Below are 62,018 nucleotides of genomic sequence, written 5' to 3' on the forward strand. Positions count from 1 at the left end.
CCCCACCGCCAACTCGCGTTTTGGCGCACACCAACGCATGCTCGCTACGGCGTAGAGCGACGCAGAAGTGAAAATCGGGGTTACGGCGTAGGCTGCGTACGCACAACCATAAATCAGCTTCAACGTGCCAACGATAATCCCGGCCACCAAACACCTGCATCCTATTGGTTTTCTCTGTTGTCAGTCTAGGGAAAAATTGGTCCGCCCACCAATGTGCTGCGGTGATTGGGTATTACGACTGTCAGTTAATATAGGGCTTCCTTTGTGAGTTTGAGCGGTTTATTGTGAGCGGCGGTGGCGGGTGTACGCTGACGAACGGTCCGTTGCAGGTGGGTTGAGCAGAGGCACAGGGTAGGCCTCTCCTCCCAAGATGAGCATGCACGGCAAGAGGAAGGAAATCTACAAGTACGAGGCACCATGGACCGTGTACGCCATGAACTGGAGCGTGCGGCCCGACAAGCGTTTCCGTCTGGCACTCGGCTCTTTCGTGGAGGAGTACAACAACAAGGTGCAGATCGTGGGGTTGGATGAGGAGAGCTCAGAGTTCATCTCCCGCAACACCTTCGACCACCCCTACCCCACTACCAAGATCATGTGGATCCCGGACACCAAAGGCGTCTACCCTGACCTGCTCGCCACCTCCGGGGACTATCTGCGCGTCTGGAGGGTAAGGCCAGCCTGAGGCCTGGCTGTGAGTGGGGGGGGGGGGGGATATAGACAGCCAGAGAAAGGCCGAAGGCCCTGTGTTAGTGGGAGGCGGAGAGGTTGTGGGTTTGGAGAGGAGTGTCGGGGGTATGGGGGAAAAGGGAGATGTCCCTGTGAGGGGTGGATTTAAGACATAAGGAGAAGGGTAGAGAGCCGGAGTGGGGGGGGGGTGTAGATTTAAAAAGAAGTGGGAGAGCCGGTGTGAGGGGATTAAGGATCTGTAGGGGAGAAAGCTTGTGCTGGTTCCTATATTTTCCCTCCTTTCAGTGAATGCTCAAATTATAGCCTTAATCTACACACGAGTAATTAACGTACCTACCCTAATGGCTTTGGGTTGTGGGAGAATACCCGCCTGATCACAGGTATGACTACAGGTATGGTGTCCAAGCTCAGGATTGAACCTGGGTTACAGGAGCTTTATTAAGTGCCATTACAGCTGACCATCTACTTCAGTGCCCTGTTCCCTTTTCCTCTTTAGATCACTTGATCTTTTTGGCATTACAAAATATCTACCTCCTTTGACAGATTTAATGATTTGGCTTCTGTCTTCTGTAGTCAACCTCACCATCCTCTAGCGTGTAGGCAATGAAACTTCTGATCTCAGTTTTCATTGGCACGCTTCATGTTCTGAGGCTGTGACCCAAGTTGTCATTGTATCCAATCTGTTTAGTCCTATTTTATAGGTATCTATGAGAACCATTCTCATTCTCCCAATAAATATAGGACTAATCAACACAATTCCTCATACCTGCTCATGAATCAGAGTAGTACACTGTCCAAACATTCTTCTTTAAATCAGCAGACCAGAACTGCACACTAAACTCTTCTATGTTCAGATCATCTTGTGATTGGTGGATGGGGAGGGATTGATGGGGGGAGGGTACTTCTCTCATACCCTCCTCCATCCACCAATGAAGGGAAGTGATTGGTAGCATTAGAGGGAACCCTGGCAAGATCCCTGGAAGTGTTAAGTAGGAGAATGATGCTGAGAAGAGGGAGGAAAAGGTTTGTGACTGTTGGAACTGGTGGGGGGGTGATGGTAAGATATCATGGTAAACTGAAGGGAGTGATGTAAATGAAGAGCTTAACTGGAGGAGGACAAGCCCATGTGGCCTCATCTGGGTTAAAGGAAGCCCAATGTGAAGCTAACTGACTAATAGTTGACCTTTAAAGAGTTACTTGTGTAAGTTTGGTAAATTCCTGCTAAGAAGTATCATAGGAAAACAAGTACAAGAAAGAAACAATATCATGAAGCAAAGGTGGGCGTTTGACTAATTTCGGGTGAATAATTCACATGTGGGCCATGCAGAGTGAAATAACTTGAAGAGAGTATGAGACAGGAGAGGTCTTATCATTTGAAAAAATAGCTTAGCATGCACATAAAGAGAAATCTGAAAGTGAAAGGAAGGATTAGCCCAATAAGATGAAGAATAAAAGCAGAAGATAATGCAAGAAATATTTTTACCAAGGAAAAATATGACCAAATCTCATTAGGACTAGAAGTAATTGAGGTGATGGTTGATGTCCAAATGGATGAATAGGAAGCTGACTGTGCTCAAAATATCGAGAGATCCATCCTAGGTTACAGAAGGGTGGAGCTTTTTTTTGGTAAGGGTGTGTAAGGACATGCCAGGCAACTTCAGGTTGGCCAATTTAACATTAGTGGTGTGTGAGAGATGTTGGAAACTTTTAACTGTGGAAGAACAAGTTTAATAGGTGCTTTGAGAAGCTCAAGTCAGATCAACAGGGATTTGTTGAAGACCAATAAAAGCTGGCTCACCTGATTTGAAGTTTGTATGTGGATTTTCAAAACTCATCTAACACTCATGGTGCTGATTAGTAAAACAGGCAACATGGGAAAAAATAATGATGGGAATAAATCTTCTAAATTTTCAGGAAAAAAATGAACTGAGGAAGTACAAGTGCTCAAGAGGTCAGTAAATTGAAAAAATAATGCTAGATTGTCATTTAGCAGTCAAGTTTACTGGAGAGATGAAGTGAAGGAAAAGGTGTAATAAGCCAAGTAATGATGTGTATTAAGGAAAAAGGACTTGCAGGTAGTTGAATGTGAGACAGAATTCAGTAAAATATGGGGGTCTAGAGCTTCACAAGTGGAGACAGAGTGCATGAGTAGGGAAGTTGTGAAATAGCCAGAGCTCTTCTGGGGTCCTGTGTCCAATTCTGCTCCTTACACCACATCCTGGTGCCTCATTTACCTTTTTTTTAAATTAACGTTAAGGTTATGGAGGGGGTGAGGAGAAGATTTGCAAAGTTGGTTTGTCAATAAGTCTTATCAGCAGCAAGGGTAAACTGGAGAAGCTGGTCAGGGTGTCTGGACCAGGATTTGGCTCACTGCTTGGCAAGGTTTACTTGTCTCTGCAACTAACGGGCTCCTGAATCGGATCCTGTGATGACTGGCTTTGTATCTGTGGACTCACTTTCGTGAACTTCAATTCTGAATGTTATTTGTGTACTTTTATTGTTTGCATGATTTGGTTTTTCTGCACATTGTGTTTGGTCTTTTTTATGGGTTCTTTTGGGATTTCTTTGTTTTGTGGTTGCCTATGAGGAGACAAATCTCAAGGTTGTATAATATATACATACTTGGTTTATGTATTACAGTTAATGTAATGTTTATAGGTGTAATGAATGGAGTAGCTGTAATCAAGAATGGGACTTTAAATGAAACAATATTGGATAATCAAATTCACACTGTATAATAGTTTGAATCCAGGATTTGGGGGGTGGGGGCAGATGTTGCTTTTGTTTCTGCTCAGTAGCCTCCTGGACCAGCACACTTTATGGCATGAAGGACCTGCAGGATTGCTCCTGAGTCCTGAACAACCACAATTGTAGAGTGTCTGCAGCTGGAGAAGCTGTTGTCTATCGGTGAGGCTGAGTGTTTCTGTACCACATTTCAAACAGCAGTCCCTTGGAGATTGAGTGTGCAGGTAAAGAGACCAGGAGTTTGCCCAACAAGTTATTCAGGGTATCACTGGGGGCTCTCTAATCAGTCCTCAATTCTGAATCTTGATGGGGCTTAGTCAGAGTCATGACCCCATGGGTGGTTCCACTGCACAGGAAGGAGAAAGCAGGAGGCATTCTAAAGGAGGGGTGCAAGCATGATTCCGGGATGGTTTGTTGCCTTGTGGCTGGGTGATGGAGTGCTGAGTTACTGCAGGACACGCTGGAGGTCATTGTTCACAGCAACACCACTAAAAGGGGTGATACCCTGCATGCAGAGTTAAAGAGATTAAGCAGCAGCACCTGGACGGTAGTGGTGATCTCAGGATTACCCTGGTGCCACGTGTCAATGAGTGCAGGATGTTGTGTGGCTGGATTAATGATGATGGAGCTTTAGATTCCTGGGCCATTCAGAGTGGCTCCGGGGAAATTGCGGAGAAGTACAGTCCTGGGCATGGGGGTTGTAGAACCACAACTAAGCTGGGGCTAATGTCATTACGGGCAGGTTTGCCACTGCTGGGAAGTGTGTAAGCTATATTGTTTGAGGTGGGAAACACTGTTAGGATGAGAAAAGCATCCTTGGGGAGCTTTATGGCAGATTTTCCAGAGGACTGGATGTTACTCTTGTTGATGTCTCAACAATCTTTAATTTCACATTTTTTTAGTGTTAGTTACATAGTAACATTTTCCAGCAAACCTAATGTGTTTAAAGCAAGTGCAGTAAATAGCCCAATGGGGTTTAAAAGTAGTGCAGGAAACAGGATTGCAGTAAGCTTAAATGAAGCATGGAAATGGGATCCTGTCTTGAAGCAAAGGCAGATATTTCCAGAAAGGGAAAAGGTGGGTGAGCATATTTCCATACAAAATGGTGGACTGCCAAAGTGTGCAGAGGGCAAAATGAAATAAAAAGGAAAGCTAATGACAAGCACTTAATGTAGCAAAGTCTGTTTTAAAAAAAAATGTATACAAAGTGCAGGTATCAAACAGAAAGGCAAAACAAGAAAGCAAAGAGGCTTTAAAATGTATTAACAAGTACAATCAAAGATGCTTTATAATTACATGAAGAAAAACTTATTAGATGCCAAAAAAGCAACCAGAATGTGGAGGGACAAGATGTGGTCCAGAGTTTACAGAGAATGTGTCTAGTGAGCAGTAGTTCTATGAGTGAAAATGCCTTGTTAATGAGAGAGGTCAGAGGAGAATGGCAGAATGGTTCAATCTGACAGTAACTCAATTAACCACATGTTACAGCAGTGGTGTGCAGAAGAGCATCTCTGAATGCACAACACATCAAATCTTGTAGTAGATGGGCTACAGCAGCAGACAACCATGCTGGGTTCCATTTCTGTATCTAATAAAGTGGCCATTAAGAGTATTGTACGGGGATGTATGTGAAATTCTGAATGGAAGAAACATAATAAAAAGCACTTCCTATTGCTGTTTAAGGAGGAAGGGGTAAACCAAGTAATTACAAACTATTAAATTTACTTTTATTGTGAGTAAAATTGTTGAAATCCATTTTAAGGAGCACTATAATCCTTCTTTGAAAGATGAGGGTGGCCAGCAAGGATTTGTTGAGATGTTTGTAAGTGACTAACTTAATTGAACTTGTGGGGATAAAAACATCTGAGGGGATGGAGGCAATCTATATGCTATGTTGCAATCTATTTGAACCTTAGCTAGGCTTTTGGGGTCCTGCAAGGCAAGCTGCTCAAGATCAGTAAATTGGGTCCCGAATTGAGTTAGTAGCAGGAAGGAAAAGTAATGGCTGATGAGTGGTTTTATGATCAGAGGCTTTTCATTATGGGGATCCATGGGGCTCAGTACTTGGTGCCTTGCTATTTGTAATATATATTTGTGGTTTAGATCCAAATTTGGGACGGGGGGAGAATTGCAGATAATACACAATTTGGTATTGAGGTAAAGAGCTTTCAACTACAGAAAGGATATAAGTGGCATTGTCGATTGGGTCAAAGAATGGTAAATGGTACTTAATCCAAAGAGGGACAAAGGGAACTGGGACTGTTTCCTAGAGGTAGCGGTAAGGTGGTTACAAAGGTATGGAATGTTTTCCTTTATTAGTTAAGGTACAGATGTGAGAGCAGAGAATGTATGCAATATTATCGAGACTTCAGCTTGAGTACCGCAGAGCTCTGATAGCTGCATCACAGGAAAAGTGAGATTTCTTTTGATGCAGAAATCTTTGAAGATAGCCAGAAATGGAAGGTGTAGTTCTTATGAATAATCCAGGGTTTTCATTAGTACAGAGAATGGACCTGAGGAGTATAAAATAGGAAGGACCTAATTCCCAAGAAATATTCAAACCATGGGGCAGAGATTTTATGTCTATTCTTAGATTAGACAGCATGTGAGGAATTTTCTTTTCCAGGGTGGAGTTTGGGGATTGCTGCCTGAAAGGGTGGGGAGGCAAAATTGTCATCACATTCAGACAACACTTGGATGTGTGCTACAGGAGTCATAACCTACAGAGCGAGAAAGCTGGATGAGGCTGACTGGCCCTTTTTGTTTGACATAGATATAATGGGCCAATTGGTCTTCAATACAGTCGCATTACTGTGATTTCATTCTATAATAGAAATGTATAAGTGGCCTTGATTCTTCTGGGTTTTTTTTGTATCAATATTTACACATTCCTGAGGGTATATCAATGTTGGGTATGATGATTTCCCCAAAGTATGAATTGCCCTCTGATGTCCAACATCCCTTGAAGTCTGGTAATTCTGTTGTGAATTCAGAAGGAACCTTGGGATTTTGGGTGATTTAGCAGCTATACTGAGCAGGGGCTTCAGGGCTTTTCAAGATTGGGAAGAAGAGTGCAAGTGATGAAATGTGCACATATTTTCTTAATATTCCAGGTGAGCGATACTGAAACCCGACTGGAATGTTTACTAAACAATAACAAGAACTCTGACTTCTGTGCTCCTCTGACTTCATTTGACTGGAATGAAGTGGATCCAAATCTCTTGGGTAAGGCTGTGCGCTGCCTCTCGGCTAATTGCATACCTTCTGGAAACTCTGGCGATGGGTGGCGCATAATTTTGTGCAATTAGAACCATAAATGTTATTCTCCTTCCATAGATTTTGGGTAAAACCTTTGTAATGATGCCAGATGGTTACAGAGCAGACAGATTGATTACCCAGGGGGAAGTCTGTGGCTCTGAGTGAACAGAACCCCCTTGATGTGTTTGCTGGTTTATTGCATTACTCCATTGCAATATTAAACAGATGCTAGGAGCTAAATTTGAGACAGCATACAACTGGAAAGGATTTGGGTTTATTGCAACTCTTCCTGTTTTTAAATAGTGAACTTTACACTCATCAGTGTGAGAGGAGTTGAACCCTGGCCAAGTGCGGGAAAGAGATAAGGGGAGGTGGGGTATGGAAAGAAACTATGATTGGGAACAATTTATTTCCTGCATTTTTCAATCAGATATTTCTCAGATTGAACTAAAGGTTCAATCTTAGTTTTGGTTAAGTTAGCAAGTATTCATTTAATGGTGTTTTTTTTAATCCAAAGGCTAATAAAAAAAATTGAATTAAAGTTGTTTCAAGAATTAAAACTTTCAAAAGATAGTACATCAAGCAAAACTAATTTGCCAAATTACTTGGGTCTGTAGTTGGACATTACAAAAGTTTTACTCACTAGTATGGGGGCTTCTGATATTTGTGTGAAGAGGCTGTGCTTCCCAACTGCAGGATGGTAATTGCCACTTTTCCATTTGTAGATTGATTGATAGTTGTCCTGTTATTTGCTGAATGGGAAGGAGTTGCTCAGATTCATTTATGTAATTGTGTGTTACGAAGAGATACAGTTGAGGTAACTGGGAATCAGTGTGTTTGTAGAAGACGGTGGTGGATAATCTGTCTATTGAGATGGAAACGGATCAAGAAAGTCCAAGGCTAAAGCCCTCCCCTCCACTGAGCACACGGAGTGTTGTTGTTGGAATGCAGCATCCATCATTTGAGCTGCCCACCATCCACATGGGCTCTTCTTGCTGCTGCCATCAGGATGAAGGGAGCCTCGGGACTCACACCATCAGGTTCAGGAATGGCAGAGCAGACTCAATGGGCCAAATAGCCTAGTTCTGCAGGTTATTCCAGGCAGCCTCGATATTGAGTTTGGGGCTGTATGGAGCCCATACCATCTGTTGTTAAACTCCTTGTTCTTTTCACTGAAACTCCTGTCTGCTGTGAAATTTCTGCCTGGGGGAGACCTTGCTGATGCAGGATGACCACCTTGTTTCTTGTTGCTATGCTCACTCTTGCTATGGTGTAAGAATTGATGATTTGAAGGTTAAACTGTCACATCTGCCACACCCTCACCTTTTAATTGTCCTTTGCTCAGTTTGTTTCAGTTAATCAGTTTAGTTCATTCAACTCATTGTTATTGATCATCAGCATCCTGTTTGCTATCTTTGTTTAATATTGCACTTGGCTCGATACCTACAAAGTAATGACGTTTTTATTTGAAAAGTGGTCTAAAACATAATGTTACTTTAAACATAATGAATAAAACTTAACAAAATACAAAAACTCCTAACATTAATATTTTTGGAAAATGAGTGTTTGAAAGTTTGCTCTTTTCTAATGGCATAATGCAGGAGACAAAAAATAAACTTCTAAAACAAAATTTACATAAAATCTGGAATGCTTAAGACTTTTGCACAGTACTACATTTATTAGAAACACGAGACTGCTTACTTTTTTCCATAGATGCTGCCTGGCCTGCTGAGTTCATCCAGCGTTTTGTGTGGGTTGCTTTGTGTTTACTATTATTTTCCTCTTTTGTATTAGCACACTTTGTCTTGCTCACTGGCTCTTTGCCCACCCCTTTTGGTGCTGTATTTCTTTCTATTATGGTTCTTGGATTTATTGGTAACAATGAGATTGAAAGCTATATTAGGGAGAGCTCCAGAAGTGATGAGGTCAGTAATGGTGAGGGAAAATGTGGCCAGTTGCTTCTCTGTGTAGTCTTGATTCAGGCGGAATTACGAGGAGGTGTCTGAGAACTGCTGCCTGGCCTCTGCAGGGTAGAGTCCTGTCTGCCAGCCTACAACAGCATTGCCGTTTGTGGATTTGATGGTAAGGGATGAGGTTGGAGTGGGTGTGCAAGTGGCAGTTAATGTCCTATTGGCAGCTAGATGAAAATATCCAGAACAGGTTATCCAAGAGGTTGGGGGGGGGGGGGTGGGCGGGAATTGTTGCCAAACAAGTAGGCGTGGAGCTAATGGAAAAAGAATGGTGTTGTGGCGAGTGTGGAACTCATTGAAGTGAGTGAGTGTGGAGGGATGACGGTAAGGCCCCTGCTGAGGACAGGATGTTCTCCTTCGGAAGGTTGGTGGGGATAGTGTAGACACAGCAGAGCTGGGGTCAGAGGAATGTGGGGGTTTGGAGAGGTCAGGGAAAGTGGATTATAAAGAGGGTTTAGAAGTGAAAAGGGGATTTAAAGATGAGTAGAGGGAGGCATGAGAGATCTGGGGTGGGTGGAGAGTAGTGGTGAAAGAGGAGCAGTATTACCCAGTTGCAGTCTGAGAGGTCTTGGCCTGGAGATGGTTGAGCTCCTGATCCTTCCTGGACAAGGAAAGAGACAAACCATGTTTTGATTTGACAGAGTTTGAAGTGTTCTAGAGGTTTCAAAGGTACATTTAATGTCAGAAGTGTATACAATATACATCCTGAAATGCTTTTTCAGGATGAGGGTATTTGTAGAATATGTTGGAGAATATCCTTGCTGCATGGCTTAGAAACAGGCTGGGCCCAATTTTGCTGTATTTTCTGGATGCTCCTCATTCATAGACAAGAATTCTCAAGTTGGTGAAAATGTTGCTTTTTTTGGGGGGGAACGTGTTTGAATTGTTGCCTATTTCCATGTTTCATGCTGTGATAGAGCTCAGAGTAGAATGTTTGCTTCAGGAATTTGGGTGCGGGCAATGTTAGGTCTCACGCAAGTAAAAGGCCCATGTATTGAAGTGGGCTTAGTTTGATTAGAGCCTTTGTTAGGAGAAAGATTGCTGATTTAGGCAAAGGATTTGAAAAATTTTTGAGATGCCACTGCTGACACATCTCTCGTACATTGAGGTGCTTGCTGTGAGTGGTCAGTGTCTTCAAAGTATAAAAGAAGCTGGGCCATTTGATCTTTGAATGCTGTATCCCTTAGTTGACTAATGTTTGTCTGGCATGCTGGAAAAATAGAAAGTTACATAATCAATGTCTGCCTTTACTAAGAGGTGGTATTTAGAGTGTGGAAAGTGACCCTTGTTTTCCCAGTCTCCTAGTGAGCACTTATTTATAAGGAGGCAGCATTGTGCAGTAAGGGCAGATTGGTAAGTGGCGTTTGTTTTGTGGATTTATGTGGAGGGCCCTTTCTTGCATGATTCAGTGGATGATCTGGAGTTCAGCTTCTGAAATTGAGTGAATGTAAGCATTGTCTGATCTTGAGGTTGGAGTGACCCTGATTCTACGATGGAGGTGAAAATGTACATTATTAGTTCACCCCATAGGAAGTTTGTTGATGTGAGGTGCAACATTACATTGAGAAGAATTGTTTGAATAATGGTTTGAATGGAGGCAGGGAATTGTTCCATCTGCACTGGGATTAGGATAAAGATGGGTCTATTAGTTAAAAATCGTGGTTTGCATATTCACAAGTATGACTTGGAATGGAGATGAATCAGAATTGGAATGAAGCCCAATTTGAGGAGGATTCTCTCTACAGACCTCAATTGACATTCAAAAGGCTATTGGTAAGTCAAAAAAGACCACATACAGTGGCTCTGCTGTCTCTACATTTTTCTTGGAATTGTTACACAGTGAAGGCCACATCCATTGCACTGTATCTGTGAAAGATGAAGTCCGCTGGTTCTTTGGTCACTGAGAGAAAGTGCCCTTGCAGTGACTTTTCATGTGGAGAGGGTTATTCACCTGAGAACAATTGGCCATTACTTTGTATTTCTTACTTCCATCTTAACTTGATGCACAGTTCAAAAACATATTCATTCAGACAGGTTAACGTGATTATTTCATTTGGCAGGCACTTGAGGGTATATTTGACTATGTGATTGTGATCTAACAGTGATGAAATTAGGTTGTGTTGCAGACATCATGTGCACTTGTCTTTTTTTATATATATCCTTCCTCAAATCAAAGGAACTTTCTCAAAAATGTGAGCTCTATAGCTAATTCCTGCACGACAGACTAAGGATAAAAGCTATTTTTCCAAGGCAATCAAATCTTAGTTTTTACAATTTTGTATTATTCTTGGTACTCCTGATTATGTTGCTTAATCTATTTTCCAATTCCATTTTATTTTATTACAGCATGGTAACAGGTCCTTCTGGTCCAACAAGTCTGTGCCCTGCCAATTACACCCCATGTGACCAATTAACGTACTATCTGTATGTACATCGGAGGAAACTCACGTGGTCACAGAGAGAACATACAGATTCCTTACAGACAGTAGCAGGAATTGGACCCAGGTCACTCTCGCTGTAAAAGCATTACGCTGACTGCTACACTATGGTGTCATCCCATAAGCAACACCCAATGCGGCACTTGAACCCATGATTCTGGGATTAAAAGTCCCGTGCTGTACTGACTGAGCTAGCTGGGCTATGCAATACCCAGTTGTTGCATGCAGCGTTTCTGTTGCTGCCACTTGAGGTATTAGCTTTGTTTCGACTTCCCCAGAAATTGGTCCACTGTTAGAGGTTGCAGCATTCTTTGGAGAACTCATTCCTTAGTCTATGCTATGATAACTGCAGTGCTCCAGAATCCCAGCCTACAACTCGTGGGATCAATGTTCTAGGACAATCTGCTAACCTGTACCAGTAGACCACCATTGTCTCTGCAATCCAGATAATCCTGACGTTTTTGATTCATCAGTTCAGGCATGTAAGCTCTTTATATTTGCACCACTCAGGGTTTATTCTGTAATTGTCAGCAGCTTCCTTCACTTGTCCACTCTTTACCCATAAAGCATGGATTGTGGAGTGTTGAGAGGGCTTGAAACAGTAAACCACTATACTGTCCATATAAATTAAATCTGCATTCATCTGATCATGGTGAATGTTGAGTAAGAATGAGTATCTGGATCAATTTTTAGACCACAAGTTATAGATGCAGAATTGTCATCAATCAAGTCTGCTTCACCATTTCATCATGCCTGATCTAATTTTCCTCTCAGTCCCAATCTCCTGGCTCTTCTCCCCCCCCCCCCCCCCCCTCATATCCCTTCATGCTCTGACCATTCAAAAATCCATCAACCTCTGCCTTAAATTCCACAGGTTCACCATTCTGTCTAAAAAGAAATTCCTCCTCCTCTTGGTTCTAAATTCTGAAGCCATGTCCTGTGGTCTTGCTCTCCCACCACAGGAAATATCCTCTCCATATCCACTCTATCAAGGCCTTTCACCATTGGATAGGTTTCGATTAGGTCACCTCTCATTCTTCTAAATTCTGGTGAATACAGGCCCAGAGCCGTCAGACTCTCTATATGTGATAAGCCATTCAATCCTGGAATCATTTTTGTGAACCTTTAAGCCCTTTCTTGTTTCAGTACATCCTTTCTAAGATAATGGACCCAAACCTGCTCAAAATACTTCAAGTGAGGCCTCACCAGTGCTTTGTAAAGTCTCAACATTACATCCTTTTATATTCTTGTCCTATTGGAATGAATACTAACATTACATTTGCCTTCCTCGCCACAGACTCGACCTGCAAGTTAACCTTTAGGGAAACCTGCACAAGGACTCCCAAGTCCCCTTGCACCTCAGAATTTTGTATTTTCTGTCCATTTAGAAAACAGTCAACCCTTTCGTTTCTTCTACCAAAGTGCATGACCACACACTTCCTGACACTATATTCCATTCTCCTAATCAAAATCCTGCAGCCTCTCTACTTCCTCAAAACTATCTGCCCCTCCACCTATCTTCATATCATCTGCAAACTTTGGGGAGGAAAAAATCAATCCTATCATCCAAATCATTGACGTATAACATAAAAAGAATTAGTCCCAACACAGACCCCTGTGGAATGCCACTAGTCTCCAGTGGCCAACCAGAAAAGGCTCCCTTCATTCCCACTCTTTGCATCCTGTCAATCAGCCACTGCTTTGTCCATGCTAGAATCTTTCCTGTAATATCATGGGCTCGTAGCTTGTTAAGCAGCCTCCTATGTGGCACCTTGTCAAAGACCTTCTGAAAATGCAAGTATGCAACATCAACTGATTCTCTTTGTCTATCCTGCTTGTTATTTCATCAAAGAATTCCAACAGATTTGTCAGCCAAGATTTTCCCGTGAAACCATGCTGATTACAGCCTATTATGTGTATATTCAGTGCCTTCCGAATTGCTTCCAGAAATTGCTGTACTGCCATCATTCTTTTCCTGTCGATTCTAGCCAGCTTCTCTCTCAAGCCTCTGTCGTTCCTTTTACTCCACTGTAATGCTGATACATCTGACTTTTGCATCTCCTTCTCAAATCTCAGGGTGAATTCTAACATATTGTGATCACTTGCCCCTAATGGTCTTTTATCTTAAGCTCTCTAATAATTCCTGTCCATCACACTTTGAGCGGCTCAGGACAGTGGCGCATGTTGACTTTGCAGCAACAGAATTGAGAATGGCATCAATGGGACTCCAGATTCTGTGCATAGTCCTTGTGTGGTCGGATAACTGGGAGACTCGTAACCTGTGTCCTTTCTTTGTGGAGGGTGACAACTTTAATTGGAAGCAACATTGTGGTGCAGATAATTTGGGAAGGTCTTTGGATGAACTGCATTGTTCAGAGCACCAGACAGATGCAGTGTAAAGTGTAAGACTCCCTCTTGGTGAGTCTAAAAATAATTATTAATTTGGTTGCCTTAGCTAATTTGATCTGGTGATGTGGCTGTAGTATATTTGGCTGCAGGGCCATTTTAATTTTCACTATCATTCTGGTTTTTCTATATATTGCTTTATTCACCAATTAATTCATCACTTTTCGTGTTTACACTAAAGCCTGAAGAACAGTCACAAGGCCAAAGCACTTCAGGAGAAAAACAGGCAAATTACTTAACTCTCAAATATCTGGTCTTTTGAAATCTTGCATAAGCTGCTGCTCCAAATTTTGCTACTTTATTGTGAAATTCTTCCAAGTTTTCAACCTGAATTCTCTTAAAGCTATTTTGTTAACAAAAGGCGCTGGTGTAAGAACTTTTGCCTCAAAGTTATAAGGTTGTGGTGTTTTCTGGTCTAATTCCAGAGAAAGGTAGAAAAATTCCAAACTGATGCTTCAATACTGAAAGTTGTGTGGTGATTTAATGGTTAAATCACCGCTCCAGTAATGCGGAAGTCTGAATTAATAATATAGAGGCAGGAGTCCAAATACAATTGTAACATCTGCAAATTTAAAATTCAGTTAATAATCTCAATAAAAATTCTTGCATCAAAAAGGAAGTGAAAGCATAGCTCATTTCATTGTTATTCTTAAGAGTAAAATCTATCAAGTTTATGCAGTCTGTCATACATTTGAATACAAACCCACCAGAATATAATTGATTTTTTTTCTGACCTCAAGTGGATGAGGTAACCTATCAGTTCAGTAGTAATCAAAAATAAAGTAAATAATATCTTTCTGAACTGGCTGTTTTTTGTGATGTCTGAGGAGGTAGTGCATTGGAGATTCTGCTCTTTGGTTAAGGCATTAAACTGAGTTTCTGTGTCCTATTGTGAAGATGGTTTGAGAATAACTTGGTTAACCCCAGTGCCTTGTCAATAATTATTCTTCAGTCAAGGTAACCTAAAAGCAGTCTTATCAATTAGTTGCTGTGGTTTCTATAAGACTTCAAGGTACTTTTGTGGCCGAGAAGGTCATTTGTAATATTGTGATTAAGTACTTGCAAGTTTTCTTAACAGACCAGCACCATGTCCATGAAACTCTGCTATGATCTTGATGTGATATAAAGCTAAATTTAGTCTTGCTGCTGATGCAATAATTTGTGCCATTGTAGACTCTGATCCAAATCCATTTGGGCATCCAGTTAGAGATCGACTGGGTTGCCAATCACATCTCATAGATTCCTTATAAAAACAAAAAGGGTGATTTATTGTATGTGTCTGTAGCCAGTTATGTACTTAATTAACTGTACTTTATCATTTTCTGAGATCATGCGCTCCAGGGAATAAAGATCCTGTGTGGCCAAATCTCCCTGTAACTCAGGCCTCTAGTCCATGCAGTATCCAAATATCATGTACACTCTCACCAGCTTGACAATGCCAATAGTAGGGGGATGAAAATTGTACACACTGCTTCAAGTGTGGCCTCACTAATGACGTACAACTACCACATAATGTCCCTACTCCTGAATGAAGGCCAGCATGCTAAATGTCATCTTCACCACTTTGTGCCCTTGTGCAGATGCTTTCAGTGTACTCTGCGCCTACCTGTATTCCCTGGTCTTTGTTCCACAATGCTCCACCCCACCATTCTATGTACAAGTCCTACACTGCTTTGAATGTCCAAAATGCATTATCCCACACTTATCTTGGCCCATCTCCCTAATTGATCTCACTCTTTCTAAATTCTTTGTAATCTGCTTGCTATCAACAAGACTCCCTAATTTAGTTCCAGCAAACTTGCTAATCATGCCATGTATATTATTTCCAAATCATGGAATCACTTTCAACTCTCTTTCTTGGATTCACTCTCGCGTTCCCAGTCTGCTTCAGTAACCAAAACACATCTCGCTTGAAAGCATCCTTGGAAATTATTACAAAAGCTAATTCCTCCCTGCTTGTTGTTCGGTTGATGCTTGCTGATTTTTGATTTTTCAGTCTATCCCGTCATTGGCTTCCTATTTCATTGGTTACTGTTGCCATTACAACTGTCTTTGTCTTTTTTTTTCTTTTAAGGCTCACCTTCAGCAGAGACATCAAGGGATATAGCTACTGAACCAGTAGAAATTTCTCACAATGAAATATTTAGAAAATAAAAGTTATTGTTTCTGCTTCTGTCAAATTCAGTTCTTTGCTGATTCCCTGCTCTCCCTGTTAAGGTTGGAGTGTTCTGTTGAACCATCATCCTTCTGCTTTGACTTAAAGTACTTTGGCTTGTGGTGAGGCATAGAAACAGAACACAAATATTCCCATGGTAATTCGCCTCTTCCTCGATACTTGCAATCTGCTCCAGTTGTACAACTGAGAGTTCTCTGTGCCTACACTTCTAGCCTCTGAATTTTGCATTTATGCAATTGGCATTCCCTACAAAGCTCCAAATGTCTTTAAATGTTTGTACCCCATCCTGCTTTTATTGAACTGTGCCTAAGAATATCATCCCGGGATTCAATCCCGTGAATCTAAGCTACACTGTCCTTTGGTACAGGGATCAAAATTACTTGGTTTTCCTGACCTGATCTCATTGTAAGTCTTGTAAAATGACAGTAACCCTTGCTGTTGTAACTGTGTCATGTGCATTAAAAGCCCATAGACAACCCTTGGTGATACTTTGATGTTAAACATACAACAAAGATACAAAATGGGTATTAAAATTCATTTTGAATAGAAGAATAAAATTAAACTGCTTTTTAAATGTTAGTGTAAAATGAGAACTTAGTTTTCTGGTTAATGAAATGTATTCAATATGCATGTGAAGCAAGTATTGGTGTTGCTATCATTTTAACAGGGCTTGGGTGAGATCGCACTTGCTGTGCCTTAATGTAGTTTTGGTCACTGTATCTAAGGACATGATACAACTTAGATTCACAGGATTGAGTCCAGGGGTCGGTGTTTGTCTGCAAGAAGGGAGTGAGTAAAAATAGCATGTGTATTCTGAAGGTCAGAAGAATAAGGTATATTCAATGAAACAAAAATGGAGAAAGGAATTGGAGTGGTTGATAACTGTTTCCTCTGGAACTGGGCGTGTATCCTCCAAAGGAGGAATCAATTAGGATATGAAATTAATTTTTCTATCCCAGAGGACTTTCAGAGATCATTTTTCGAGTACATTCAAGATTGAGATAAGTTTTTGCATACTAAGGGAAATGACAGATAGGGAAATCAGACAGGAAAAAGCAAAAGCTGATTGAGGCAAATTGCTTATAACAAAGGGGGAAATAGTTTGAAATTATGACATCAGTTCTTCAGAATTGAGTAATGGGATATTTTTGAGGTTTAAAACTTGAAGCTATATTTTCAGTTAGATTTTTCTCATTTCCAATTGGAGATTCTAGAGCAATCTAATTAAAGTTTCTAAGATTGTAAAGGGAATTGACAGAAAGTAATCCAGCAAAATAATTCATCATCAAATCATAGGGGAATATAAAAAATCTAATTCTGTTGAATGAAATGCAGAGACTGTTTTAAGTGTTGAATTATTTGATGCAAAAAGTTGTAAGTTTTCTGAGAAAATGTAATGTTTCTTGAGATAAAAGGATTAAACAATTTTCCAAAAATGTAAGCATCTCTCAAAAACCAATGTTCAGAGCTTGTTAAGAGATTAAAAATTAGCTTTATTTGTCACATGTATATTAAAGCATGCAGTGAAATGCGTTCTTATATCAGCAACCAACACCAGTCTGAAGATTGTGCTGGGGGTAGCCTGCAAGTGTCGCCACACTTCCAGCGCCAACATAGCATGCCTGCAACTCACTAACCCTAACCATATGTGTTTTGAATGTGGACCCCGGAAGAAACCCATGTGGTCATGGGGAGAACATACAGACTCCTTACAGACAGTAGCAGGAATTGAACCCAGTATGGTGTTGTGCTAGCTGCTACGCTACTGTGGCTGCCCTAAAAATGTTTCAACTAACGGCTTATTTTCTCCACAGGTACTTCCAGCATTGACACCACTTGTACAATTTGGGGCCTGGAGACTGGTCAGGTGCTTGGCCGAGTCAATCTAGTTTCTGGTCATGTGAAAACACAGCTCATTGCTCATGATAAGGAGGTAATGAGGTCTCAATGTCCATCCATGCTTAGATTAACAGATAAGTGTTGAGCACAGGGCCTATTGTAATTCCACATTTCTGCTAAGTTAGATAATCATAATCAGGACCTAGCAATTAATGTTTACATTGATTTTCTTTTACCACATGGGAAGCTTGAGAATAATGAGGATGCTTGCACAGAAGTAGGTGCACTTGTAGGCTGAAAGTTATTTAATATTGCCGGTAGCACTGTTTTGTGCTCCTGTAATATTGAGTGTTGTGATATTAGGGGTTGAGTCACTCATAACAATTACTGTTCTACCGATTATATAATTTTACAGTGGTTATTACAGTTTGCTTGAGTAACCATTTTCAGTGATAGTTCTACAATTGCCAAACATCCTACAAATTTTTTATCTACATGGCTTAACATTAACAGTAATATTACAAATGAACGCTACGATAATTGGGTTTAATTTTTATACTTTATTTTCCCCATACCTCTGGAGTCCAAAAATTCATCAGTGCAGATATGGCTGATGTCCAAAACCAACAAGTTAGTGTTCTGAGCAACACAGCTTTACAGCATGAAATTCCACTATTTATGTAGAGGGGGGAAGGTTAGTATAGAATAATACAGAATCCTACAGTATAGCATGAGAGGTGGCTGCTCTGTCTCTTGAATGTGAACCAGTTAATTTTAGTTATTTTTCAATGCCTCTTAAGTGCTTCTGAAATAGCTTTTGGTGTTGGCATGTATGGGAAAAGAGATGTGAAATAATTAATGACAAAGTAATATCTGCATTGACTCAAACAAGTCAACTGTATTTTCTCCCGCTTTTGGTTTTCTGTGGTTCGTGCCTATAAAGACTAATGATGCAAGCCAGCAGAACACTTTATGCCAACCTGCATCTACCATTTCTCGGTTAGCTATAACCTTATTAATATGGAGTTCTTTCTGCTCTGCCTAAAACTTGATCACTTGGGGCCTTTCAGTTTAACAGGCACTTTATCCAATTTCTAGAGGTGAATAGGCAAGTGCTCATTTTTGCACTGCAGGAAGGTCACTTTTCATTCCTATTTGGGAAGGAATAGAGAGTGGGACATTTAGTCACGTCACAGTTATAGGCCATTTGGCTCAACTCTTCCACATTAGTCCCATTTACCTGAGTTTACCATATCGGTGAACTGTCCAAATATCTTAAAGATTGTAATTGTGCCTGAATCTGCCAATTCCCTCCTTTGGCTCATTCCACATACCTACTTTCAGACTCCCCTACTCTGTGCCCCTCATGATTTTATATACCTCTATAACTCACCTTACTTCCTCCCATGCTTCAGAGGGGGAAACCCCAGCCTAAGGTACAAGATTCCTTTACCGATGTAATATCTGAATGGATATTAATTGTATGACTTTGCTAGCATATTTGAAAACATTGATTCGTTATGTTCTGCCATGGTTTTGCAATAATCAATAGAAGCTGTCAGCCAAGGAAGCTGGAGTTTCGTAATCCCAGCCAAAACCCCCAGTTCTATTCAAAATTCCAGATTCCTTTTGTGTAGGCAGATTTAGTTTAACACATTACTGTAGTTTAGTCAGTCAGGTCAAAATAATTAAAGGATGATGATACACCAATTAATGTGGACAGGCTAATTTGTCATGTCAAATGTCCAGTGGTGTCCCACAAGTATTACCATTGGGATTTGCTTGAGAATAATAAGTGCACCTTTGCTTTCTTTTGTCCACCCTAAATTATCTTAAGGTCAACTAGCGTCTTAATGCAGCTGAGTGAGATCACTGGGCTTGAGAATTGAAGCAAGGCTTTTCCTGACTTTGTTTTAAACCAATTTTTCTTAATTTACAAAGCTGCATTGCCTCTTCCACGATTGAAACTGGTGATTAGGCTACTAAACTGAATTTTGTTTTTCCCCCGACTTGCAGGTGTACGATATTGCATTCAGTAGGGCAGGAGGTGGTAGGGACATGTTTGCTTCCGTGGGTGCAGATGGTTCAGTGCGTATGTTTGACCTTAGACACCTGGAACACAGCACCATCATCTACGAAGATCCCCAGCACCATCCATTACTTCGACTGTGCTGGAACAAGCAAGATCCCAATTATCTGGCCACTATGGCAATGGATGGCATGGAGGTAAGCATTAAAGAAAGCCTCCATGCATAAGTGGTGTAGTAGTATGTACAAGGTATCCTTGATGAGCAAGAAAATTTCACCACTGCCGGACTACATTCTACAGACCAGGACAGTCCGTAAGTGTCAGTGAGTTGATGGGTATGGGTGAGCAGGTGAAAAGTCAGACAAAGGTATTACTGCAATAGCTGTCCAATGAACTCTGTTAGAAATTGTCCAGAATACTAGGCTGAGCTTGTCTGTTATGTCATAATTAGTTGAATGGGTGAAATTTTAAAAATTGTGGACGTTGGTATTGTACAACAAAGTGCTTTAATGTTTCAGGTTGGAAGAACAAAAGGAAGTTTGTAGAGAGGGTAAGTTGGGGTTCCCTGATAGGATGTCATGTGAATAAGCTGCAAACAAAGTTATCTGGTCCAACAAGCGATTTACTAGAGAAACTAGATTGAGTAGCATGTAGATTGGGGGAGGTATGTGGAGAAGTATTTGTTAATGTTTGGGCTGCATTGGGACAGGATTAATAAGGTTGTCCAGTCGCTGAATGAATGTGAGCAGTTAGAGGAAGGAAATTAAAGTGGCAGACAGCAAGATGTTTGCGGTCATTCCTGCTTCAACTGGAAAGACTGGTTCCCTGGATGGTGGAAATGGTGAAAGGACAGGTGTTGTATCATCTGCAGTTGCAATAGGAAGTGCCCTTGAAAGGAATATGGTTGGTGCAAACAAAAGTGTGGATGAGGGAGTCATGAAGGGAGCACGAAGGGTAGGGGAGGGGCAGATGTGTGTGATGGTGGGATTTCTTTGAAGGTGGCAAAAATTACAGATCCAATCAATGTCGAGGCTGTTGGAGTAGAACATGAGGACAAACAGAAACTATCCTTTTTCTGTGTGTGAGAGCAGGTGGCAACCCTGAACTTACTGTTGCCTGTCACTTTAATTCCTTATCCAGTCCCATTCTGACCCATTGGTCTGTTGACTCTTATTACCAACACAGAGAGTACTAAAAGTAGTTTGCACCTTCCAACAATGTACTTACGCACATGATGATAAATTTGATTTTGACTTTGTCTCATCCTCTAATTCAGGAGTTCCCAACCTTGCTTAATAGCATTGTTCCATGGCATAAAGAAGTTTGGCAACCCTTGCTTTAACTGCTCCTATTCAATCGTTGGTCAGATAAACTTCACAGCAGTCATCTCAGTTTTACTCTGAGGCATCTTCCCCACACCCTCCAGCACTGAAAAATTGGCACAAATCAGAGTAGGAATAAAGGAACCTTTTCTGATTGGTGATTGGTGGTGTTCCAGGGGCTGCTTTTTACGTTGTATGGACAAATTTGCAAATGATATGAAAGGTAGGTGGTGGGACACAGTGTTGAGAAAGCAGGGAGGCTGCAGTTGGACTCTGGTCATGCACTTTGATAGAAAGAATAAAGGTGTAGACTACTTTCTAAATGGGGAGAAAATTCATAAATCCGAGGTGTAAAAGGGCTTAGGAGTCCTCGTGCAGGACTCCCTAACATTAATTTGCAGGTGAGAAAGCCAAATGCAATGTTAACATTCGTTTCGAGAGGACTAAAATATAAAAACAAGGATGTGATGCTGAAGCTTTATAAAGTAGTGGTGAGGTCTTGGTGTATAGTGAGCAGTTTTGGGCCCCTTATCTAAAAGGATGTGCTGACATTGGAGAGAGTTCAAAGGAGCTTCACAAAATAGTTCTGGGAATGAAAGGCTTATCGTATGAGGAGTGTTTGATTGCTTTGGGTTGGTATTTGCTGGAATTGAGAAGAATGAGGAAGGATCTCATTCAAACCTATTGAATGGTAAAAGACCTAGATAAAGCGGATGTGGAGAGGATGTTTTCTACAGTGGGGAGTCTAGGACCAGAGGGCACACCTCAGAATAGAGGGATGTCCATTTAGAACTGAAATAAGGAATTTCTTTAGCCAGAGGGGGTATATCTGTGGAATTCAAAGCACACTTATTGAAACGTATGAAGTATGCAACTGAGATTCGTCTTTTCCAGACAACCTCGAAACAAAGAAAACTATGAAAGTTGTTCAAACAAAAACATCAATGCCCCCCATGCGCAAATAACCAAGTCGCACAAAGGGCAACAAGAACATCGCCCCATGCGCAAAAAAAATTGCACAAACGGCAGCAAGAATATCAACCCCCCGTGCGCAAAAAAAACAAATTGCATGAACAGCAACAAAAACATCAACCCAGCATGCGCTAAAAACAAATTGCGCAAACAGCAACAAGAATATTAGTGCCCCCACGCACAAAAACAAACCGTGTAAACAACAAGAAAGAACGGGTGAGAACAATATAAGAACATAAAATTTGTTTCAATAGGCAGTTGTGGAGGCCAGATGATTGGGTGTATTTAAGGGAGAGGTTGATAAGATTCTTGATAAGTCAGGGCATGAAGGCAGAAGAATGGGGTTGAGAGGGAATTGGATCAGCCATGATGAAATGATGGAGCAGATTCTATGTTCCAAATGGTCTAATTCTGCTCCTATGTCTTATGATGTTACGGATAACTTGTTATTTTTACAGAATTACTTGTGTTTGCATGGTTTATTTTAGTTCTTTGAAAATGATTATTAGGAGCTCATTGCAGATTTCACCAAACCTATTTATTTTTTTAATTCAACCTGAATTCTATTCATTGTGTGAAAATTGTTTGCAGAATGATCGAGTTTTTTTTCCTCTGCTTCTCCCAACAAATCAGAGGTGTATTTGGAAGGTGGATATGCTCAGTTGCCCAGAAATTGTGGTAATCTGCAATAACTGCATGTGCTGTGCATCGGTAACAGGTGCATAGCTGTAATGCAACTTTTCCCCTCTGGCTATGTCCTATAAACTTGACTTTAGCCAAATACAGAAAGACAAACCCTATGATGTGACTGGCAGTTTGGCTTCTGACATTTTTCATCTGAAGATTTGTTTTTATCATGGTTAAAGAATGAAATAGGGAATTATTTCTGCATTCCAATTACTCTGGTAATCCAGTGAAATGTAAATTATTAGGTAATACTGCTTTACTCTTGTTTTGCTGTAGCAGATTTTCATTTGAGTCTGTTAATCCAAAAGCTTCTACTCATTTGCAGGTGGTGATTCTTGATGTCCGTGTGCCCTGTACACCCGTGGCTCGGCTGAACAATCACCGAGCGTGCGTGAATGGCATTGCCTGGGCTCCCCACTCATCATGTCACATCTGCACTGCAGGTAAGTACTGTCTTTGTGCTTTTGGTGCTAGATGTCCTGTAATATCTTTCCTTGGAAACAAATTATCCCTATCTTGGTCATTTAAGGGGGGGCGCTGTTGTAATCTGACGTACTGACCTCTACCTTACCAAGGCACAGTGACAACTCTCTGATACCTCCTCTTATTTACCCCTCCATCATTACCCCACTAAGGAGCACCAGGCCATTGTCTCCCACACCATCACCAACCTTATCAGCTCTGGGGATCTCCCATCCACTGCCACCAACCTCCTAGTTCCCACATCCCGCACTTCCCATTTCTACCTCCTACTCAAGATCCACAAACCTGCCTGTCCAGGTAGACCCATTGTCTTAGCTTGCTCCTGCCCCACCAAACTCATTTCTGGATGTACAAAAATGCTGGATGAACTCAACAGGTTGGGCAGCATCCGTTGAAAGGAGCAGTCAAACTCATTTCTGCATACCTCGACACTGTTTTATCCCCCCCGTTCAATCCCTTCCCAACTATTCTCACATTCTGAATTTTTTCAATGATTTTAAGTTCCCTGGCCCCTACCGCCTTATTTTCGCCATGGATGTCCAGTCCCTGTATACCTCCCGACCCAACCAGTTCCCCTCTGCCACCACTTTCCTCCGTCTAGCGGAATTAGTCCTTACTCTTAATAATTTCTCCTTTGGCTCCTCCTACTTCCTCCAAACTAAAGGTGTAGCCATGGGCACCCGTATGGATCCCAGCTATGCCTGCCTGTTTGTTGGCTTTGTGGAACAGTCCACGTTCCAAGCCTATACCGGTATCTGTCCCCTACTTTTCCTTTGCTTCATCAACGACTGCATTGGCGCTGCTTCCTGCACGCATGCTGAGCTCGTTCACTTCATTAACTTTGCCTCCAACTTTCACCCTGCCCTCCAATTTATCTGGTCCATTTCTGACACCTCCCTCCCCTTTCTTGACCTTTCTGTCTCTGGAGACAGCTTATCTACTGATGTCTACTATAATCCTACGGACTCTCACAGCTACCTGGATTATTCCTCTTCCCACCCTGTCTATTGCAAAAATGCCATCCCCTTCTTGCAATTCCTCCGTCTCTGCTGCATCTGCTCTCAGGATGAGGCTTTTCATTCCAGGACAAAGGAGATGTCTTCCTTTTTTAAGAAAGGGGCTTCCCTTCCTCCACCATCAACTCTGCTCTCAAATGCATCTCTCCCATTTCACGCACACCTGCTCCCACCCCATCCTCCCGCTATCCCACTAGGGATAGGTTTCCCCTTGTCCTCACCTACCACCCCACCAGCCTCAGGGTCCAACATATAATTCTCCATAACTATCGCCATCTCCAACGGGATCCCACCACCAAGCATATCTTTCCCTCCCCCGCTTTCCGCAGGGATCGCTCCTACGCGACTCCCTTGTCCACTCGTCCCTCGTCCCCCCCATCCCTTCCCACTAATCTCCCTCCCAGCACTTATCCTTGTAAGCAGAGCAAGTGCTACACCTGCCCCTTACGCTTCCTCCCTCATCACCATTCAGGGTCCCAGACAGTCCTTCCAGGTGAGGCGACACTTCACCTGTGAGTCAGCTGATGTAATATACCGCATCCAGTGCTCCCGGTGTGGCCTTCTATATATTGGTGAGACCTGACACAGACGCACACACAAAATGCTGGTGGAACCATTTCATTGAACACCTATGCTCTGTCCATCAGAGAAAGCAGGATCTCCCAGTAGCCACACATTTTAATTTCACATCCCATTCTCATTCTGATATGTCAATCCATGGCCTCCTCTACTGTCAAGGTGAAGCCACACTCAGGTAGGAGGAACAACACCTTATATTCCGTCTGGGTAGCCTCCAGCCTGATGGGATGAACATTGATTTTTCTAACTTCTGTTAATGCCCCTCCTCCTCTTCTTACCCCATCCCTTATTTATTTATTTATCTATTCTCTCCCCCCCCCCCTTTTTTTTTCTCTCTCTGTCCCTCTCACAATCACTCCTTGCCTACTCTTCATCCCCCTCTGGTGCTCCCCTCCCCCTTTCTTTCTATCTAGGCCTCCTGTCCCATGATCCACCCCCTTCTCTGACTCTGTCCCTTTTGCCAATCAACTTTCCAGCTCTTAGCTTCATCACTCCCCCTCCCACTTTCAAATCTCTTACTATCTCTTCTTTCAGTTAGTCCTGACGAAGGGTCTCGGCCCGAAACGTCGACTGTACTTCTTCCTATAGATGCTGCCTGGCCTGCTGTGTTCCACCAGCATTTTGTGTCAGCTGCTTGAATTTCCAGCATCTGCAGATTTTCTCGTGTTTGCATTTAAAATCTTATTTTTATTTTGAGGGCATGCATAGATTTCACCTTTACTGATCCACTATTTAAAATTTTGGTTGTCACTTCAAATCATTTTTTAACTTCTGGAAATGTGTTAATTCATCCTCCTGAGTACACTCTAGTCTTAACATTGGTTCTAAAACAGTGCGCCAATGATCTGCAGGCTTGTTATAAGAATGTTATAAAGTAAGCTACAGAATCTAGATTTTAACAATAACTTATTTTTGCATCCATTCCATAAAATCTGGATTCTCTTATTTTACTTGCTTTCTTAAATTTGTATTTGAGCCCTTATTCTCTGTTTGTCTATTTGAGGTTTTTCATATTTTTCCTTTTCCTAACATTTTATCTGTCCAAATGTGCTGACCACCTGACCAGTCTGCTTTGAGTTAATTAATCCTTCTCTCAATTAAATGTACTTCTGGTGCCATCTACATCCATTGATGTTGCACTTTGCAATTCCAAGATATTTATTGAAGACCTGCATCTTTGGAAGACACCAAGCCTCACAACAGTGAAATGTCTGCTATTTTCATGTTTTCAACTGACCTTAATGTTATGTATCTGTCCAATTTGCTTTGTTTTAATTTTATTGGTAACCCTTGGCCATAAAGTTATCATAATCCATTTCTAAATATTTCAAGTTAAATTTCACAACTGATCTTTTTTTCTTCAGTCTCTTGCAAGGTGTCTATTCATAACCCTGAATTATCCAGGGTTTAAGTTTTCTTATCCTTTCTCCTTCTCTGCCAGTTTTTACAATATTAAGTCAGCAAAATTGACCACTGAATAGAAATACTATATGCACACAAATCTAGTGATCCTTGGCAGATCCAGATAGATTGAATTTAAACCTGTGGAATTTATTGTTTCCTTACCTTTGGAATGGGGTGTATGACCTTCACTGACTGGAAGATCCACATTTTGTGAAGACTGGTGCCTGCTATGAGACATAGCTCACTGTCATGGGCTGCAATTCTAGATCTCCCTGTAGGGATTTGCCCAGATTCTGCTTGGCTACAGTTCATTCCTGTGTCATAATAATTGTTTGGGTGTGAGGCGAGAGTTCTCTTTTAAGTTCATTTTTGCCTTTGAATTCTTGCATTGGAAACAGTAAATGTTCTACACTATGTAGCCAGGCACTGTGGGAAAGCTGCAAAATCTTGAAGGGTATTCACAGGCATTTTAATAGGGGAATGTTTTTGCTTTCAGTATTAACATTGTTGAAGATTGATGTTGTTTTTTTTAACTAAATCAATACTTTTGTTACAAGCGGATGACCACCAGGCACTTATTTGGGACATCCAGCAGATGCCGCGTGCCATTGAAGACCCCATCTTGGCATACACAGCAGAAGGAGAAATCAACAATGTCCAATGGGCATCCACCCAGCCTGACTGGATAGCCATTTGCTATAATAACTGTCTTGAGATCCTGCGGGTTTAGTTTTAACAACTGACACTAGCCAAGGGATGGGAAATGGGGGCTGTTGTGTGTGATTGATATTGATGGTGAATGAATTCAAGTTGAGAATGATTTTGCAAATTTTCAGTGTTGTTATTATATTCTGAGTGCAATTGGCCATTTCTGGACCCAAATTAACAATTTGGATCCCTGATCCATCCTCCCCTTAAAGTAAATACCCAAGTCAATTAGGAAAGGACACTTCTAATCAGCTAACCCTCTGGTAGTGTACAACAGTAGGAATCTTTTTAAAATGTCATTGTAAATAACACTTTACCATATTTTTATGATCGGAGTAGCTGAATCTGGGGTAACTAGTTTCAGAAGAAGTCCTGTTCCCTAATCCTCTGTCAGGTGACTTAAATTCCATGTTGGGCGTGTACGGATGGTTTTCGCTTGATTTGAAAGATTATAATATCTGAAAGGATGGATTCTAATAAGGAAATAATTTGGCAGCTTGAAGGCTGTGATATTTGTCCATAGTGAAGTTTTCAGATAGGAATGAAGTGCCTCCTGGAATATCTAGGTGAGGATTTTGCCGAAAGATGGTTTTGAGAACGCACTTTTATTTAGCCCTGATTTGTAGCCCTCATTTGTAGAAATAGAACAAATTTCTGCAGGATACCATTATTCTTTCAGTGAGTTTGTTTTCTCCCAGGCAGGCCCCGATGACAGCATTGGGTTTGCAATGCAAATGAGATACTGTTGCCCTTGAAGTGGGCAGCACAACATTGTGAAAGTATGGTGCAGTAAAGTAGATACATTACAATGACTGATACTAGCCCCCACTTGTACATTGGGTTATCATTTTAATTTGGTTGCAGTGAGGCAAATGTTTTCAGCTGTTCAGTCAAACATGAAATTGTTTTTTTGGTCCCATTCACTAGGCCCCTGCCAATTTTATGGCAAGATTAATAAACCTTGGATTTTGAGAAACATCCTGTGAACAAACTTTTGGAATTTGTTGTGATTGTTGATTTTTTGTTTGCCTTCTAATATAAACAGGCTGGATTTGAAGTGTGTAATTCCAGTCTAACTGGATAGTTAAGTGAAGTTTTATACCATCAGTGCAGCACAACCAGTCTTGCTGAAGTCCTGCTTCCTGAATGCGTTGCATTTCCCTTCTTTCTTGCCCATCATCATGATGCCAGTGGTTTTACTTGACCTGCTTTGTATTTGAGGAATAGAAGGGGTGTGGTGGTTAAAAGGGCATCTTGGTTAATCACTCTTTAATGTTGTGCCTTTGGTGAGAGGTAATCATTCAGGAGTGTATTCAACAGCACCTTGAACCTGCCTATTGCTCAGTAAGTCCAAATGTTATTCCTTGAACAAATGCTGTATTGTGAAGCAGCTGGGTGCCCTGCACAACCTATTCATGTGCTCTCTTTCCACCTCATCCTGATGGAAAAGATTAGACTAACGAGATGCACTGCAGTGAAGTACAGTTGAATAGCAATAAGTCTTCTCAGCTGCACTGAGATTTGTTGCTGTGGGGCTATGACTGTGCATTTTAACAGTCTGGCACCCAGTCCAGGTGATGCTTTTTCCATTGTCAAATCTAATGCATATTTGGCCTGATGATATCACTTGGAATGTGACTTGTATTTGAGGGTTTTTAGTCTTCCAGCAGCAGCAAGTTGCGGGTTTTTAAATTTTTTTTTGCAGTGTGCTTTATGCAGTATCCCAGCCTGTTCTGCAGATGAATCTGCATAAGTAAGGGGGGGGGGGTAGGAGGTAGGAGTGATTTTGCTTGTACCGTGTGGCAGAGTTAAACAGCTTCAGTTGTTGACCGAGACAAGACTCCCTACATTCTCAGACATGATGTAGGAGAACAGTTTGTAAGGGGTGGCAAGAAATAGCTCATTCTCAAGCATTCTTTATTCAGTGCATGTTTAGCCCCAGCTCTATCTATTTAATGTATTAGTGGAATGTAGGTTTTTTTTAAAGCAGAGAAAAGCATACTGCATTCTGTTTGTATAGGATTTGGTCCTAAGTGCTAGGTACCTCTACAAAGTGTAATAGGTTTCTTTTATCAGAACGAGAGATGGAGTTCAGAGCATTAGTACGCTGCTGCCTTGTGCTTTTTTTTCAGGAACAACAATACTAAAAAATACATCGCTAAAAGGAAGTATTATAGAATTATGTATATAGAAATGTTAGAAGACAAATCCCTGCTCTCCTGACTTTGTTCTGTACTGCAAATATGTTGAGAGCTCAGCCCTTATATCGTTCCCACAGCAATGTGGGACTCATCACTACACAGCTTCATGTGCAGTGAGTCACTGAGGTTGTGAGGGATAATGTTGGGCAGGTGGAACAAACAGTGCTGTTGTGTGATTTGGGTGCACTCAGGCCAGAGTGGACTGGACACTGCTATACCTCTAAACCTGGGGAAGGCTGTGCAGCCAAGCAAAAGTGGGGAGTGGTTGGCAGCTTCCACCACATCCAGAGGGGTGTGACAAAAAATACCAACAGATCCAAATGATCTGTCAGCATTTGTAGTGATTCCCCTGCTGTGACTGCACTGTGTGCAGCTCTGAGCCTTGCATCTCAGTGCTCCCCCAGCCTGCCCACCACCAGCCATCTGCATGTTGCCTAAATCAAACTGAGCCACATGAATCAAAAGCATCAGATAATTAGTATAGCATTGTGCAGCCAAAGTATTCCCTTTCAAAAAGGTAATACTGGGGAATGTGTTGCTGTGAATATTTAGACTCCAGGACCAATTACCCCTGCAGGGTATCACTGAGGTAGAGTAATTTGAAAACAAAATTTGAAACTCTAGCTTCTACATTGGGGTATAGTAAATATTGAAGGTCTGGCACTCCAAAACTTGGGTGGATGCAAATAAGTTACTTTAAAGCACTGCATTAAACTAGGTGCTGTTCTATCGCTGGTGGAGTAAATCAATTGATAACTCCATACTAATGTCTTGTGTAAAATTTTCTATTGTGCATTGTCACTACAGATAACTTTCATTAAATGTATTTATTATCTTAAGTGTTTTTGCTGAAGCTATCTTAATTTTCCCTGCTCACTACAGCTAACAGAATTGTATCTTTTCTAACTGAATTGGAACTACCCTGCCTGCATCTTTTGGATATTTCAGGTTTTCCTATCCTTAAGTTGTTTCTCATTGTTGGTTGCATTCCAGACCCTCATTCAGTACTTTGCATTTGTTATGACTGTAGGAAAATTGGAGTTGGGGAAGAGTTAGGATGCCATTTTAATAGTTGATGTTCTCTGGTCTGTATGCTTAGTAGATGCTGAACAGTGAAATCCAAACTAAACTTCGGACATATGACCTTCCCCCAGATTATATTATATTTTAATAACTACAGTCTGCGTGAGCTGGGTAAAACCACTATTTGTGCTCTGCCAATCTAGACCTTTTCCATTTTTCAGTTTCTGTATCCGGACTACTGAAAAACTGACAGATTTTTCTGTAAAATGTATGTAAAAAGCTAGCTGGATCCTGTTTAAATATAGTCAGGTTTCCAACTCGTGAGTGGGATGGATTTGTTGCCATCTAAAGGTGAAGGTGCTGAAGTACAAATCCATTCCTCTCGAAGGTACTTTGCAATCAGTGAAACTGCAGAAACAGAAGATCAGAAATAAAAACAGAAAATATTGGAACTCTCAGCATCCCTGAAAAGACCTGAAATAATAATTCTGTTCTTGTTCCACAGATGCTGCCAGACTTATTGAATATTTCCAGAATTTTCAGTTCTTATTTGTGGCAGTAATACACAGATTAACATAATAAACACAAGGTGTTTTAGCAGTGAATAGTCCATTTCCTGCAGCTAAATTTGCATAACTAAAGTTTTAAATCTTCAGTGTGAGCAGCATTCCCCTTCAAACTTTGGTTGACTATCTATTGAAAATTTTTGGTCCAGTTTCTTTGGTTTGTTATATCATTCTGTCTCTGGTTTCTCTGGCCTCTCACTTACAGTAAAAGCACACATCTGTGAGATTTTGTCTTCAGTCTTGAGACCTTTTAAAATTGCCTGGTGATGACAAAAGATGCCCTTCCTGGTAAAGTTTACATTATTTTATATTTTTCTTGTGTGCATGAGGCCATACAATTGATTCTATGCTGACTCACAGAATTTCATTACTGTACTAATTTTCCTGATTTGTATTCTTCTCTTCTCTCCTTTGCCCTCCCCATCTCTAACTTCCTCCACTCACTTACACACCAGAGTTGGGACTATAGTGGCCATTTAAAGTACCAACCTGCACACTTTGCAATATGGAAGGAAGCCAGAGCATTTTGGGGAAGGAGTGTGAACTCCATACAGACAACACCAGAGGCCAGGATTATACCTGAGTCCCTGCAGTTGTAAGGTAGTATGTGGCATCCCTTTACAGGCTCTTTGACTTTAAGGCTATTTTCCTCTAACTTGCAAATATACACATCTTTCCCTGGTGGCACATGAGAATAAATCAGTTCATGTCTGCTTATGACAAAGCTGACTACTTAATAGTATTTGGTTTTTTGAAATGAAAGAACCATTTTCCATTGACACAATTGGGTAAAATCTTTGCTTATGAAGTCAGGTGAGATCTTCAGTCTGTGCTGCTTTCATTTGGCTTGATGACAGCTGAAGAGAGAATCACTGACTTGAATAAGGAGGGAAATTGGTTAGGAAGGATTAGGGGCAATTTACAGTGGGAAACTATAGGTTTGAGGGATGTGGGATGAAATCCAGATGGCTACTGGCAAAGCATGCACACTTCACACAAACAGCATCAAAGTTTGGGATCAAGCCTGGATCATAAAGGTAGCAGTTCCATTAGCTGTGCTACCAAGATGCTAATAGCATTGATTGGGGCTCTGGCAGTTTGGATATTGTTTCAGACCAGTAGTTGTTGACAATGTTGACCATTGCTGCATGAAGCCTTATGGCACGTGGTTACCATGCTTGTCCATCATTTGTGTTAGCACTCTAATTATGTGAAAGAGTGTGTTCCTACCTGCATGGGTATACTCATTTTAAATTTTCAGTGAGTTCAAAGCATAATTGAAGAATTTTCCATGAATCCTTTAAGCTACTTTCAATAGAACCCATGCAGTTGATTTGCTGGGTTTATTTAATGAAAGCTGTTCTGTGTGGCTGTAATATTTTTCATTCTCTGCTTTTGCAAATTTATTGATGTTTGTGCATCAGTTTGAGTCTAAACCCCATTGATAGAAAGCCTTGTGTCTATTCCTTCTGGTTTTGTTACATTCCTGTTTGTATCTATATGTCAGGAGCTACAATAGTACTCAATCCACTTTTACTTTCTAGTTTGTCATTGTGAGCCATGTTTGTATAACTTTACAGAGCAGTTGCAATTTTGGATGAGCTTGCTGTGGGTAGATGAGAATCACAAGCAGAATTGCGTAAGTGTAGCTTGTTCATTGTTTTACTAGTGGGCTGATACTTTTCTGAAGTCTTTCTTACGGACCCAGGCTGCATTTGCCATATGTGAGTACGGTACTTGTTTTGCCCCAAGTTACTGACCTGAGGTATGAAAGGCAATGATTGGTTACTATGAGATTCCTCCTGCAGGCTACTCATTTTAATGTAGCTCTTTAAATGCAGGGAAGTGAAAGGTTTTGTTTCTGATACGGAACATTTAGTTCTGAGTGCAGTTACTCAATCATGGAATACCTTAGGCCATCTGGTTCTTTATCTAAGACCGGTCAAAGAACAACAGGTGGCTGGGCTCATCTCTTGTATGTGGTTTCAGAAGCTGGGGTTACTCAGTGTAAAGCAATCTGAGCAAATTCTGTTTTTATCACTTCCCTGGCTATTGAATGTAATTGAAACACTTTCACTGCACTGGGAGGAGTTGGGGAATGAATTTGCCTGGGGTTGAGCAATGGTGTTGGCTAAGTATTTATATTGTTTACTTTTAATTCCTGAAAAGTTAGCTAAGTAGGGAACAAGGCCAACTCAAAAGAATGTTCCTGATAGGAGTTAAAGAGAAGGTTGCTGTGTCAGCAAGATTGATTTAAGTTTGGCACCTTTTGCACTCAGCTTGCTAGTTCTCTGTTTGGGGCTCAAGTGCAGCTAATGGACATGTGCTAGGTAAATTATTGCACTGTATGAAGCTCTCTTGACATGAGTCTTAACAGATACAAGAGATGCTGGGGCAGAATAATACAAGGATGATGTGAACCAACAGTACAGCTAAGAACTTTATTGTCCAGCAATTAACTCTGGATCTAGATAGTTGTTCTGTGTAAAATGTGCTCAGTTCTGACACTCTAAAGACACCAGTTAATGAACCCTTTCACTGGCAGGACCCACCTTTATGCTATTGTTCTATTAATGTGTATTGTTGGCAGTCTACTCAGATAGATTTAACAATGGCATTATCTGTATTTCAACCTGAATTGAGTCCTCCATATGAAGCTATTTTATTTATCAGTTGTATCTATTCATTTGTGCCATTTAGATTTCAGACTTGTATAGCACACCTGGGTTTTCCTATATTGACAGTATTTCTAGTGTGCATTGAGATATTTGAAGTATTAGTGCATGTTGTGTATGTGAGGGGCAAAGCAGATTTTTGTTGGAGGGGATGGTTAGTGAAGGCTGCCACCATTTCCTCACCCAGAGGTTGGTGGGGGCATTTGTTTTTAGGAGGTTGTATGCATACTTGGCTTCAAGCAGGTGAACTGCTCTTGCTGTCTCTCCTTGAGAAATGGGCATCAGCAGTCTTATCGACAGCACTCAATCAGGCAGCCTGGGCTCTCCCACTTACCTATACTATTTCTAAATTAAAGCCTTCCTCGTGTCACTGTTATTATTGTACTGTTACAACCTATACATCGCCTCTAGTCCACACCTTTCCTCCTGTTTCGATTTTCAAAAAGTTAGGTGTTAATGTAACTCAAGGCCCCTCCATTTTAATGTGTTGCAGCTGGTTGAGCTTAGCTGCTGCCTGTTTTTTAGTTGATTCAGATGTGTACATCAGACAGGCAGGAATCTTTATGTGTGGGTGTGTTTTATTTTAAATTCTTCGTGTTTTAATCTCAATAAACAATATGCCCTTGATGCAAGCTGGACATGTTTGTATGGAATTGCTTTCTGCCATTTGAGGATATGAATTTTGATCCAACACTCGCAGCTGATTCCCTAGGTCGAATTTTAAGGCCATTGTGTTTATAGCTGGATATACAATCCATCTTGCAATGAAGGTTCATCTTTAATTTAAAATATCTTCAAATTTCTGTATGTCCACTTCTGTATGCTGTAAATGGCACTTCTAGTATTTATTGTTTTTTTGTGCAGTTTCCATTAATTATTGAATGCATAGCTGAGTGCTTTCTTAGAACTGTAGAATGTTTGTTTATAATGGAATATATATAAGATGTTAACTTTTTCTTAATAAAAATATTGAAGTGTGTCAGTGTTGCTTGGTTCTTCTATCTCTTTCTGTCATTCTTGTATCTTTCCATTTTTACCTATGCAACATGACTTAGATCAAGGCAAAGATTACTGGTTATGACCACACTGAGTACTTATTCAGCCACAATCAGTAAAAGCTTTCTTACGTATAGTAAAACACTATAGATGCTATAAATCTGAAATAAAATTACATGTTTGAATTGGTTAGACAATGAGAAGCAGATGATTGCTGATGAAAAGTCATAGGTGAATTATTCTGAAGGGAGTAGACAATAACATTGAGCGGAGTGTTTACTATGTCACTAGGAGAACTTCAAGAAGTAGTTGGGGCAGCAGTGTGGTGTAACACTATTACGGCACCAGTGACCCAGGTTCATTTCCCGTTGCTGCCTGTAGAAGTTTTGTAAATTCTCCCTGTGACTGAATGGGTTTCCTCCAAGTGTTCAGGTTTCCTCACACATTTCAAAGAAGTAATGGTTAGTAGGTTAATTGGTCATATGGGTGAATTTGGAGCAGCATGTGCTTGTTGGGCAGGAAGTCCTGTTACCATGCTGTACCTTAAGTAAAACCATAAGATATAGGAGCAGAATTAGGCCATTTGGCCCATCGAGTCAGTTCCACAATTTCATCATGGCTGATTCAATTTTTCTTTCAGCTCCAATATCTTGCTGAGGAATCTATCATACTCAGCCTTAAATGTACATAAAGATTTGGCCTCCACAGCTCCTGTGGCAAAGAATTCCACAGATTCACCACACTCTGGCTCAAGAAATTCCTCCTCATCTATGTTCTAAAAGGAAATAAAATAAAACAACATGTAATGTTTAATGCTACCATTTTGGCCCAGAAATGCTGATCAAATTTCCATAAATTTTGGAAATTTCCTCCTCTTCCCCTTATATCAATGAAGTCCCCACCATCAACTTCTATGAGTTTTGCAGATCTCTGTAATTTCCCTGCAAGTTTACTCTTTTGCTGTAGCTGCACTAAAGAATATTCCCAGTAATATAATCACATATTTCTATTGTAAACAGATTCTGCTCTTGAATGTTCCAGAACTTGCTCTTCAGAGCTGCAGTTTCAGAACCAGAATCAGATTTAATATCACCAACGTATGTTGTGAAATTTGTTAGCTTAGTCCTGTACAATGCAATACATCATATAGAAAAAATACAGAAATCAATTACAATAAATATGTTAAAGTTAAATTTAAAATAGTGCAAAAACAAATAATAAAAGTGAGGTAGTGTTCATGGGTTCAATATCCATTTAGGGCAGAGGTAGGCAACCTTAAGCACAAATGATTTTCTAGCACATGGTATTCATTCATTTGAGGCCAAACATAACCAGATCTATTTAAATAGATAATTCCTATGTTTCAAGTTTTTTTATGGCATTTATCTGGCCCACAGTCTGCTCATTAATACGTGATCTGGCCCACAGAGGCAAAAAGGTTGCTGACCCCTGATTTAGGAATCAGATGGCAGAGGGGAAGAAGCTGTTTCTGAATCACTGAGTGTGTGCCGATACTACAGAGGCTAGTACCCAAGATGGAGCTGGTTAATTTTACAACTTTCTGTAGCTTTCGATCCTGCGCAGTGTGCCCCTCTCTCTCTTCCCCCCCCCCCCCCCCCCCCACATGCAGCCTGTCAGAATGCTCACCAGGGTTTTCAAGTGTCTTGGGTGACAAACCAAATCTCTTCAAACTCCTAATGAAAAATAGTTGCTGTCTTGCCGCCTTTATATCTGCATCAATATGTTCATCAAGTTCGATCCTCCGAGATCTTGATACCCAAAAACTTGCTCACTCCGCTTCTGATCCCTCTGAAGGTTGGTTCATTCTCCCTCGTCCTACTCTTCCTGGAGTCCACAATCAGCTCTTTTGTCTTACTGAAGTTGAGTGTAAGGTTGTTGCTGCGACACCACTCCACTAGTTGGCATATCTCACTCCTCTACGCTCTCTCATCACCACCTGAGATTCTACCAACAATGGTTGTATTATCAGCAAATTTATAGATGGTATTTGAGCTATGCCTAGCCACAGTCAAAGGTATATAGAGAGTAGAGTAGTGGGCTGAACAGGTATCCCTGAGGTGTGCCAGTGTTTTATCGGGAGGTATGGTATTAATACCAATCCACACAAATTGTGGTCTTCTCGTTAGGAAGTCGAGAATCCGATTGCAGAAGGAGGTAAGAGGCCCAGGTTCTGTAGTTTATCAATTAGGACTGTGGGAATGATCGTGTTTAAACACTGAGCTGTAGTCATGAACAGCATCCTGACATGGGTGTTTGTATTGTCCAGGTGATCTAAGGCTGTGTGAAGAGCCATTGAGGTTGTGTCTGCCATAGACCTATTGTGACGGTAGGCAAATTGCAGTGGGTCTAGGTCCTTGCTGAGGCAGGAGTTCAGTCTAGTCATGACCAACCTCCCAAAGTATTTCATCACCATTGATGTGAATGCTACTGGACGATGGTCATTAAGGCAGCCCACGCTACTCTTAGGCAGGTGGGAACTTCCAACCATAGCAGTGGGAGGTTGAAAATGTCCTTGAATGCTCCCAGCCAGTTGGTTGGCACAAGATTTCAGAGCCTTACCACGTACTCCATAGTCGTCTGCTGCCTCATAAGGGTTCACCCTCCTGAAAGATGGTCTGACATCAGCCTTCAAGACAGCAATCACGGTGACTGGGTGCAGCAGGGGTCTTAACAGCTGTAGATATATTCTCCCTTTCAAAGCAGGCATAGAAGGTGTTGAGCTCATCTGGTAGTGAAGCATTGCTGCCATTCATGCTATTGGGTTTTGTTTTGTAGGAAGTAATGTCTTGTAAACCCTGTCAGATTTGTTGTACATCTGATGTCACTCCCCCCCCCCCCCCCCCCCAACCTCACCTAGAATTGTACCTTTGCTCTTGAAATAGCTCTCCTCAAGTCATACCTGGTTTTCTTGTACAGGCCTGGGTGACCAGACTTAGGACTTAGTTTTTGCCACACCCTTTTCTTTTTAACAACCTTTCTCTTTCCAAGACTGTTTCCAGAAATATTTTGAACTCACTCCTTTCCTTGGCCAGCAACCTCACTAGCACAATGATTGCACTGGCTTCTCACCAACCTTGCTTCAGAGGTTTACAGTGCATGTATGTAAAAGCAACTTGTACTCTTTAGTCTGGTTCTGTCTAAGAACTTTCCATTACATGTTCTGGCTCAATTTACACTCCCTGTTGTTTTTGTTTTCTCTCCTTAGAGACTACGGTGTGTGTATTGGGTGGAAAGAACCAAGAGGGGGAGGAGAAAAGGGAGATGGGGCAAGGAGGGGAAGGTTATGTAACTCAGCAGTACTTAGTGTTCATTCCACTGGGTTGCAGACTGTCTATGCAGAATGAGTCCTGTTCCTCTAGTTAACAGGCTTCATCCTGGCAGTGGAGAAGGCAGAGGAAGATGGCCACCTGCCATTCACCTCTTCCCTAATAGTTCCTATCCTCAACTACTTATCAAATTCTAGACCAGTAGTCATTTGTCTTCCTGCTTGCCGCTCTCCAGCAGCAATTTTCCAACAGTCACGCTCCCTCTTCCCCACCCCCACCCAAACCAATGCTGTCTCCTAGCTCCATTCCACTTGCCTATGTGGTGCTACCTTGCTGTCATCATTCACCCCTCCTTGTTACACCAATGATCTTGGACTCCTGACTCTCCACTCCCCTTCTTCTACTGGCCGCCTTACCTCTCCACCACAGTTCTGGTGCAGTGTTTTGACCAGAAACATTGTTCCTCTCCTTCCACAGAAGCTGCTTAACCTGCTGAGTTCTGCAGCTTGTTTGTTGCTCTTTTCCAGTGCAGTTAGGCAATCCAAGAATGGGAAGTCATGAAGAACATGCCAGTGCTCTTTGAGGGGTTGGCAGTGGAAAGGGCAAGCTGCTTCAAGTTCCTGGGCATCAATATTTCAGTGGATCTATCCTGGACCCAGATCCACAAGATAGAAATTGACGTAATCATGAAGAAAGTGTACCAACAGCTGTGCTTCATTGGGAATTTTAGGAGATTTGGTACATCACCAAAGACTAGCAAGTTTCTACAGATGTACAGTGGAGAATATTCTGACTGGTTGCATCACCATCTGGTATGGAACCTCCAATGCACAGGACTGGAAAGAACTGCAGAGGTTTGTAGACTCAGTCCTCTTGTCACTACTACCGCCAGGGAGCCTGAAGACCCATGTTTTTGGAACAGCTTCTTCCCCTCTGCCATCAGATTTCTGAATGGTTCATGAGCACTACCTCACTATTCCTTATTTGCAGTTTGTATTTGTCTATTTGTAATGTGTGTGTGTTTTTAAAATGCCTTGCATTTTACTGTTGCCACAAAGTAACAAATTTCAGGACATCGCAGTGATAATAAACCTGATTCTGATTCTCAAAATGCTGGCCTGAATAAATAAAAGAAAATCATTTGAGTTCTCCTGGAGTACAAGGATATACTGTAGCTCTGAGGACCGTACTGGGCTCCGAACACTCAGAGCCAACACCTTTTAATGCAATGACATTGGTTAAACTAAATAGCTATTTCAACTTACCTTCTGTTCTTGTTAGTTGAAACTCTCTGGGGAAATATTTTATGTGTTCTGAATGCCTGTCTTTAATCACTGTTTATAAGTGAGAGGCTGCAGGTGCTAGAGTCCTGATTAAGACACAATCCCATTGGTCCTATCAATACACTTAAGAGACAAACTTGTTGGGATAAAAAGAGATGAGGAAGAATGTCAAAGTTATGACAACTTTGCTTGACAATCATCTGCAGTAGGTTATGATTAATGGTACAGCATGAGTTAACAGAATTACCATCTGGGCCACGTCATCTTCTCACAGCTACCATTAGGCAGGAGATCCAGGGGCCTGAAGTTCCAGCACCAGGTTCCAGAATGTCTACTTGCCTTCAATCATTTGTTTTTGAACCAACTGGCACAACCCTAAGCACTATGATTTAGCAACAGTCTGACCACTTTCATCACTTTGCACAAGAACTTTTTTATTCCAATTGTGTTCTTATAAAAAATTGTTTAACTTGTGTTTAATTCTTTTGTGAAGGATCCTTAATGATGCTATATGCAAGTAAGTTTTTTTGTTGCAACTGTGCATTATGTGTACTTGTGCATTTGATAATAAACTCAATGGACTTCTGACTTTGTGAAATCTTAAGTGCCATTGAGGGAAGGAAATCTGGCATCTACTGTAGCATAGCCTAGAGTGACTGCAAACTCTAATAAGAGTTTTGTATAATCACAAGGCCTCTTTCGCATGCAGCTATATTCAATACAAATTCTTCCCACTACTTCTTGATTAACATGGTCATTCAAACCACACAATTGTTGGTGCTGCCCTCCATTGGTCAGGAGTTGTTGCATATTGAAGATCATGTGTATATCACTTTTTAGCAGGCATAATCCTCACTAAATCTTTGGGAAGAGATCTTTTGTCACTAGGGGATGGTAGTTGAATTTTAGGAAAGACTTCCTCTGTAACAAATAGCAGGGAGCCCTGTCTATAGTTAGAGCAATCAGATCTGAACTCTTCCTTGGAAATGGCCAAGATTAAGGTGCTTCAGAAAAATTCTAGTATGCTCTCTGCTTCCCAGATGAGGGAGATGATGAGTTGCCTTCATGCTCGAATTTCCTCTGCACTGTGCTTTGAAGCTTCAGAGGCCATCCTTTTATCATAACAATAACATATTTATTAGGCACTTTTCATACAGACAATATAGTTCAAAGTGCTTTACAATGGAACAAAGTGCAAAAAATTAAAATAAAGGACAAAACAATAAGTTAAAAGCAAGTTTAAATAAGTAAGTGTTGAGCTGGCATTTAGAAGTGTCAACTGAGTTTGCATCCCTTACTATTTTAGTTATTGAGTGTCACAGTTTAGGAGCTTAGTTTAAAAAAGCTGCCCTGCCAATTATCTTTTGAGGGAGATTGTTTAAATTTAAGAGACCAGCAGAAGAAAACCTGAGAGTTTGGCTTTTATCACTGTTAACTGGGGAGCAATGAGGCTGGACTGAATTGAGTACTATGGGTTGGAGTTGGGAGTCGCTGGCTCAAGGTCAGAGCCTTGAGGAGTTTTATTGGCCTTCCTCAGAGTTCCTCTTGGTTATCAATTGCTTTTCATTATAGGCTTTCAGTGTAGTGAGTTTTGTGTATTTGGGCTGTAAATGCTTCGACGGCAGTACTTCATAAAACTACATTTACTGTGCAATAGAAATGTGCTTATCTTTCCTCTGCCTACCCCACACTCCTCAAAACAAAAGCTTGGCGATATGTAATTGAAAATAAGTAAGCCTCAGCACCATGGTAGTGTAGCAGTTAGCACAGCATTCTTACAGCTCAGGGTGTCCGAGCTTAATCCCGTCCTCCTCGGAGGATGTGTTGGTTTCCTCCCACAGTCCAAAGATGTTATAGTTAGTAGGTTACTTATTATTATTTAATTATTTATGGTTGTATATTGCTGTATTTCTACACTATTCTTGGTTTGTGCAACTGTAACGAAGCCCAATTTCCCTCGGGTGACCTGCAGGCTAGCAGAGGGAAGGAGCACCTTATACAAGGGGTGATTGATAAGTTCATGGCCTAAGGTAGAAGGCGTCAATTTTAGAAAACCCGGCACATTTATTTTTCAACATAGTCCCCTCCTACATGCACACACTTGGCCCAGCGGTTGTGGAGCTTACAGATCCCTTCTTTGTAGAAGTGGTCCACAGCAGGGGTGATTGACAAGTTCGTGGTGTAAGGTAGAAGGAGATGAGTTATTAACTTCAAACTTTCTGCATAATCACTCAAAGAGTTGAACTGCATGTGCATGTAACGAGAGCATCTTGGAAATCCAGGTGGTCCACAGTAGGGGTGGTTGATAAGTTCATGGGTTAAGGAAGACAGCGATGAGTTATACGCCCCTGCTGTGGACCATTTCTGGAGGTCCAAGACGCCGACTTCTACAAAGAAGGGATCCGTGTGCTCCACAATCGCTGGATTAAGTGTGCAAATGTAGGAAAAATAAATGTTCTAGGTTTTCTAAAATTGACTGCTTCTACCTTAGGCCATGAACTTATCAATCACCCCTCGTACCTCCTTTGGTAGAGAGGTATCTCTACCCCACCACCTGTTAATTTAAAAATATATATATATATAATTACTGTCATTTATAGTTTTTATTATGATGTACTGCTGCAAAACGACAGATTTCATGACCTATGTCAGTGATATTAAACCTGATTCTGATTCTCTCTCAGCAGAAAGCCCCACAGGATATGATCACTATGCTCCGTCTGCAGGAGTGTCCCCAAGTTTCTGGTTGCCTGCTGCTTTAATCCATCAACCCACAGCCACACTGCCCCTTTCTGTCTATGGCCTCATTTGCTGTTACAAAGCCCAACTCAAGCTGGAGAGAAAAAAAAATCATCTCATCTGTCTGGATTCAGTATCAAATTCACCAATTTCGGGAAACTTGGTATTTCTGTTTGTAACAAAACCCACAGTTTCTGCCTACCAACATTTTGACTCCGTTTTCTTTTTCTATTCATATAGTCTAGTCCGTTGGGTATGTCCCACATTTGTAACACATTGCAGACAAGGGAACTTAATGTGCTGGTACTGCTGTCATGAATGTACTTGAGAGATGTTCTCCTTGTTCTACAAATCCCTTCTCCACCCTGAATGAAAGAAAACTAACTTGTATTTCTCTCTTTACCTGTTGTGCAAAGGGCATGAAACTTTAACTCGGGGCAGAACACAGAGGGAAGATAGCTGGTTTAAAGAGGAGAGAGGGAGGGTTAAGGCAGGGGCCTAGTGAGTGATAGCTGGAACTAGATGGGGAGGGAGATGATGGGCAGATTGGGCAAGGGTGGAGTTGAGAGACTGTGGCAGGGAAGTGACAGATATAGACAGATGAAGTCAGGACCAATCGAATGAATACCTGAGGCAATTCCCCTGTTCTCTTATCTTCCCCCACACCCTCCACCATCTGAGTATTAGTCCATGCCCACAGAGCTGTGTAAAGTGACAGAAGCTGGATCGGGGCATTGATGAATCTCCTTGGAGAGTTGCCTGTGGACTGTGGATTGATATCCAAGATGGCGCCAACAACCAACGGCAATGTGTTGCAGACAGCTCACAAAACCGCTAGATACTCTTCTTCCAGATATTCTTCTGAACTGCAATTGATTGCAGCCTGTCGTTTCTCTCAAGAAGTGATGGTAAACTGGTAAAACACGTGGAACAGGGTGTCTGCAATAGCAGGGTATGGTAAACAGGGCTCTAGTAAACTGGGGTTAATAACAGTCTAACAGGTGGGGGTCATCACTTCCCCACCTGTAGGTTGACTCATTATAGAGCCCAATTGCCGAGGGTAAGAATGATCTCAATTTGCGCTCTTTGGAGCAGCGCAGTTGTCTTCGTCTATTACTAAAAGTGCTCCTCTGTTCACCCAAGGTGGCATGCAGAGGGTGAGAAACATTGTCCAGAATTGCCAGGATTTTCTGTAGGGTCCTTTGTTTTACCACAGCCTCCAGTGTGTCCAGTTTGACTCCTATAACAGACCTAGCCTTACTGATCAGTTTATTGAGCCTGTTGGCATCACCCGTGTTAATGCCATTGCCCCAGCACACCACTGCTTAGAGGATCGTGTTGGCAACAACAGACTGGTAGAACATGTGAAGGAGGGGGCCTGCATACTCCAAACGACCTCAGTCTCCTCAGGAAGTAGAGGTGACTCAGGCCCTTCTTGTACACAGCCCCTGTGTTGGTGCTCCACTCACGTCTGTCATCCAGGTGCACCCCCAGGTACTTGAACTTAAAATGTTGAGCAAGTTTAAAATCATCAAGAACAATTGCGGAAAACAAACAGGTCTTCAGCACCCTCTGCCTGCGTTTGACCGCTTTCCCCTCTCCTTGCTGCCGTTGGGCAGGAGGTGCAGGAGTCTTGAGTCTCACGCTGCCAAGTTTGGGAGCAGTGGTTGCCCTGCAGGCATCGGGCTTCGCTCACCTCAGCCCTGAACTGTGTACTCACTTTCGGGGGCCCTGCAGTTAATGTTCCACGTGTTTTTCTTTACTTTTATTTTTACTATTTGCACGATTTGATCAAGACGCTTAAGTGCTGAACTGATTCGGCGGTTCTGGAGCGGCCTCACTCACCTCGCTGGGCCCGTGGCTGTAGACACACATTCAGGGACTCTGCGGTTTGATGGTTAATGCTCTGTATATTATTTGTTTACTTCCTATTGTTTACACAATTAGATTTTTTCACACGTTGCTTGTTTGATTGTCCTGTTGTGTGGGCTTTTTCTTTGTTTTGTGGCTGCCTGCAAGAAGAAAAATCTCAAGGTTGTATACAGTATACATACTCTGATATTAAATGTACTTTGAACTCCGAAGTTGTGTCCTCTCTCAGGCAGCTGCCTCATCCAATGACACCCTTCGTGGCATACTGTACAAGTCAGGTTGAAAAACTCATACAATCCCCCAGCTTAGACCATTTCCAAATCAGTTTTTCAGGGCCTTCTACTTGGAGCCATAGGGATTTTCCAATGTAGAAGAAGGCCATTTGGCCCACTCCTGTACTAGTTGAGAACAAGCTCTCAATCTCATCCCACTTTCCAGCAAGGGGTCTGTAGCCCTGCATGTCATGGCTCAGCAACTATATACCCAGATACAGTTTAAACGTTTGGAAGATTTCTACATGTCCAAACTTTCAGAGCCCCAACACCATCTGGGTGATAAAAACACATCTCCATCTTCCCTTTAATCCTTCTACCAATTAGTTTAAACCTCTGATTTCTAGTTTTTGATTGTTGTGCCAAGAGGAAACTGCTGGGGCTCCATGTAATTCTATATTTGTCCTAGTGTCCCTCTTTGTACCCAGGAAGGTAACCCCAATCTATCCAATTTTTCATTAGAAACAGAATCCTATAAATCTCTTCTGCACCCTCTACATGTTCCCTGTAACTGAACACAGTGTACACAGTGCCCCAGCTGTGGGTCAACTATTGCTTTAGAAAGGTTTCAAATAAGCTCTGTTATCCATGGAGGAATTAAAATATGGAAGAAAATGTCAAACTCAAATGGGTCAAGGGCAGTGGAAGCAGACAGATCAATTGTCTTTGTCCTTACCATGCGCTTGGAGATGGAGGCTGCCATTTTGTGGAACTGTTTTACATTCTCCATTTTGTGAACTGAAGTTGCTTGGCTTTCGGTGTTTTAAAGTAGTCACAATAATGCTGCTGGTAATCTGCTGGACTAGAGATGATCTCCAAATGAGCTATTTGTAAGAAGTTCTTCTTTGGTTAGATATAACATGCAGATTTGTGACTGTTGGGGTCTGTGCCTGTCCTAAGTGATTCAAACTGGTTACTGGTTTTGCAACCAATTTTAAACAAAGAGCCATAAAGAGGGCAATAAATGGATGCTGGCTTGGACCAGAGGCAATAAAAAGGTGTTAAAGGTCAGTCAGGTGACCCATAGCCCAATGCACTGGGGTGCAACATTTGAATTGGTAAGGAATGGATATAAAAGCAGATGCAATAACTCTGGAGATTCACCATCGCAAGGAAGAACCCTCATGCCAGACGAAGAAGGGATTGATCATCTGCCCAAAAGAGATTTCCTATTTCAGTGTTATAAAGAGGAAAAGTGATCTGAGTGGGTATTGGTACAAAGGGAATTCATGTTTAAGTTGTTGGCCTGAGGTCAACATAGTTGTTGTTTGTGCAAAGACAATAAAGTGCAAGCTTCGATTAATTAAGAATTGCGTAATGAGTTGTCTTACCTAGATCAATTGATGATTGGTCAGCAGCTCCCAGCTCCTTCACCCTTCAAGAATCATCTAGGGAACTTTCATATTTGCTTGAGTGCGAACTGGCACTCCATCATAATAGTTAGTTTAAAAGACAGTTCCTTCAACAATGCAGCACTCCCTCACAGCTGAACAGAAAAGCTGCTTCAAAGTCTTCAACTGGACTGAGTGGTTCTTTCCCAGCCAACGCTGACACAGTGGCTGAATAGCCTTCTGCTCATCATAAACTCGTAGAGTTACAGAGAGATACACCATGCAGCAGGCCTTCTGGACCAACCTGTTCTTGCCGAGTTAAAAGCTTCGATAAGCTTTATTTCTAGGTTTTGTATTTCAAATCTCAAACGGGAGATCTTTGAACTTATATTCTCCTGGTTATTGGCTGTGGAATACTGACTGAGCAACAGGTAACTCAGGACAAGCTCAAGTGTACAAGGCTAGGAAGCAAGTGAACAGTGAAAACTGGCATTTGATATGGAGAGGTTTTCAATGCTTGTTTGGTTTTAGATTAAATATTTCCAATGTAGGAACAGTTTTGCAAATCATTCCTTATATGAACACTTGTCTGAGATACAAGTCTGTGACAAAAAGGGGAAAAGAAGGTTTTCTTCTGCAATGGAAAATTGTAATGATACAGAGTAATGACAAGCTACAGCAAGGGGCGTGACACATTCATTAACCCGATGGAGCCACCGAGCTCTGGAGAGCCAAGGGTTTTTGTAGTAAGTGGCCAAAGAAACAAGCAGGAAATGAACAGATGAGAATAGTTTCAGTCTGTGAAATGTCATCATCTGAAAGGGCTGTCTTCCAATTTAAAATTTGGGAAAGGAACCTAAGTTATCCTTCAGTTACAGGAGTCTTATAAAGAAAAATGCCGATGTTCAAAGATCCAGTGGTGTGTATATACACAGATGTCGAGTACTGTTGTCACTTTAAGGCTTATAGGGTTGCTGTTACTTGAAGGAACTATGTGAAGTGGTTAATCATTGTAACGGTACATACACCTGCCTCCAGACTGAGTTGAAAACCAACTACAAGAGCACACAAAATAAGATCAGAAAATGCCAGAAACTCAGGGCAGGTGGGACCTGTGGGGACAGAAGCAGTTCATGTTTCAGTTCTGGGACCCTTTGTCATAATGTCATCGTAAACAGAAGTGCTTGCACGATTCTCTGTATGAGTGAGAAAACGAGTAACAGTCATCCTTGGCTCTAAGCATCAGTTCAGAGAAGCGCGTGGCACTGGCAAAAGAGACAAAGAGTGTGGAAACCCCGGCTGCAGGATGTAAATCAGAGTGAGGTTACTAAGTTGTGGAAGTGTGGGGAAACAAAGTATTATCAAAACTAAAATAAAATAACCATGGCCAGAAATAGAGTTCAAGATGAGATGCCAGGAACTGCACTACTGTGATATATTGGAAAGGAATCTGGGACTTATTAGAAATGCTTGGATGTGATCACTGGGGTAACAAAATTGTAGAGGCTATGGGAGGTGACGCTAAACAAGAAAACACGGTGAACTTTGAATCAGATTTATTGTCATTAATGTATGTTGCTCAGTACCTAAACTTACTATAAATTACAAATGCAAATAGTACAGAACAAAAGGAGGTAATCAGGTGGTGTTCATGGTTCATGGACAGTGCAGAAATCTGGTGCAGGTGAAGAATCTGTTCCTGAATCACTGAGTGTGGGGTTTCAGGCTTCTGTACCTCCTGTCACAACCAGGGATTCGGCAGCGCAGTAGATACGGCAATTGCGCTCGTGAATATGCAGGTGTCGGCTGATTATTATTTAATGGTGGTAGTATTTAATTCCACACTTGTCTTTGTAGTGCTTGGCGAGACTTGGACAGAGCACAGCAACGCTTTGCTGCCTGTTTGCCTTCGGCCTTCCCTGAGAAATTGGACTGACTCTGAAGACTAGCGGTCTTCGTTTAATGCTTAGATGTTCTTTTCAGCCGCAGTGTAGGCTTTGTATTCCGTTTGAGAGTTTTAGTTAACGGCCCTGTTTGGCCTAGCGTTTATTGGTTATTTTCTCTGTAACACTGTTCTCATTAATGTCTGTGACATATCGACCTGCTTCAGTGTCTCTCACTCCGCACTTGGGCCGTATCCGAACCTGGTAAGAGTCTCCGGAGACAGGCAGAATCTCCTCAAATGAACTCCTAATGAAGTCATGCTGCTGGTGTGTCTTCCTCGTGATTGCTTCCATGTGTTGTGCCCAGGATAGATCCTGAGATGCTGACACCCAGGAACTTGAAGCTGCTCACCCTTTCCACTGCTGAGCCTCCAATGAGGACTGGTGTGTGTTCCCCTTCCTGAGGTCCACAATCAATTCCTTGGTCTTGCTGGCACTCACTATTGTACACCTCCTTGTTGCCGTCCGCGGATCCACCAACAACAGTGGTGGCATTTGTGCTGTGCCTAGCCACACAGTCATTAATGTAGAGAGAGCAGAGCAATGGGCTAAGCGACCATCCCTGAGGTGCGCCTATGTTGATTGTCATCAAGGAGATGTTATTACCCATTCACGCTGACTGTGGTTTCCTGATAAGGAAGTCGAGGATCTAGTTGCAGAGGCCCAGGCTTTGAGGCAAGCTGAATAATACTGAGAGGCTGATGGTGTTAACATGGAGCTGAAATCGATAAACAGCAGTCTGATGAATGTTTCGTAGTTGTCTAAGTGCTCCACGTGGAGAAGGAGAGCCAGTGAGACTGCATCTGCTATAGACCTGTTGTGGTGGGAGGTGAAATGCAGCGGGTCCAGGTCCTTGCTCAGGCAGGAGTTAATTCTAGCCGTGACCAACCTCTCTAAGTCTGGAAGAATATGGCCAAGATGTATCCTTGCTACAGCATCACTAAATCTGTCAAAAACCTGTAAACACTTGAATGAGTTGACCTTGTGAGGTTAGAGTTGAGCCATCATTGTTTTTATCTGCTTCTTTGCAGATAATAAAAGAAGGGTCTTGCTGTTAATAGTCAATGTGCTTGAGTTCATTTGGAGGTTCCACCATGGTGGCAAGCCTCAGTACCTGAGCGAGACCATACTGTAGTGCCTTGACAGCAGAGGGCTCTGCTGGCATATAAATAGAGGTACAGATTTGCCCTGCGCAGAGTCCTTCTGCTGTCAGGACTCGACCGAATGGGTTGATATGTCTTACACACTTGAGGATCCACCTAAGACATGTAAAGTGCAGGAGTTGAGTCCCAGTTAAGGAAACATTAGAATTGAGGCCTGAGTACCCTGGGGTTTGAGGCCTTGAGGCCAAAATTGTTCATGTATGTGTTTAAAGTCACTACCAACCAGTAGAAGGGATTCAGGACCCCACCCACAGTAAATGATTGAAGGATTGGAGCCCAAAGACAGTGAAGCCACTAAATCAACACCGGTAGGCTATATGTATTGACATCATGGTTTGGAAAGTACATGGTATATCAGAAAATATGTTAAGCAGATGAAAGATAATGGAAAGCCCTTTCCTCTATATCAGGAGTTCCCAATCCTTTTTACACCATGGACCCTTACCATTAACCAAGGGGTCCGTGGACCCCAGGTTGAGAGCCCCTGGGCTAGAGAGAACTTATAATTGAGATAAGATAAGAGCCTTAGTAGAACAATGGATAGAGAGAAAACAGAGTAGAACTGCAGGGTGGTCGGCATGGAGCTGATGGAAGGAAGCAGAAATGGAAAGAGGAGTCACAGAGAATGAGGAATGTAGAAGAAAGAGAAACAAAGGATAAATTGAATTGACTTTATTTCTTACATCTTTCACATACATGAGGAGTAAAAATCTTTATGTTATGTCTCTGTCTAAATGTGCAATCATAGTAATTTATAATAAATTCAACAGTCAATGTAACATAGAAGTGCACTCAAGTCAGCGTGAGTACATCAGTCTGATGGCCTGGTGGAAGAAGCTGTCCCGCCTGTTGGTCCTGGCTTTTATGCTGCTGTACTGTTTCCCAGATGGTAGCAGCTGGAACAGTTTGTGATTGGGGTGACTCAGGTCCCCAATGATCCTTCAGGCCCTTTTTACACACCTGTCTTTGTAAATACCCTGAATCATGGGAAGTTCACATCTACAGATGCGCCGGGCTGTCCACACCACTCTCTGCAGAGTCCTGCGATTAAGGGAGGTACAGTTCCCATAACAGGCAGTGATACAGCCAGTCAGGATGCTCTCAATTGTGCCCCTTTAGAAAATTCTTAAGCGAAAGAGGTGCTGTTGTGCCTTTTTCACCACACAGCTGGTGTATACAGACCATGAGAGGTCCTTGGTGATGTTTATGCCAAAAAACATAAAGCTGTTTACCCTCTCAATCCAGATCCATTGATGTCAATAGGGGTTAGCCCATCTCCCTTCCTCCTGCAATCCACAACCAGCTCCTTTGTTCTTGCAACATTGAGGAAGAGGTTGTTTTCTTGACACCACTGTGTCAGGGTGATGACCTCTTCCCTGTAGGCCACCTCGTTAAACTCTGTCCATATGTATTGACCCTGGGTGTATCACCTGCTTAGCCTGCCCCCGCCCCCACTGCCGATCAGGGTCACATGAAGCCGTGGGGGCAGGTGGTGGATGGTCGTATGAGCATCTGTTGCATATCACAAGTCCTGGTTATGAGACCACTGACACCAGGCAGACAATCTCTGAAGAGTATTGATAATGGCTGGGGTCACCTGTAAAGACACTGCCCAGAAGAAGGCAATAGTAAAATAAAACTGAAGACCTGAGAGTGAGATTTCAGTGCCAGAGAGACATCAGGGATTGCTGTGTACAGTATTTTGCTTCACAGAGACATGACTCAACCCCAGCTCTTCAGCCTGAGGCCTTCACCTTCCACCACATGGACTGGACAGTGGTGTCAAGTAAAGGTGGAGGTGGCAAGGTTTGCTTCATGATTAACTCATTGTGGTGCACTCTTGTGGCAGTCCTGTCTCAGTCCTGCTCCTCCAACCTGGAAAACCTGCTGGTCAAGTGTTGTCCATATTACCTGCAGGGAGAGGTCTCTGCCATCATCCTGTACAATCCACCTCAGGCGAATGTTAAACCATGATTGATAGACACCCTGATGCCTTCCCGATCATCATCACCCAGGAGAGCTTCAAGCCTCTGACCAACATGTTACCTGTGGAACTGGAGGAACCAACACGGTCAACTGTTAGGCCGCCACCACCAAGGATACTTATTATGTCAACCTACAGCTGTACTTTGGCAAGTCCACTCACCTGTAAGTACTTCCACTCTCAGCGTACAGACAGTGGTGAGGACCATGAAGGTATGGTCAAGGGAGGTGGAAGAGTGCTTAGAGGACTGCTTCAAGTTGGTAGATTGGTCAATATTCATGGATTCATCTTTGGACCTGAATGAATGTGCATGACCATTATCGACTTCATCAAGACCTGTGTAGACAAGTGTGTGCCTTCAACAACCTACAGAATTTTTCCAAACGAGAAGCCAAAGTTTCACAGTCTGCTGAGGGCTACATCTGTGGCGTTCAAGACCAGAGATCCAGAAGCCTGCAAGAAGATCAGGTACAGCCTACGGAAGACCATCACAAGAGCAAAAAGGCAATTCTAAGTGCAGCTGGAGGCACAATTGGATGCATGACAGCTGTGGCAAGGTTTACATGTCATTACCTCTAATAGGATAAAACTTAACCGGATAAATGTCAGTGATGCTTCACTCCCTGACCCATGAGCAGGGTGGGATCCAATGCTCACACAACAAGACCAAGTCCTAGCATGCAGTGAGGTCCCATTTGGTGTGACTGTTGAGAAGATAAAGACAAATTTCAACCCAACGTCAACCAAGATCCCCAATCAAGCTTGTCCCATTTGGCAGTGTTTGGCCTATAATCTTCTAAACCTTTCCTATCCATGTTCATCTTTTGGCATAGCAGTTAACGCGGCACTTTTACAGCTCAAGGCATTGGAGTTCAATTCCAGCGCTCTCTGTAAGAACGTTTGTATGTTCTCCCTGTGACCACATGGGTTTCCTCCAGGTGCTCCCGTTTCCTCCCACATTCCAAAGACGTACTGTTTAGTAGGTTAATTGGTCATTATGAATTGTCCTGTGATTAGGCTAGGATTAAGTAGATGGGTTACTGGGCGATGTGGCTTGTTGGGCAGGAAAGGCCTGTTTGGTGTTGTATCGCTAAATAAATCAATAAATATAAAGTCATTTTTGTACCTACTCTGACAGCATGTTCCACAATCCAGTGGCCAAGCTCTGTAGAGAGTGGAGAGGAGGCCATCTCATTCTATAGCTAATGGGAATCTGGGGCCTCGGATTACCGTGTGCGATTGAAGTGCGACCATAGCAACAGCAGCATTCCCAGTGAATGGTAGGGCCCTGGGTACTATTGAGAATGCAGTGATCTTGGTACACAATCCACGGAGCTCTGAAGGTAGCAGCACAGGTTGGTAGGATTCAAGGTTCAAGATTGTTTCATGTCATTTCCTGTTCACGTGCAAGGAGAACAAAATAATTGTTACTCCAGATCTGATGCAGCACCAATAAAACACACACACACACACACACACACACACACACACACACACACACACAATAAATACATAAGACAGCTTACATATATAGATTGATTGTATGTCCATAAAGTGATGCTAGGCTGTACATAAGGTGACTGATGGGAAATAATAAAGTAATGGTGGAGTTAGTGGGTGGAGGTGTTGATCAGACTTACTGCTTGGGGGAAGTAACTGTTTTTGAGTTTGGTGGTTGTAGCGTGGATGCTACATAGCCTCCTCCCTGATGAGGGTGGGACATGCAGTCCATGAACAAAGTGTCATCATTTTTCTGGCACCTTTCAGTGTATATGTCCTTGATGGTTGGTAGGCTGGTGCCAGTGATGAGTTGGGCAATTTTGACTACCCGTTGTAGAGATTTCCAGTGCGCAACAGTGCAGTTTCTGTACCAAACAGTGATGTGTTCTGGGACCATGAGAGATTGTGTGTGTTGTCCACTCCCAGGAGTTTGAACCTGCTGCAGTGTTACCAATGTAAAGAGGGTGTGAGTTCTCCTGAAGTCAATAACTGTCTGTTGACATTGAGGAAGAGGTTATTTGTCTGGCACCAGGCTTTGAGCTCTTCCACCTCTCTAGGTAACCTAATTGTTGTTGGTGATGAGCCCCAACACTGTCATGCCATCGGTGAACTTGACAATGTGATTACTCGGGTGTTCGGCTGTGCGGTCATGTGTAATGGTGAAAAAAAGCAAATGAGATGACAGCGTCATTAGCTAGCGCATGGGACAGGGGAGAAAGAACTTTACAAAGTACTGTTTGAGTCAAAGCTGGATTACTGTGGACATTTCTGAGAGTAGGATATGATTGTACTGGAGAGGATGCCAGGGAGATTCCCCAGGAGTGTCTCAGTTATGAGGAGGGACTGGAGAAACTGGGTTTATTTCCCTTGGAGCAGAGGAAACTAAAGGGGACCTGATAAAGACACACAAATGGTGTAGAACCAAGTCCAGACATCCACATCCATAAGATATTTGAGCAGAATTCCCTCTAAAGTTACTGCACAAGTTGATACGGTTTTTATGAAGGTGAATGGAGAGTCAGGGGATTCAGTTCACGAGCCATGAGGTAAAGTTGCATATCTACAGTCCTGGGATGGAGGGAGCCTTGCCTTCTGATCCAATGGGCTGCGATGGAGGGAGCCCTCTCCTCCGATCCAGAGTCCTGGGATAGAGGGAGCCCTCTCCTCTGATCCAGAGTCCTGGGATAGAGGGAGCCCTCCCCTCTCTCGTGATGGATTCTAATTTTTACCAACCCATGTTTTTCTTTTCCTGTAATTGCAGATTTGTTGAGAAATTGTTGACATCTGCAGAAGCCTTAGAATCACTGGTCTATATTCAGGAGCAGTCTCCACTTATGTAAAGGCATCACCATGAAAGCTACAAACAGGTGGATGCAGAGAGATGTTCCTCACATCCCATCCCCAGCATAGGATAACTTTACACGGATATCTACTGATGTGCATAATATCATGGAATAATCTATACTGACTGTATCTACGTGACTGTGATGCTACTGTAAGCAAGGTTTTCACTGTACCTGTATCTCACTGTACTTATATCAATGCAGCTACAAAGAAGGCTGTACTTCATTAGGATTTGGAGTTGGTATGTCACCAAAGGCACTCACAGATTTCTACAGATGTACCATGAAGAGCATTCTAACCGGCTGGTATTCCCCCATCCCCATACTGCACAGGATCAAAGTAAACTGCAGAGAGTTGTAAAATTAGTCAGCTCCATCATTGGTCCTCTCCTTCGTAGTATCCAGGACATCTTCAAGGAGCAGTGTCTCAGAAAGGTGCTGTCCATCATTAAGGACCCCATCACCCAGGAAGGCACACACTCAGTGATTCAAGAATGGCTTCTTCCCCTCCACCATCCAGTTTCTGAATAGACATTGAACCCATAAACACCACCTCACTACATTTTTTTTATTACTGCTTTTGCACTACTTATTTTAATTGAACTATTTAATATATTTACTTTGTATCCTCACTGGTCACAGGAGCAGTACCCGAAGATTGGAGGGTGGTAAATGTTATTCCTTTGTTTAAGAAAGATAAAAGGGATAATTCTGGGAATTATAGATCAGTGAGTCTTACATCAGCGGTGGACAAACTACAGGAGTGGATTCTCAGAGCCAGGATTTACAAGTATTTGGAGAAGCACAATCTGATTATGAGGGACATCTCATACCTCATGAGCCTGATAGACGTCTTTGAGGAAGTGACAAAGCATATTGGTGAATGTAGAGCAGTGGATGTGGTGTATGTGGATTTTAGTAAGGTCTTTGACAAGGTTCCCCATGGTGGGCTCATTCAGAACATCAGGAGCCATGGGATTCAGGGAAAGTTGGCTGTGTGGATTTGGAATTGGCTTGCCCACAGAAGGGAGTGGGTGGTTGTAGATGGGTCATATTCTGCCTGGGGGTCTGTGACCAGTGATGTTCCACAGGAATGTGTTCTGGGATCCCTCCTCCTTGTGATTTTTATAAATGACCTGGATGAGGAAGTGGAAGGGGGGAGGGTTCAGTAAGTTTGCAGATGACACAAAGGTTGGTGGTGTTGTGGATCGTGTGGAAGGTTGCTATAGGTTACAACAGGACATTGATAGGTGCAGAGCTGGGCTGACAAGTGGCAGATAGAGTTCAATCTGGAAAAGTGTGAAGTGATACACTTTGGAGGCTTGAATTTGAAGGCAGAGTACAAGTTCAATGGCAGGATTCTTGACAGTGTGGAGGAAGAGCTGGATGTTGGGGTCTACGTCCATAGATCCCTCAAAGTTGCCTCGCAAGTTGATATTATGGCTAAGAAACTGTATGAAACGTTGGCTTTCACTAGTCTGGGGACTGAGTTCAAGACCAATGAGGTAATGTTGCAGCTCCATAAAATTGGTTAGACCACAGTTCTGGTCACCCCTCATTATAGGAAGGACGTGGAAGCTTTAGAGAGGGTGCCGAGGAGATTCACCAGGATGCTGCCTGGATTAGAGAGGGTGCCGAGGAGATTCACCAGGATGCTGCCTGGATTAGAGAGGGTGCCGAGGAGATTCACCAGGATGCTGCCTGGATTAGAGAGGGTGCCGAGGAGATTCACCAGGATGCTGCCTGGATTAGAGAGGGTGCCGAGGAGATTCACCAGGATGCTGCCTGGATTAGAGAGGGTGCAGAGAAGATTCACCAGGATGTTGCCTGGATTAGAGAGGGTGCCGAGGAGATTCACCAGGATGCTGCCTGGATTAGAGAGGGTGCCGAGGAGATTCACCAGGATGCTGCCTGGATTAGAGAGCATGTTTTATGAGGTTAGGTTGAGTGAGCTAGGGCTTTTTTTTCTTTGGAGTGAAGGAGGATGAAGGGTGACTTGGTAGAGATGTACAAGATGATAAGAGGCATAGACAGAGTAGACAGGCAGAGATTTCCCTGGAGAGGAAATGGCTCATACAATGTTAAGGTGAGTAAAGGAAAGTATGGGGTGATGTCCGAGGTAGTTTTTGGTGATAGCATGGAATGTACTATCAGTTGTGGTAGAGGCAGACACAATAGAGACATTTAAGACACTGTTAGATAGGCACATAGATGAAATAAAAATGGGGGAGGGAAGGGTTAGATTGATCTTTGAGTAGGTCGAAAGGTTGGCGCAACTTTGTGGACCGAGGAGCCTTTACTATGCTGTAATGTTCTATGTTCTAAATATAAACAGCCTTCAACTATCCTGACTCAGACCCCAGCTGGAGAATCCAACAGCCAACAGTAAATCCTTCCTACACAATCAGTTCAGTGCTGAAGCAGGGTGGCTGTTTTAATTGGTGTGTTTTTCTGACTGTCTCTAATCTTCCGGCTAAATCCAGCAGGGCGGTTGGGACAATTAATAACATGCCTCTCTGCAGCAGATGCCTTTCCATTTAATCACACCATCTGATCTGTGCAGTAATCCTACCAATAGATGTGAACAGGTAAACGCCGGGAGCCAGACAATAAGCACACTGTCAGACAGTTCTCACTGAACTGCTATGTGAGTGAATTTGTACCACACTCTGAGAGACCTTGATAAATTGGTTTAAAATTGTCACACATACCAAGCTACAGAGAAGAATACAGATCATTTCCTCATGTCAGTCCATTGAGGGTGTACAAGGGAAAACGATAACAGAATGCAGAATAAAATATTTCAGTTCCAGAGAAAATGCAGTGCAGGCAGACGAAACTGTGCAAAGCCATGACAAGATCGATTGTGAGGTCAAGAGATCATCTTATCATGCTTGGGGACTGTGGGGTAGGAGTTAGCCTTGAGCATAGGGGTAGTTTTCAGACTTTTGTATCCTTAGTCTGATGGGAGAGGAGAGGAGAGGAGAAAACGTCCAGGATGGGTGAGTCTTTAGTTATATTACTGATCTACCAAACCATGAGAAGTGTAGACAGTCCATGGAGGGGAGGCTGGTTTCTGAGCTGTGCCCACAACTCTGCAGTTTTTTGCGGTCACGGGCAGAGCGGTTGCCGTAGTGAGACATAATCCATCCCGATAGGATGCTTTTTATGCTGCATCAATAAAAATTGGTGAGGGTCAAAGGGAAGATGCCAAATTTCCTTAGCCTCCTGAGGAAGTAGAGTTGTTGGTGAACTTGCTTGGCTTGGTTGAAGCAGGACAGGCTATAGTGACACACATGTAACACACACTTCGTACTGTGACACACTTCACATGCTGTGAGACACACCATGACACACACTGACACCTATCATGAGATACACCGTGACTTGCACTTCGAGTGCACACACACACACTGAGACATTCTATGACACACACTGTGATGGCAGCTCTATACAACATTCTCAGTTCTATGGGCTCTATTTAGAGTCAGGCAGAAGGGATTCAGCAGCTCCAGTAGTTTACAGGGAGTCTCCAAATTGTCAAACAGTTGACACTTCAGCTCCCACATTCAGAAAAGCTGGGCCAAACAGCAGGATGTGCTTATTCTAATCAGGCAAGGCACTTCCAATATGAAACAAGGGAACGTTGACTTTGGAGTTATAAGGAGCTGTGATTACTAGTCACCAGGCAGAGTGTTCTTAATGAAGCAGAATTCAGGACTTGGGAATGGGAGGGATGGGACTCTGTGTACAGTACTGGCTATGCTTCACAGGATAGAATGAGTTGTATGTTCAGATTGTCACAGGACAATTGGAATAGCCATGTTCCAATGTAGCTTTCCAGATACAAGTTCATCATATTTGTAACTATTCCTATTGTTTTTCTGGTCTGGCCCTACTATTACAATTTGTTTTCCTTTTTAATAAAGCTGTATACTGTTTATATAACATTCCTAACTAATTTGACCAACTCCCGATGTGTTTAAATTAAAACAGAGATTGCTGGAGGCACTTAGCAGGTCTGGCGGTATATGTAGCTGGAGAAACCTTTCAGGCAGATGATCTTTTCGTATGTTCCGAAAAAATTAAACTTTATTTCACTCTCCAGGATGCTGGTCTGTTCTGCTGAATACTTCCAGCAAGCTTTGTTTCAATATTGCTATGGCTTGTCCAGGGGACCTTGAAGGGATTCTTCTTGGGTCAATCATAGTTTAGAAGAATGCTTAATAGTCGTGGAATCTGGGGGAGAACTGTGCACTAACAGTGTAACAAATTGGAAGGATTTAGATTCCAGTCTCCTTATTTGTTCATTTACAACAGTGAGCTCAGCACATAGAAACAAAGGACACGGACAACAAAATCAGTAAGTCTAACCAGCTGCTGCCTACAAAAGGCTCTGGAAATAGATTGATCCTGATTCTTGTCATGAATCGGTAGGAGTCTTCCACCCACAATAAATACCATCAGAGGCATGGTCGTTATAAGGAAGGTTCTTTTTAGTATCAGTCCAGACCTAATATTCATGTTGTGGTTGAATGTTATTCATTCTTTTCTTGGGGGCATCTAGGCATTGCTGGCAGATTGAGCATTTATTGCGCATCTCTCGTTGCCATTGAGTACGTGTTGTCACAGAGACAAATAGAACAAAAACAGAAACACCAGAGATTCTGCAGATGCTGGAAATCCAGAGCAACACACACAAAATGCTGGAGGAACTCAGCAGGCCAGGCAGCATCTATGAAGGGGAATAAATAAACAGCTGATGTTTTAAGCTGAGACCCTTCACCAGGACTGGAAAGAAATGGGGAAGACGCCAGAATAAGAAGGTGGGGGGGAGGGGAGGGAGGACAAGCTAGAAGGTGACAGGTGAAGCCATCTGAGGGGGGAGGTGCATGGGTGGGGGAGGGGCAATGAAGTGAGAAGCTGGGAGGTGGAAATGGTAAAGGTCTGAGAAAAGGGATCTGAAAGGAGAGGAGAGTGGACCATGGGAAAAGGGAAGCAGGAGGGCCTGGAGCACTTCTATGGTTGGGATGGTGTCTATTCCCTCAGCCTTTGCTGTCTGCAGTGTTCTCAGATGTCGTACGAAGTGAATGAATTTGCTGGAATCGGGCACCTGTGATGGTGGAGATATCAGAAGGAAGCTGAGCTGGCCATTCAGTTGGCACTTCCGGATGAATGGTGTTATGAATGCCTCAGCCTTCATCAATCACGTAATAATGCTTATAGAAACTCCTTGTCCCATTAGCTCTTTGATAGCCCATCATCACTCAGAACTGGATCTGATGGGACTGGTCACGAGATGCTTAGCTATGTCTATTGTGAGCTGTTTTGACAAGTGCTCCTGTGTCACAGCTTCGTCCCCTTGGCACTGTATTTGAGATCTGCCCCTAGCACAGGTTTTTTGTTTGTTGTTGACCTATGGTGAATTCCATGGCTTGGTTTTAGTGGTAGAGTGAGGGCTAGCTTACAGACCCTGCAGCTGCTGCTGGGTCTAGAGGGTTCCGGGCTGCCAGATCTGTTCTGAGTCCACTCAATTTACCAAAACATGATGGAGACGATCCGTGATGTGAATCTGGAACTTCATCACCATTCCTACTGGTGACATCATGGTCAGATGATTGGTGAGGATGAAGTCAAGTCGATTGATCGCTTATGTTTGTTCACTCACTTGAGTGATGCACAAAGCACTGGAAGAACTCAGCAGGTCAGTCAGCATCTATGGAGAGAAATAAGCTGGAAAGGAAAAGGGTGGGGGAAGTGAGATGCAGCGAATGATACGTTAAGTGCAGAGGCTCGTGGGGTGGTAGGTGAGGACAAGGGGAACTTTGCCTGTTATGTCTTGGGGGTGAGGGCAAGCATGCAGAAAATAGAAGAGATGTGGATGAAGGCTCCACTGATAGCAGCAGGGTGGGGGAGGCTGCATTTTCTGAAAAAAGAGATCATCTCGGATGACCTGGAATGGAAAGCCTCATCATGAGATCAGATGCGGCGAGATGGAGGATATGAGTGAAGGAAATAACATTCTTGCAAGTGACAGGGTGGCAAGAGGTGTCGATGTAAATACCCAGTTTGTTCACTGACTACCTGCCACAGACCCAGACTTTCAGTAACCTCCTTCAGGGCTCGGGCAGCTCACTCTGTGTGGGTGTCGCCAAGCCAGTCTTGATGATTGAACGAAGCCCTTACCAAGTGCCCATTCTATGTCCTTTCTACTTCCAGTCCTGTTCAGCATGAAGGAGCACTGATTCAGCAAGCAGAGAGCAGGAGATGGTAATCAGGGAGATGTTCCCTTCCCCATGTCTGACTTGTTACTGCTGGAGTTGAGCAGTTAGGTGTATAAAAATGGAAATGGAAATCTGTCCTTCATCTATCTTCTGCACATGCCTTTTTGCTGTGGGGAAGATAGACAAAAGACAGATTTCCATTTCCATTTTTATACATTGAACTGCTCAACTCCTGCTCATTGTTCTCCATTTTGTAGAGTTCTGATGGATCAAAGCAACTTACATTTTGGAGTTTAACCTTTATAACCATGATGACAGTTCCTGCCTCTCCTGAAGTTTCAAGCAGTCATCCCACCCTGCATGAAAAAATATTTCCTCATCTTCCCTCGAATCCTTTCACCAGTTACTTAAACCTCTGTCTCCTGGTGCTTGGCCACCCTGCTAAGGGAAATAAGTCCTTCCTTCTAACTCTGCAGACTCCTCATGATTTACACACCTCAGTTAAGTTTCTCCTCAGCCTCCTCTGGTCTAACGAAAATAACCCCAGCATTTTTTCTCACAGCTTTAAATTTCCAGTTCTGGAAACATCTCTGTAAACCTCCTTTGCACCATCTCCAGCACAATCACCTCTCTCCTGTAAACTACATGAAGTTATCAAGCTGTGATCTAATGTGTTATTTTCACTTCCAGCATAATCTTGTTGCTCTTATATTCAATGTCACTGCTAACAAAGGAAAATATCCCATGATCCATTTTAACCTTGACATTCACTCCCTTTGTCTATCCATAAACCACTCATACCCTCCCATTCACTGTATGTTGCATGATCTCACATTTCTCTGGATTAAGTTTGATTTGTCATTCTTTAGCTCAGATGCCCAGGCCATCTACATTTTCTTGCTGTCAAAAGCTTTCTTTCTCACTGTTATCTACAGTCAATGTTTGCATCATCTGTGGATTTCATCATCTGCCCGAATTCGGGTCAATATTACTGACACACAGAACAACTGAGCTCCATGGAACCTTTCTGGTAGCAACCTTCCATTGCAACAAAAAAAATCAATCATTGCTATTTGCTTCCTGAGTCAGTTTTGGGTCCACTTTGCCACTCTTCATTGGATCCAATGGACTTCTACTTCTGTGACCTACCTGCCATGTGGGACCTTGCTGAAATCCATGGAGAGCACCATCAAACACACGGCTTTCATCAACCTTCCCAAAAACGTGCCGAAGAGACAACCTGAAGTGTCATACCACACAGATACAAGACCGTGACCATCAAACCCCCACCCCCTTACTGCTATCATTTTATTCTCTTTTGACCCCCACCCCCCATCCCAAGACCCTCCTTATCAAGGTGACTTTCCTGCCACCCTTCCACACCAGGGGCAGTTTACAGCAGCCAATCAACTTTTCTGGCCAGGATATCTTTAGCATGTGGGGGGAAACCAGGGAAGAGTGCGAGGGGAGTCCGTGCATGAACAGAGAAAGCATGTAAACTCCACACAAGCAGGACCACAGAAAGGAACCCGAGTCTATAGAGCTGTGAGACAGCAGCACTAACTATCCAGATGAAGGGTCTCAACACGATTTCCCATTTCCCTCCACAGAGGCTGCTCAACCTGCCGAGTTCCTCCAGCAGCTTTGTGTCCCGTCAAATTCCAGTGCTGCGGTCTCTTGTGTGTCCGAACTGTTGTGTGCCGTGCTCCATCTCCCTTAACAAGCACACACTCCCCGATTGACCTCTGCCTTTTGAAATGAAGCTTTATACAGTCGATCAAAAGTTATTCTGATGATATTCCAACTGAAGTTAGATTTATCACCCTGTAATTTCTTTGTTTGTCCCGTTCTCCCTGTGTAAGCAATAGTCCTCCCGTCCTCTGGAGGTTCTTCGGTAGACAGGGAGGAATGAGATATTGTACTCAGAGTCTCTGCCATCTACTTCTTTGCTTCTGTTAACAGCCTGAGATGTACTTCACTTGGGCCTGGGGACGTATCCACTTTGAAACATGTTCAGTACTCAGTCTCTCCTCTTCACTCACAATGTTGGCACCTTCTGTCTTAAACACTTGTAGAAATTTTTACTTTACTTTGAGGATTTCTTGCTGGTTTATACTTAAGTGTGTTCCTCCCTCTTTGCTGATCCATACCACTGACAATCCTCAGTAATTTTACAATTATACTGCATTTAATGTTTGTCACTAATTGCACCATACAAGCCTTTGCATTTCTAAAGAGAAATGAACATCAAAGATTCCTGTTACTTTATAACCAAGAGGAAAAATTACAGAGTTAGTCTGTACAAATATATTCAATTCCATTTGAAAGTTATTATTGAATCTGTCTCCACCAACTTCTCAGGCAATGCTTTCCAGATCAAAGCAACCTGTTATTAAAAAATGCATCTATCCCAGGCTGTTTTTGGCTAATTATCTTCAATTTCTTCCTCCCACGACCACTGGAACCTGTTTTTTTCTCACAACATCTCATGTTTTGGAGACCCTATATTAAACCTTTGCTTAACATGCTTTGCTTTGTTGAATTTAATTTTGGAAAGGAACATAGTAAAATCCTTTAAAGTGACAATTACAGTTTAATTTGTGAGATCAGAGTGGTCGGCAGTGGGATAGGGCTCAGTCTGAGGTGATTCGAGGTCTGGGATTTCTGAATTCTTCAAAAACAAGGCATCAAGTCTAAGGGCCACTCGTTAGCTGAGACCAGTGTACAGCCCCTCCTGCCTATTCCGCTGTTCAGTTAAACCATGATTGACTTCTACCTTAGCACTACTCTCCTGCACCTTTCAACCCACCTCCTCCATGATGCCAGCCAACACAAATCCATTGCCTGCATCTGTACCACTTCCCTCTCTTCCTTTCCTATCCAAAGTCCTTTGAATG

At 42.4% G+C, this 62,018-nt stretch overlaps 1 protein-coding gene across 1 annotated transcript; it reads left to right on the forward strand.

The window, feature by feature from the left end:
* The first annotated feature begins 245 nt into the window (after positions 1–245).
* Positions 246–34,163, forward strand: dcaf7 (ddb1 and cul4 associated factor 7). Its single transcript, XM_059955777.1, has 6 exons — positions 246–667; positions 6,546–6,657; positions 17,495–17,613; positions 19,536–19,745; positions 22,855–22,972; positions 26,569–34,163. The coding sequence occupies exons 1-6, from the start codon at positions 371–373 to the stop codon at positions 26,739–26,741; spliced, it is 1,029 nt and encodes a 342-aa protein (XP_059811760.1). The 5' UTR covers positions 246–370; the 3' UTR covers positions 26,742–34,163.
* Positions 34,164–62,018: the final 27,855 nt, after the last annotated feature.

This window comes from Hypanus sabinus, chromosome X1 (genome assembly GCF_030144855.1).
Source record: "Hypanus sabinus isolate sHypSab1 chromosome X1, sHypSab1.hap1, whole genome shotgun sequence".
NCBI lineage: Eukaryota > Metazoa > Chordata > Chondrichthyes > Myliobatiformes > Dasyatidae > Hypanus > Hypanus sabinus.

Excerpts from the sequence above, each read along its gene's own strand:
- dcaf7 (XM_059955777.1), top strand. The coding sequence starts at position 371 with ATGAGCATGCACGGCAAGAGGAAGGAAATCTACAAGTACGAGGCACCA. Across the intron at positions 668-6,545 it reads ACTATCTGCGCGTCTGGAGG|GTGAGCGATACTGAAACCCG; the intron begins GTAAGGCCAGCC and ends TTAATATTCCAG. Across the intron at positions 17,614-19,535 it reads TCATTGCTCATGATAAGGAG|GTGTACGATATTGCATTCAG; the intron begins GTAATGAGGTCT and ends CCCGACTTGCAG.